Here is a 71727-nt window from a genome sequence, read left to right as displayed (position 1 = left end):
GAGGTTTTGCCGTCTGAGCTTTAACTGGAGTCGTGCTGGAGCCTATATTCTGAAGAATGGGATGGGAGAATGGGAAGATGAGACTCCAGCATGTCTCCAAAGGCTTGGAAGACAAAACCTCGGCTCCCGGTGATTGACCCAGATTGGATCACGCAATATTATCCTGGGACCCATATATTCGCTTTCATTCCCAACCTTTCTGCCTTTTAATATCCCAAGCAGGTGCCAGTGGCGAATGAGTCTCAAGGCGTAGTCCAGCAACCCTTCCAGCAGCCCGTGCTGGTACCAGCCAACCAGTCTGTGCAAGGAGGGCTCCAGGCCGGAGGGATGCCGGTCTATTACAGTGTTATCCCCCCAACCCAGCAGAATGGCACCAGGTATGAGCAGGAGCCAAATTTCTACTTAACCCCCTTATGTTTTGTGAAGATGTCCATTCAGGATCTTTATTCCCCGCCCCCCAAGAATCCCCTTGATAGATCAGCCTTTTTTATTTCTTAAAAAAACAAAAAAAAAACAAAAAACCACCTTGGTATGCATTAGATTAATGGAAGGGGCTTTACTCATTTTAGGCGATGCAAATTAGTTTGAGAATTTTATTACCAGAATTCAGGTTCGTGACTTTTATTTAAAAAAAAAGGAACTGGTTTTATTTATTTGTTTACCAGATTTATACCTTGCCTTTATTTTGTGTAATTGGGGGTTGCGTATGTAACAATCCAACCTACTACTTCTCTCACAATAACCACCCCCGTGAAATGATTTGGGTTGAGAGAGAGTAACTAGGCCACTTCCGTGCTTTAGGAAGGATTTGAACTCACAGTCTCCCACATTCTAGTCCAGCAAAGTGGGGGGGGGGGGCGGGAGGAGGAGGAGGAGGGAAGGAGAGGGAGACAGAGAAAGAAAAGCAGAGAGAGAAAAATTTTCCGGAATTACAGTAAAGTGCAAGGCCAGAGTAAATTTTTGGGCATATACTAGAAGTTTTCGTAGGCTATACTTCCGTTTAAAAAGAAATTTCCAAAGTAATGTACTGTATACAGTTCAACCCAATGATGAATTATAACGGAAAGGCCATCTGAAAAGAGGTCAGGAGAGGATTGTTTACAGTTCTCACAAAACTATCAAGCTTGGAAGCTTCTGTGAAGCAATATTATTTATTTTGGCATATTTACCGTAGTTGTACACAATTTTTCATTTTGGCAAATTCTAGTTTTAAGCAGCAGAGATTACCAACTTTCTCTTTTGGCTCCTCTTAAGTACAGAGCAAAAGCATCCTGCTCCAGCCCTCCTTGATTTTTTTTAGAAGCATCTTTAATCTTAAAAGATTGCTAGTATTTGTGTCCTGAAAATGCACAAGCTGCTCAGAATTAGCATGAATCCCAGTCAGGATTTACTTGGTTGAATCATCTGAAGATCAAATCTTAGCCTCGGCCTTTGTGCTCAGCAGATTGGTTGGCTACCTCTTTTCACTTGGCTAACTTTGAACTATATTGATAGACCCCTCTGTCATAAACCCAATACTAGCAACCAGAGAAAGAGGAAATGCTGTGTGTATATTGTTCCTATTTTCTGAAGCACTGAATAAGCATCCCCTTAATTGAAATCAACCAAATAGCGTTAGACTGGTGAAAATCACTGAGCAAAATGAGCCTTAGGAATGGTCCTCTCTCAGTGGAAATACGGTATTATCTCCATCATGATGGTCACCTGCTCTAATTGATCTCTTTTCTCTCTCCCTCTCTTTCTAAGCCCTTCTGTTGGCTTCTTGCAGCCTCCAGGTACAGAGCAGTACCAAATGCCCCAGTCCCCTTCTCCTTGCAGCCCACCCCAGATGCAACAACAGTATTCAGGTAAGACCGGATACTTTAAAAATGGAAACAGGAAACCTGGGAGACAGTGATTGATTTGCATACAATATACCTGCCTCCTGTAAAACCTATTGGAGCTAGGTTGATAGAAGTCACCTGTGGCCCAACAATGGAAGGAGCTACCTTGACCTTCCTTGGCAAAGAATTCCGGAGTTTGGAAACAATGACAGAGGAGGCCTTCTCTTGCATTTGTGTCAAATGAGATGGAAATTAATGTGTTCTTCAGATCTTAAAAGTCTTTCTCAACAACTTTACCCAAAATTATCGACCCATATTAAATCCTAAGTAATGCTCCATATTATGCCTGGAAACTGATTAGTGGCCAATGAGGCTGTGTAGAGAAATAGCTTATACCCATTTGTTGAGTGTAAATGCCCAATCATTCCGCTTACAATTAGCTCTTGTTGATTTGTGGTGTTCTGGATTAGCTGAAGTTTCTGAATCCTTTTGAAAAATACCCGTAGTACATTACAAGCTAAGAAGGAACTAAAGATGTCCCCAATCCAAACAGGCTGTAACTAAATGTATAGCCAGATCTGGAATCTTTAGGAGGAATATGCACAGTGACATTTAACCTTAGCTGTGAAACATAACCCTAGATGTCACTAGAATTTATCTGTCCAGTGGCTGATTCTGGAGAAGACCCATCCCATGCAGGTGCAATCCTTATTCAATACGTTGTTATCATCCAGTAACATCATACCTTTGCTTCCCTTAAGAGTATTTTGGAAGTTTGAGGCCAGTCCAGTATCCGCAAACCGGAGAAACATCACTATTGTCACTGCCTGATTATCCCTGCTCATATCTTTTACCCATCGATATTTTTTTTCCTGCCTAACCCTTATCCCATTTGGATTTAGGTTGCTTTGGGCTGCCAAAAATTTGCAAATGTAGATGACATGTACAATACCATCTATTAAAGATGCTATAAAGCCTATTCCTGGATTCTGTCCCCTAATTTTCTGGAATGACTTGTAGGAACCCATCTTGAATCTCGTAACCTAGAGGCTCAATTTGGCGCATGCTCCCCTTGGGAGTCAAATATAATTTTATCAAGATGTCTTGAAGTACAGCTAGGATTAGAAAGCTTTTTAACACCAATTTGGCACCCCAGATAAGCTTTCAGACAATCGTCCGGATTCCCCAATATATGGTTTATTTCCATGGAGCCCAACCCCAAGCCAAATGTTGGCTGCTCACAATGTAAAGAAATAAGATGATAATACAGTGAGATAAATGAAAATACGGTGAAGGGAATGAAGATGGAAAGTCCAGACAACCAAAACATGCAGATTATGTAAAGCACATCTAACCACATCTACCCACATCTACCCAAGCTTGGGAGAACACCAGGTCTTTAAGGCTCTCTGGAGCACCATCAGGGAGGGAGCCATACAAATTTCTAGAAGACTCTCTCATTCCAGTCACCACAGGCATGTTTCCTGGGTCCTGAAATTGTTTAACTTGAGAGAACCCATCCAGAACACTCCCATTCTGTTGGCTCATACTGGCCAGGGACAAATTATGGGAAACAGGCACTCCTTCAAATAAAACCCCAAAGATGGAAGGAAAATTAATTCCTTGCTCCGGAAGTCTCTGCTTAATAGACTCATCTTACTTTCTGAATAGTGGCTGATACAATCCTGGGTGGCCGAGCGGGCATCACAATGGGCCTCTATTAATTGTGTCCTTGGTGGGGTCTTTTTCAGAAGATGTTTTCAGTCATCGTGGTCCTCTGCCAAATCTAATGAATAAGGTCAATTGTAATTACAGGCTTTCAATAATAAAGAGTCTTGTCTCTGGCAGCAAGCAGAAACAGCACCTCGGAATCGTTCCTAGGGTTGTAAATTAATATTAAGTGTAGCATTTTGTCCTTTTGATCTTCCTTGTGTTTGACAGCAGAGGAAGATTTTAACTTAGCAATCGTTTTTCTCACTGTGGCACTGAAGCGGGTGGGTCTGAGAAGATCATCATTTCTGCTTCTGTTGAGCAGCAGTAATTTCTCTGCTGAATGGGGCCCATCTGGTTTTATCCCTGTACCTTACCCCCAGCTGTTTTCTTCTCTGCCTCCCGTGTGTGTGTGTGTGTGTGTGTGTGTGTGTTTTCAAAGTCATTGCAGTTAAATGAGGTTTCTAGGTCAAGTGCACTTTCCCCATGTCCCAGGCACACAGAGAGTGAGCATCTTCACAGTCTTGGCTGGAGCCAGTTTCACGACCCCAAAGCTGCAGATCCACCATATGCCCCAAATGGCCAGTCTGAATGTTATATTCCATCAGTAAGATAATCAATGTCAAAAGCTTACCCAAAGCCTACAAAACGAGAGCTGTTTGTGAAAGCCCAGTTGTTCTCCTCCCTGTGTGCTTTTTTCCTTGTATATGAGAATCAGCCTTGAAAGTTAGGCAGTTTCAGATCCTTTACCCTCTCTGCACATGTGAATGGATATGTGTCCTCTGTTTCTTGTTAAAGAATCTGGAAAAAGAAGCTGAAGTTTGAATCTTGGGGGAGATAAAGTTGCTCCCGTCACCCATCTTGGGCAATTATTTTTACTTTTTTTAAGTGAGTTTCCAGTTTAATTTAATGTACTGTACTTAGAATTCTTCTGGCCCTGGGAAGCAGCTTCATTGAGCAGGACTGCCTAGAGACAGAAACTCTGCATCAAAAGCACCTGGAACAGTGATGGGAAGCTTTTGGGCTCAGAATGTCCAAATATTCAGAAAATGCCTAATTGGCATGTCAAACACCCACCCACCCCTCAAACAAAAGAGAAACAAATTTTTACGCACTCATTTACTTTTTAAAAAAATGCACTCCAATTGTGTGTGATCCCCAGGATCTACTGCTTACCTTCAGGTGGTTGTTCTTTGTTTTCAAATGCTCTTCTGCAGCCTCTGAAAGCTGTCTTCTGGCAATTTTCGGAGGCTGTACGAAAGCATGGTCCTTTGGGGCAATTTCTGACAGGGTCCAGAGGCCACACAAAGCCTATTTGTCTGTGGAGATTCCCAGTCATCCAGGTCATAGTTGCCTCAAAGATGTTTTATTCAAAAGGCAGTTGGACTTGGATGAGAAGTGAAATGTTTTTTTTTTCTTCCTCAAGGAAAAAACTGTCCAATTGCCTTTTGAGGGGAAAAAAGCACCTTTGAGACAAAAGCCTACTCCAGGGGTAGGCAACCTTGGCTCTTTTATGACTCATGGAGTTCAACTCCCAGAATTCTCAGTTGAAGACCACGAGTCATAAAAGAGCCAAGGTTGCCTACCCCTGGCCTATACTCCACTCTCACGCAGCCTCTGCAGTCTCCAAAAATCACCTCAAACCAAGCCCCACTCTCACACATTTTTCTCTTGGAGCCTGAGTATAATCCTATCACACTAAGGTCTAAAGACCACGTGAGAGCACCCCCCATTCCGGCAAGGCCTCCACAGCCTCCGAAAATTGCCCAAAGAACAGGACATACTTTCGAGAATACTTGTTGAGTGTTGGTGAATGCTGACATGTCACTCAAAATGTGATGGTGTGTCCTTTAACGTGCATGTCCTAGGCTTGTCATGACTGATCTAGAAACTTTTCTATATCCAGTGCTGAGTCCCTGTCTTTCTTCCTCTTTTCTCATCTTTGAAATGAGTGTTGATTAAAGTGGTGTCCTGGCTGTCTCAGGAATTCTGGGAGTTGAAGTCCATGAGTCATAAAAGAGCCAAGGTTGCCTACCCCCGCTCTAGAGCCAAAACAGGCATAGCTCATTTCTGTCTAACCTTACCGGTGTACTCTTCCCAGCCTAGCACTGTTCAGATGTTTTATGGCTCTTCCAGTTTAATTAGTCTTCTGGAAGTTGAATCGTGGCAGTTTTCCAGTTTGAAATGTTTCTTTATCGGCCTATTAAGATTAGGTGAGAAATGAAACCACCCTGGAGGACATATATGGGGGTCTCCCTAACCAGCTTGCTCAGGCTGAAGAAGCTACTTGGATAAGCAATGAAACATTTCAAGCAAAAAGAAAAGAAAAGAAAAGAAATCCAGTTGCCATGACTCAACTTCCAGACAACTCTACTGGATGACTGAGAATCTGCAATCGACAAATTTAACTAGTATTTTGAAAATGTTGGGAGTTGCAGTCCCAGCGTATACCAGAGGGGGGCACACCAGGTTAAGGAAGATTGGTCTGTGGCAGTTGACCAGTCTGGTTTATTGCTCATTGTTCTGAATGAAATGATTTTCTAAAACATCATTTTATGAAAGCTTTTAATTCTACTTTGGACTCCAGGAGAAAGGGTACAATGAAAGTAACAGTAGCAATAATAATAAGGCTTGTAAATCAGAATATTTCTGTCCATGATTGTGTTCTTCATTTAATGTGTCTAATCATACACTATGCCTCACTTTTAGACCTTTTAGAACTTGTTGCTTTTCTTTCCCCCCCCCATGCTTTTAACATTTATTTCATAAGATTTCTGAGGTGCAATTTATTTCAATTAATTTTACTGCTTATGTAGTTCTCTGAAACATAAACGGCCACGTACATTAATAAGATGATGAAATGCTAGTACAAGTAGTCTCTGGGTTAAGCCAATTTACATGAGTTTACATGTGTACAAGGAACATAAAACACGGGCCACCATATTAGCACTTGCAAAAAAAAAGCTCGATAGTCTTTGCATACATACAGAAAGGCAACTGCCATTTTATGCATATGCAAATATGACAGGCAAACTGTACGAAAGTTGACTTGCTCAAGTGGTCCTGGTGCCATAAGCCAGGAATTGCCTCTGTTAAAAATCAGTTCCTGTGAAGCTTCTCTCGTGACCACATCCTCTCCAAGGAGAAGAGGCTGGAAAAGAGACCAAGGAAGGTTGACGCTTGACACGATGTCCATAATGATCCGATCGTTTCCCCCACCCCCCTTCTCTTCTTAGGGGTATCTCCGGCAGGGCCTGGTGTTGTGGTCATGCAACTCAATGTGCCCAATGGCCCCCAACCTCCTCAGAATTCATCCATGGTGCAATGGAACCACTGCAAGTACTACAGTTTAGACCAGCGAAGTCAGAAGCCTGGTGACATCTATAATCCAGACACCAGTGCTCAGGTAGGATGATGGGGAAGGGGCCCGGTGGAATAGAGAGAGAGAGAGAAAAAAATGGATTGTCAGTAGTTGTGCTAATGCAAGCCTGTGACTAGCCTTTTGATTTTCCCTCCCCTTGCTTCTAGGCCAGCAACACCCAGCTGAATAGCCCTATCACATCCCCCACGCAGTCCCCTACACCATCACCTGTTACCAGCCTCAACAGTGTCTGCACAGGTCTCAGTCCTCTTCCGGTGCTCACGCAGTTCCCCCGGCCTGTGGGCCCAGCACAAGGTAACAAAGGTAGTGGGAGAGAGTCTATCACAATAAATTTATCAAAATGAAGATTAGTCATTGTGTTTGCATTAGAATAAAGGGCGATTCCCTATGAGCGATTTTGGTCTTCCCTTCTTGCTTGGTGTCCTATTCACCAATTTGTCAGTAGCAGTAGCACCTTTTACAGTTTCTGATTAAGGTAATTTCACTGAAAATTACAACGCCCAACCTTTAGAAAACCATAGAGCAGTTCCCTGTGGTTTTCTACCGTGATGCTAAACAATCCCAATATTCTGATATACTTGGAGCTTCCAATGAATGCAGTTTAAATACTTCTAGCTGAATCTTTGCCTAAGAACATAGGCATTTTACCTGTCAATAGGTACGTTTTCAACCGCTTGCCCATTGATTTATAGACAGGTGAAGATTCCTCTTACTAAAGAAGAGAAGAATGATTAAGATCATACCGATATGCCCAACAGACACTGCCAGTCCCCAGTCACATGCATAGTTATAAACAGCCAGAATATCATGAGAACACTAAATTTCACTTAGAAAAGATTGTCCACATTTGATTATTATACTCTCTGTGTCCTCCCCCGTCTTTATTTATGATACAAAAAGAGAGTCGGGGGCCATCAGTTAACTTTTCTTGGTCTCTCTTTTTTCCCCCAGGTGACGGGCGCTATTCCTTGCTGGGCCAGCCGCTGCAGTACAATCTCTCCATTTGCCCCCCACCTCTCTTGCACAACCAGTCCAGCTATACCGCACACCAGGTGAGAGGAGGCAGAGCTCAAGGCTTCAAGGAAGCATTTCTCAGCTGAGTGGTCAAAATTTGAGGGGGTCTTTTTCCCTTCAAGAGATTAGCTAGAGACCTTCTTGACATGAGATGAGCCATGGTGGCACAGTGGTTAGAATGCAGTATTGCAGGCTAATTCTGCCAACTGCCAACAGTTTGATTCTCACTAGCTCATGGTTGAGTCAGCCTTCCATCCTTCCACAGTCGGTAAAATGAGGACCCAGATTGCTGTGTGTGGGGGGGGGCAATTTGCTGAATCTGTAAACTGCTTAGAATGCTGTAAAGCATTGTGAAGCGGTATATAAGCCTTAAGTGCTGCTACTGCTATCAACCAATTTTTCCCAACAGAATCCTCTTAAGGTTCTTTCCACTGTTCAAAAATAGGAAGCAGTTTCAAAAATAGGAAGCAGCAGCAAGCAAACATCCTCTGTTAACTTTGCTTCCAAGAATTGTTCTGGGTTCCACATTGCCCGGTAGACATTGCACAAAAAAGAAAAGAAAAACAAAAAAAACAACACCTAGGTAGTTGCGGCCCAATATTTTAATATGGACATGTGACTGCCTATTCCTGCTAGTCCAAAAGATAAAGAGAAATGGCTGCTGAGTATAGTATGTGTTCTGGCAAATGGGTGAAAGCATTCTCTCCCCTGGCCCTCACATGCTGTTAAAACTCCTGGTGTACTTAGAAGAGAACAAAAACATGATAGGTCTGACTCTGTCAGAACAAGGACCAGTATTCCAAGGACTCACTTTGTGTTGAAGAAATAAGTGAATAACTCAGAATGTAGATGTTAAATAAACACAGGTGAAAACATTCCATAGATCTGCTTTGTAATTGGCTGTGTTTGTTTATTGCTGATGACCGTGGTGATGGCTCAGTAACACCATGGTTGTCCTTTAAAATTCACCTTCTTCAATAGTGAGACTCAAAGTGTGCACGATGCAAAATCTCCCCGTTCAGTTCCAAGCCTGCTAAATTTCATTTAGCAAGATTGCTCCTTTTCAGACCTAGTTGGGACTGGCCCATTGGATAGAACACGTGAGATTAAACTTTCCAGGATGTAGCACCAGCTACTGGAATAAATTCCAGCATAAAAATGTGAAGGGTAGCATATTTGTGTATCTACTTTACTACTGTTTTGCTCTTCCATCACAGGCACAGACAGGCATGAAGCATGGCAACCGAAGCAAGAAGCAAGCTCTCAAGTCAGCATCCACAGATCTTGGGACAAGTGATGTAGGCAAGTGGCAGCTCCCCAGTCCCATTATAGTAGCCTTCTGGAACTAGAACATCCCAACTCCAGGAATTCCTAGCCAGCCTGGCCAGGTTTAATTTGACGTGAGAGGATCAAATTGATGTAGGCTTGTCCTCTTGCCAAGGTGCTAGTGCCATTTGGTTGTGAAGATCTGTTGTCTTACTTTCACCAGAGCTTGGACTCCAAACTCATGATTGATCATGCCTTTGAGTTCAGTAACGGTAAACTGGTTTTTTTATGGAGGTGTAGTCCTTGTCTTATAACAGTTTGTATAGTGGCTGTTCGAAGTTACAACGGCACTTGAAAAAGTTTGGGCTCAATTCTAGCTGTAAGTCAAGGAGTACCTGTACTACACTTTGCATCTGAAGATGGAGGTGTGCTGCAGGATGTCTGATCCATTCCGGTGGAACTCATAATTTTGGTTGGGCCTCTCACCTCAACCAATGTCCCAGGTGCCCTCTTCTGGGTGAGTCCTAATGGATTTGCCTGACAGCAACAGCAAATAGCAAAATCTACTACATTGGCATCCCTCAGTGCTTCCAGCATAGTGCCACTATTTCTTCAAGCTTCCAAAAAAAATACAGGCCTGATAGAGTCAGCCTCTTACACGCTTGTCTTTTCTCTCGTTGTCAGTACGGGGTTTATAGACACAGCCCGCTCATTTTTCCTCTGCAGATGCCTTTTTTAAAAAAAAGTAATAATGCGGACTTTCAGGAAGTTGGCTGTGTGAAACTAACTGTTCAGGAGTCTTGTCCATTTTTGGGAAATAGCAAGCAAATTTGATTTGTGCAAGGCAGGCTAAGTAGCAAAAAAAAAAAAGTTCCCATGTCAATCGTTGAGGATGGGTGCTGAAATTGCCCCCATCAACAAACTAGAGCTGTTCCTTTAAGCCACTCTGTTTGCACTCTCCAAAGGAAAAATTGTTTGGGGCTATATTTGTTACATACCTGTGTAATATTAGCAACAAATCCTGCCTGCCAGGATCCAGCACTCCTACTAACTGGAAACTGGAACTGGTGTGATGCTCCCATACACACAACATTCAGATATGCTGCCAGGGGACTGTGAGACTAATGTCCTGAGCACAGAACCCTTTTGAAAAATGACTCATTGTATGTCAAGCTGACTTTAGGGAAATTTCCTTTTTTGCTTATGTCACCTTTTCCCAGCAGAGTCTTTTACTTAGGGATATGGATAAATATAGATTAGGTAGAGATCAAGATGCACACGCACACAGTCATCCTCTGATACTAATTTCCAACTTGATACGATATTTTTTTAATGAACCATCTATAAGGAAAGGGGGTTTTTTGGGTGGGGGGAGGGATGTTACAAATGTTTTGCATCAATCATTCTCTTGTGAATGCATTGGCAGAATTGTATTTAAAGTGGAGTGGTTAGAAGCATCCCCCCCCAAACTGCATTCCCCAGAATTGTTTAGGAAGCTGTCACATTTATATAGCCTGTATATATTTTTAAATCTCAGTATTTTCCTATCATCTTTTTCCCCGCTAATCTATAACACAGTGATTTACCTTTGTAATACAGGTAGTCCTCAACTTACAACAGTTCGTTTAGTGACCGAAGCTACAACAGCACTGGAAAAAATGATTTATGACTATTTTCAATATTTATAACTGTTGCAGGATCCCCATGGTCACATGATCAAAATTTGGATGCTTAGCAACTGATTCATAGTTATGACGGTTACAGTGTCCCGGGGTCATGTGATCATCTTTTGTGACCTTCTGACAAGCAAAGTCAATAGGGAAGCCAGTTTCACTAAACAACCATATTACCAATTTAACAACAGTGACAAGAAAGGTCATAAAATGAGGCACAACTCACTTAACAAATGTCTCACTTAGCAGCAGAAATTTGAGGCTCAATTGCTGTCATAAGTCAAGGGCTACCTGTAATACATTCTTTGGAAGATATTTTTCTTTTCAGTTTTTTTCTTTTGTTTTTGTAAATTCTGTGTGTAGTGCCCTTCAAAAACCAGATTTTGCTAGATCGTTTACCGTACACTTGTAATTTAAATGATAGAACGTTGATTAAAGCATACAATAAAACAAAAAGCCACAATTAGATACTTACATTATTACGGCATTGAATTTACAGTTAACAGAACGATAGATGAACAGGCCCATAAGCTATAGACCTCTCTGCCTGGTGCTGAAAACGTAGCATACACCGTGATAGTGAAATGTAATTTTATCCTATTTTTATCTATCTGGAAGATATTAAATTGCTGTATTTAATTCTAATTTCATTTTTTAAAAATGTATTTTATCCCAATTTCATTTTAATTTAATAATTTAATAATTTAATTTGTATACCGCCCTTCTCCCGAGGGACTCAGGGCGGAGAACAGGGCAATACATAGTAAAAAACCGAATACAAAAATTAAAAGCGATTAAACCATTATGCCCATAATAATTAATACATCTTAAAATTAGAACTATTTATAAAAACCCAACCCCATCCCATCAGACCAGGCCAGCTTGTTCGAAAAAGAAGGTTTTAAGATCGCGCCGGAAGGAGCGAAGGTCGGGGGCCATCCGGAGCTCAACCGGTAAGCGGTTCCAAAGGTCTGGCGCACCCACAGAGAACGCTCTCCCCCTGGGGGTCACCAATCGGCATTCTTTGATCGGCGGCACCCTGAGGAGGCCCTCTCTGTGGGAGCGCACTGGACGGAGGGAAGTTGACGCCGGCCGCAGGTGTTGCCGTAGGTAATCCGGACCCATGCCATGAAGGGCTTTGTAAGTCATCACTAGGACCTTGAACCTCACCCGGAGAGCAACCGGTAGCCAATGCAGCTCGCGGAGCAAAGGTGTAACATGGGAGTATCGGGAAACCCCCAAGACAACTCGCGCAGCTGCATTTTGCACCAGTTGAAGTCTCCAGGTGGACCTCAAGGGCAGCCCCATGTAGAGAGCATTACAGTAGTCCAGACGAGAGGTCACGAGCGCATGAGTGACTGTACGCAAGGCATCCCGGTCTAGATAGGGCCGCAACTGGCGCACCAGGCGAACCTGGGCAAAGGCCCCCCTAGTCACAGCTCCAATATGCTCTTCCAAAGAGAGCTGTGAATCTAGAAGGACCACCAAGTTGCGAGCCCTATCTACGGGGGGTAATAGCTCACCCCCCCATGGCCAATGATGGAATGATCGGAATTTCCAGGGATGCCGGCACGAACAGCCACTCAGTCTTGTCAGGGTTGAGTCGAAGCCTGTTCCTCCCCATCCAGACCCGGACCGCCTCCAGGCAACGGGACATCACGTCGAGGGCATCGCTGGGGTGGTTTGGGGTAGAAATAAAAAGTTGGGTATCATCAGCATATTGGTGATACCCAACTCCAAAACCACGAATGATCTCACCCAGCGGCTTCATATAGATGTTGAACAGGAGAGGCGAGAGAACCGATCCCTGAGAGACTCCACAAATGAGAGGTCTCAAGGTCGATCTCTGCACCCCTGCCAACACCGACTTTAAATCGAATTTTATTTTGTTTTATTTATTTAAAATTATATTTTAACCAATTCCATTTTAAATTGTTTCTACTGCATTTTGGTCTAACGTGTGTTTGGAACTTTCTGCACCTTGATATGGCCCAGGGGAAAATCAATAAAGTAATTGATTGATAATTAATAGCATGCACCAGGCATCTCTCAGAAAGGACGCTGAGTCACAGAGGCTACCAGGGCTCCATTTGGCCAGTCACCCCATCACCCAGCAACAGGTCTCAAGCCAGCAAATTTCAATATTCTGTTGCAACCAAATACACCCAAGAGATCTGAGTGACTGTGTTGACCGGTCCACTCCCGCCTCTTCCTGCATTTGTAAACCCTCTCTGAAATCTCCCCCCAAAAGGGAATGCAGTGCACAGAGTACAGGAATGTATCCACGAGAATCTCAAAAAAAAAAAAAGACAACCAGATTAAATCAGGCCATTGGCACATAGATCTTCTGGGGTGGGGGGAGGGAAGAGCGCAGTTACATTGATGATGGGCTTTTTAAGGGTGCACGTGTCATCTTGTGCGGGCTCTTTGGTCCTGTCAACTCACGGAGGTTTCAGAATGTCTTTGAAGACGAGGGCAGGTGTTTTTCATGTGTTTTTCCTTTTCAGTAGGATTTTAATAGATAATTAGATAATAACCTGGTGATGATGGGTCTCCAGAAATGATACCCAAGTTATTTTGGGGTCACGGGTCGTTCTCTGGCCTCAGATTAGGCATCTCTGCCGCAGTACGTAACATACTGCATCTGATTAAGATGAGTGATGGTTTGAATAGGTCTCCTTCCATTTGCGATCTGCTTTGCAACGTTGCCGTCAAAGTGTTTGAAGGCAATAGACAAAACGGTGCTAATAAAAAGTGAACGCATCAGTGCTGATGTTGTTTTATATGGATCGTACGTGAAGTTAGCAGTATTATCTTCTCTAAGCCTGATTGCCCCTCCCGCACGATTCTAACTATACGATCAGCTGGCTGCCTAGAACACATTCACGGTATGTTTAGTGTCCTGGCAAATAGGGTACCAATCAGCACCCAGCTGGATCTGATTATAAATCAACTTTCTGCATTGGATCCCATTCCTTCAGATAGAACTGAAATGATTTTGTCTCCTTTCTGAAAACAAACAAACAAAACAAGCAAAAACAAACAAACAACCCCTCATTACATATCTATTTAAGCAATCCGGTCTGGTCTGAGGGGTTTAATTTTAATTGTGGTTTTAATTTATCTTCTACATTTGGGCAGTAGGGCTTAATTTATTTTCAATTTTCTGTATTTGTGCATTTTGACATTTATGTCACTGTTCACCGCCCTGAGTCCTTAGGGAGAAGGGCGGTATACAAATCAAATAAATAAATAAATAAATTACATTTTTGTGTTTTTCCACAGTTGGCTATCCCTCCTAATGTCTTAATACGATGAAACAGATGGAGAGGAACTGGCTGAGATGCTGGAATAGTTTCCCAAAAGAGGGAGGGTTGGTGTAGCGTTTTGCAGACGTTGCTGAGGGACCGAGTCACTGATATAACCAAAGCCTGACGAAAGCAATTTGATATGTGGAGATTTGGCATCCTACACGCTGAGGGGAAAAAAGTGTTTCATTTAAACAGGCTCTACTGTACTAAAGTAGCAAAGGAGATCCTCCGCCTTGCTTGCCTGACTTAAGGCACAGGTGTTCGTTGTCTCAAAGGAGGTAATAACTGATGAAGTTACCCTTTCACTTTCAACAAAGTGGGACTTTTAAAACTAACCTTCCCATGGTCCTTAGGTTGTCTTTCCAAGGCCAGTAGGCAAAAGCTCTAAAAGACAAAATGAATTCAGTCCTGGGACACTGTTGGCCTGGGAGAGGTAGAGATCTAGAAAGTTAGTAACTTAACGAAAGCTGAAATCGCCTCTCGTTTTGTTCGGCCTCTTGCTTTTTTGTTTGTTTGTTTGTTTTACCCCGCCCCCAGAGGAGGATACTAACCATATTTCTCTTCTTTTCCTCTTTGCTCCGGCTGCCTCTTCCAACAGTGTTGGGCCGTATCTTGGAAGTTACCGACCTGCCTGAAGGGATCACACGTACCGAGGCCGACAAGCTCTTCACCCAGTTAGCCATGTCTGGTGCCAAAATCCAGTGGCTCAAAGAAACTCAGGGGCGTCCTGGGGGCGGGGGCGACAGTAACCACGGGACTGCAGAGAACGGCAGGCATTCTGACCTCGCTGCCTTATACACCATCGTGGCCGTCTTCCCCAGCCCTTTGGCAGCCCAAAACGCATCCCTGCATCTCAACAACTCTTTTAACTGCTTCAAGTTGCGTATGGCCAAAAAGAACTACGACCTGCGTGTGCTGGAGCGTGCCAGCTCCCAATAGGAGCAGACAGAGGGGTGGGAGGGGGGGGGCAACAAGCACATTGGACTGGCCTCTCCAGCCTCTCCTCCCCCCCCCGGCCCCTTGACCAGCCTCCTTTAGTTCCACATGCACCTCCCCCTTTTTCTTTTTTCCTTTTTTTAATTTGGGTGGTAGAGGGGGTAATTTCCTGGAGATATTTATATGGACAAAATGAAGAGAAGAGACATTGATTTGTTTTGTTTTTGTTTTGTTGGGGGGGGGGGAGGTTCTGTTTTTTTTTTTATATATATTATTTTTGTGTGGAGGAACATGTCCCCTTTGCCCCCCCCCTTTCTCCGGAACATGTGTATATTGTTTTGTTCAGCGTTGTGCCGCGGTATGGAGCCGTATTTAATTGCACATACAGATGTTGGCTGGGTATATTCACTGTACATTTTATTTAATCTGGGTTTATTATTATTAATATTATTATTTGGTTTTTAAATATAAAAGAATCGTCTGTCACTTTAAAGCTGTTTCCTGCCTACCTCTCTTTTGCAAACTGAATGTTGGGAAACCCATCACAAGCAAGTAGCAGTGACCATTTTTTTTCCATCCCAGGCATATAAAATTAGGAGGCAGACCTGGAATATTGTATATGACCTTTTGGGGGGGGGGTGAGGGAGGGCAGAATGTAAGGTTAGCTATAACCTTAAGCCAGAGCCAGTTTGAACCTTGAGTTATACAGCCGGTTTTGTCTAGTGGTTAAGCCACAAGGCTAGAAAACCAGGAGACCATGAGTTCAAGTCCCACCTTAGCCATGAAAGCCAGCTGGGTGACTTTGAGCCAGTAACTCTCTCTCAGCCTAAACCACCTCACAAGGTTGCTGTTCTGGGGAAAATAGGAAGAGAAGGAAGATGCGTTTGAATACGTTCGCCACCTTGAGTTATTTGTAAAAATCATAAGGTGGGATGCAAATTAAATAAATAATAATGAAATAAATGTAATAAGTTGGCACTGAACTCTTGGATACCTGAGAAACAGGTAGTTCGAATCTATGCTCCTCCTTACTGCACTTTAATTCAGAAGAATTACAAACAGAAAATTTGCATACAAAAGGGACACAACAGTTAAGATAATAGAGTTTTTACATGTTGTTTATAATATAAAATCCTAGTTTGTATTACGTAAAAAAATAAGGTACTTGTAAAACTAGTTCCCCACCCCTCCTTAGCCCACAACAGCAGAGATGTGTGTAAAGCTCATTTTCTGTGTGTTTGTGTAGCACTAAATCAACACTCCCTTTGGCTCCTATTTTAGTTACGTTAGATTTAAATATCCACTGTATTTTGCCCCCAGAGCGTTAGATGAAAATTTTAGCTGAATACATTACAGTGCAATAAATTACAATTTTAGATTTGCATCAATCATTTACTTTCAGTTGGAATTTACTCTAATCAGAAAATTTTCCCATGCTCTTCAAATGTGAATACCCAGACATGTTGTAGATGTTTTGCTTCTGATATTTAGTTATACAATTATTGTTTGATTTCGTAATTTGGTGACTGCTAAAAGATGATCGATTTTTACGGTCCATTATTTTAACACTGTTCCATTTATAGAAGGAAGCTATAAAATCAGAATGATGATACATGCTATCATTGGAAAGGCCTGACCTATGCCAAGTTCTCCCCAATTGTATAATATTTAGGCTATTTTGCTGCTATTTGCATTTTAGCGGCAAAATGGCCTGAATATTATGCAATTGGGGAGAACGTGGCATCGGCCAGGCCTTTTCAATGATAACATGTATCCTAGCTCTGATTTTTATGTTGTCTAATTTCCAATTGCCTACTGTAAAAGGAAGCACTGGTCAAGTGGTAAAACCTTCCAGAAGCCTTTTCCAACTTAGTCGTGCTGGAACTACGAATCCCAGAATTCTCAGCCTGGCTAGCCAGAGGAAGAATTATGGGATTTGTGATTACAGTACCTTGGCGGAGGATATGTCAAGGTGACAATGGGTGCTGTATAACAAAAAGGCAAGAAGAAAAGTTATTTTTTTCTCAATAGCATTCTAAAGAGTTAATCTGTTATCCTTAATTAGTTAATAACACCTCTGAATTGGATTTTTTTTTAATGTAAAACTTCTTGGCGAGTATGAAACATTAGGAAATAAAGTTGTTTTAACAAAGAATTTTATTCTGAAAAACCGAAAAGAGTTGCTTGTGGTTTAATAATTGCATGAAATTTTTCAGTGTGAAGGAAGGAAGCTGAATAAGTGAAGAGGTGCTAAAGAAGAATTGTTTTGAAGCTGTTTGGTTCTCCACCGCCATTTCATACCTAGGATTAGAGGATACAAAATTTCAAGACTGACATCCAAGCAAGCCTCACGTTCAGAATCTTCTCAGTTTAGAAATTACAGTACATAAATCCAGTATCGTCGAAGAGCTACAGTAATAAGGATTCTCAATTGGTTTCTGTGTGTGGTAGCTTTTGTGTAGGATTGTAAAAGACCTAGATCTTGGCTAAATAATTTTCTTCTCTTTCAAAATTCATGGGAGGAATGGAATCCATCACTTAACGCAAGCAAAACTGTTGCAGTTTATTTCCAGGTAAATGATATTTCAGTATCAATCAAGTATCGGGTTAAAAGAATTCTGTAATGGTTATGTTCAGTTCAGGAGACTGTACAGATAGTCCTCTACTTAACAACAGTTCATTTAGTGACTGTTCAAAGTTACAACAGCAGTGAAAAAAGTGAAATGACCATTTTATAGATATTTTATTGGTTTTTAACTGTAAGAATCTCCAGTGCCTGAAGTACAGCATGTTGTCTTGGTTTATATTTTAACAAGAAAAAAAGGACAATAATAATTAACAGTCAATAATGATGAAATTTGATAATTCCATAATTAATATAATTAATAATACATTTCTTTGATCTTCCCTTCTCCCATTTGTGTTTTCCTTCTTCAATCTTAGCCAAAATATAATTCTTAATAATTTCAATATATAAATGATTATATATTAATAAAAGTTACATCAACCTACTATTTTAACATTTAATATGTTATAAAGCATACTATATTACTTAAATCTCATTATCCTTGTTATAAGGCCCCTTTTGTTTGAAATTCTCTGTTTTAGCCATATTCAAACATGTTTATTCACGTAATAGTCCATTTGGTAGGGCGAGTCAAATCTGTTATATCTGTCTCTGATCTTCTTTTGCCAAGTAATTTTCCAAGTTGATGTAATCCGCTTACCCAACAGTTCCTGTATGTTTACAAATGTTGTTGGGCATACAAAAGATGAAGTAAGTAAGATAAATTCTTTCTGTCCCCCAAACTTTAATAGTTCTCCTAATAATTCCATTTTTCTTGTTGTATCAGAACCTTGTAGATTTTTTCCTGTTTGTGTCAAATTGTAATTCTTTTCCTTTGTTATTTCATCAATTTGATCATACTCTTCTAGTTTGTAATCTGCTGTCTGATTTGTTTGTTCCTTTGCTGTTATTTCCTGGGTATTTTTTAATTGTAGGTTTAGATTGGAAATATGCTTATTTAAATCCTCAAAGTTGTTTCGAATTTCGTCGTGGTTTGAAACTATTGTCATTTGTATTTGTCCTAACATTACATATATTTCCTCCGGAAAAGTATTTATCTTGCCTGGAAGTATTGCTTCTGGAGGGCCTTGATTTTCCAGGCTAAGTCCTTCAGGAGAAAATATTGAATGTGGCACCCTGTCATTTTTTGATACATATGTGATATCCATGTTGTCTCCCCCCTTCAAATAATCTTTCATCAATGTTTTCATTCAAAAGTCAATTTATCAGTCAGTCAAAATTACAGATTCAGTATATTCAGTATATTAAGCCACTTTAAATCCTTCCTGCAAATTCTCCAACAAGCCAAGGTTTTTTTCTTTCTTTCCATAAACAGTTCTTAGGTTTAAGCAACAGTTCAGCTGGGTTTTTTTTTTCTTTTAAACACTTTTTAATTTTATAGCTGGCTCTTCCTCTGTTCCCAGCTGTCTTCAAGGTTATTTGCAATTCAAAGGAACAACTTTTTCTTTTTTTCTGGGCATTCTGCCAATTTCTGGGTCCTTAGTGTTGTATTCTCTGATTCTCCATTAGATGTCAGGAGTTATTTCCTTTTTCAGTTTTTCTTTCAATCAAAAAGTTATTTTTATTATATATTTTTATAATTCCATCAGAAATTTTTTAGGGTATAATCTTGACAGTTTTTTAGTTCCTAGATTTGTCAAGACTGAAATATTTTAAATCAAATTTTAGTATATCTCTTTCCACCTTTTATGTTAATTTGCTGCTCCCATCTGTAAGGGAATGGGGATATAGTCCCATCCCTTCACTTCTGGAGGTTTACTTGCTTTGGGGATCTTTTCAAGGATTTAAGTAGTAGATAGAAGAAAGAAGATCAGTACTGTCACCAATTCCAAGCACACTGTTCACCGATGTTTAGATTCGTGCTTTGGGACTTCGGCTGCAAGCAGCTTGCACTAGATGCTGATCTCACACTAGCCTTTCTCCTGTCGGGTTCGGAGGGCTTTCCCCGGATCAAACGAAGCGATTGCCTTCACTTCATGATCGACGGTGTGCCCCTCCTTCACAGTCATCTCTCCGGGGCAACTTCGTACCCATCTAGGGTCCCCCAAGCAGGAAGAAACTAGCCATGGGGAGCGGAGGACCGCTTTCACATGGCCATGTGCTGCAGATGCAAAAACCGGAAGTCTGACAATTTTTCACACTTACAACTGTTCAGCATCCCATGGTCATGTGATCAAAATTCAGATGCTTGGTAACTGGTGCATATTTATGACGGTTGCAGTGTCCCGGGGTCATGTGATCACCTTGGGTGACTTTCTGACAAGCAAATTCAATGGGGAAGCCAAGTTCACATAACAGCCATGCTACTAACTTAACAACTGCAATGATTCACTTAATGACTGTGGCAAGAAAAGTCATAAAATGAAGCAAAACTCATTTAACAAATGTTTCACTTAGCTAGATAGATTTTGGGCTCAATTGTGATCATAAGTTGAGGACTACCTGTATTGTATTCCAGAAAACTTTAGAATTATATATAGTACACATAATCAAATGACTTAACATAACTTGTTTGGTTCCATTATGGATTAATGAACAAGCCATGGTTAAACACTTATTGAAAAACGTAACAAAGGACTCTGCAGGTGGAATCTTGTGACACAGTTAGAATGGGGGAGCCCAAAATAGTTGACCATTTGTACAAACTTAGTAGACTGGGTAGAGTGGAAAAGTTTTGTGCATTTATTTTGTCCTTTACATTATTAGGAGGAAATGTTCTCTTGAGAATTGACACTTTGGAGTGTTGTCTTAACAGAAATGGCCTATGGATTGTTCATCCTTGATTTGGTGCAAGATGTCAACTCAGCCTTCGAGTTGGCCATCAGTAGTATACAACACATTCAAAAGTTGTAATTTACAGCGCACTCAGAATGTACATGTCCTCAAAAGTAATATCAAATCCCATACAAGTGGGCAAAATCAAGAAAGGTAAGAATTACAACAATTTTAGATGTATGCTAGTAAATACCAGTACAATTCAGAATCTTAGTGCATGAGGAATCACTTGGTTATTAGTGAATTCATTAAGGTGGCCCCCTCAAGTCTGCTGTGCTACTTCATCATGGAAGGTGTATTCATCAAAGGGATGAGTGAAGGAAGAATGCTGAGGGTAGATGTCAACTACATATACATCCGATAGGGTCACCCAAAGTCTGAAGATCATCTCACCTGCTCAACTAAAAGCAAGGCATTTACATTTCAGCACATTGACATTGCAGCAGCAATATCAGAACATGCTGGAAATGGAGATGAAATTATTTTAGTGACACCAAGGGCATAATTTCATAGTGCTTGGGAGTAAGCACTATGAATCTATTTTACCAAGAAAGCCACATAAAAGACAGAATTAAAATGAATAACAATGTGCCAGATGATGGGTTCCCCAGGTTGGATGACACTCAAAATGCTATTGAAGAACAGCTAAGGATGTTTCTGATACTAAGGATGTATGTGACATGGCTTAATTAATTGGCCTGGGGGCAACTAATTGCTGATGTTATGCAGGGAAAGAACATCTGAAGCGGCAAAGACAGAATCACAGAAACATGAAATGTCACAAATAAGAACGGGAAAGTTCATCACAATGAAAGATTAATAGGGTCACCACATGTTGACATCTTAGGCATTGGCAAATCAAAAAGGACTGAAATTGGACACTCAGTCTGAGGATTATGCTGTTTATTGTTGTTTTAACCAGTCACGTCCAACTCTTGTTGACTTTATAGGCAAGCGGTCTCCATGCCACTCTGTCAAGCACAACTTTCAGTTGTTGGATGTTCATGTTTGTATCAATTTTGATGCCATTTATTACTCAGACATCATAGCAGTGTGTATTCAAAGGAAAGATCTAACAAGGACAGTGTTTGGGCAAAATGCAGTCAATGACCTAATAAAAATTAAGACTTCATAGACATCTTTTTAACAGAATGTTTATTCAAGTTTATGATCTAAGATTGGAATGCCAAAACTGGAACTATTAAGGAAGAAGATGTAGTTGGATTGTATGGCTTAGGTAACCAAAATGAAGCAAAACGGCTTATCAATGTCTGTCAGTCCAGTGAATTTCTTCGTTGCCAACATAGTCTTCCAACAACCCAAATGATGCCATGTACATGGACACCATCCAAGGTACACAGAAATCAGTTTGGTTAAATCATTGGTACAAGAGGTAGAAGTTCCTTCCTTCTGTTATAGCAGCATATATTTTATTTTTATTTATTTTATTACATTTATATACCGCCCTTTCCCGAAGGACTCAGGGAGGTTTACAGGGTGATTAAAAAACCAAGATACAAAAGTTAAAAACAAATTTTAAAAAATTATATTTGTCCCTGCATAAATAAAACCCCAGTTAAAATAAGATTAATCCTCAGCCTGGGCCAGAGAGCTCAAAGAGGCCGACTCTGGAGCAAATGACAAACTCTTCATTGCAAGTTCCAAGCCAAATACAGGAGGAAGGAAAAAGCCTGCCAGTTTCCACTACGTGATCTTGAGCTTATACCTACCATTTCAAGAACATCAGGAATTCCTTTAATGTCTTAAGCCTAACTGAAAGGAACCAGAGGAACTGTGGAATGAAATAAAAAAGGGACAAATGTGAAAAAAGACTGCCGAAGACCAAGAAATGGAAGAAAGCAAACAGGATGTCAGAAAAATTGGTGGAAGTTGTCAATTGGAGAAGTCAAAGACGAGACAGAAACATCTCAGGAAGGACCATAAAGAATTTCAGAGAACTGTTAGTAGAATTAAGAAGCAGTATTATAACATCTGATAAGAATGGGAAACATGCCTTTTCCATAGCAGCTCCTGCCCTGTGGAACACTTTGTCCTCTGAAATTCGAAAGGCTTCTACCCTCATTAGCAAGTTTTGAAGATTTGGCTTTTCCCCCCAGGCACTGGGATAAGAGTGAATTAATTGCACATTAGAAGTTTGTCTTAGCACTAAGTCTTTCTTTTTTGTTTTAATGCTGTAATGTGTTTAGTTTTATAATATGATGTTATATGTTATATAATTACTGATTGGAAGTTGCCCAGAATTAGTTAGAAGATGGGCAGCTGTATACATATTTTAAATAAAATAAATAACGTTGTTGTTGTTAGTTGCGAAGTCGTGTCCGACCCATCGCGACCCTATGGACAATGTTCCTCCAGGCTTTCCTGTCCTCTGCCATCTTCTGGAGTCCATTTAAGCTCACACCTACTGCTTCAGTGACTCCATCCAGCCACCTCATTCTCTGTCGTCCCCTTCTTCTCTTGCCCTCAATCTTTCCCAGCATTAGGCTCTTCTCCAGTGAGTCCTTCCTCCTCATTAGGTGGCCAAAGTATTTGAGTTTTAGCTTCAGGATCTGGCCTTCTAAAGAGCAGTCAGGGTTGATCTCCTCTAGGACTGACCGGTTTGATCGCCTTGCAGTCCAAGGGACTCGCAGAAGTCTTCTCCAGCACCAGAGTTCAAAGGCCTCAATTCTTTTGCGCTCAGCCTTTCTTATGGTCCAACTTTCACTGCCATACATTGCAACTGGGAAGACCATAGCCTTGACTATACGCACTTTTGTTGACAGGGTGATGTCTCTGCTTTTTAGTGTGCTGTCTAGATTTATTAGAATCGTCATTAAAAAGGGCAGCCACTGAGGCACTTGACCGAGTTGTACCCTTGCGGCCCCTGACCCGGTGCAGATCCCAACGAGCTCCATGGTTCTCCGCGGAGCTCCGGGAGATGAAGCGTCGGAAACGGGGCCTAGAGAGCTGTTGGAGGTCCAGCCGATCTGAATCCGACCGGTTGTGACTAAGAACCTATATTAGGTCTTATCTCGCAGCGATGAGGGCGGCGAGGTGTAATTACTTCTCTGCCCTCATCGCGTCTGCAGATAATCGCCCGGCCGCCCTGTTTAGGGTGACTCACTCCTTAATCAGGAGGTGAGGGAGGATCCCTTGCAGGGTCGTGCCGAGGAGTTTGGTCAACATCTGTCGGATAAAATCGCTCGGATTCGGACCGGTTTGGACTCCAGCTGGGCAGAGTCCGACAATCAGGACACGGGCGGTCTTGTCAATGTTATCTGGGAGGAGTTTGACTCTGTGACCCCTGAGGAAGTGGACAGGATTATGGGGAGGTTGAGCTCCACCACATGTTTATTGGACCCGTGCCCTTCTTGGCTGGCTTATGCAGCTAGGGAGAGGACACGAGGCTGGTTCCAGGCAGTTATATCTGCTTCTTTGAGTGAGGGTAATTTCCCCACCGTCTTGAAGGAGGCGGTGGTGAGACCTCTCCTCAAGAAGCCTGCCTTGGACCCAGCTGTGTTAAACAACTTTCATCCGGTCTCCAACCTTCGCTTTCTTGCGAAGGTTGTTGAGAGTGTGGTGGCGCATCAGCTCCCTCTGGTTCTGTATGAAGCGGATTATCTGGACCCGTCCCAATCGGGCTTCAGGCCCGGGTACAGCACGGAGACGGCATTGGTCGCTCTGGTGAATGATCTCTGGAGGGCTCGGGACAGAGGACATTCCTCTGTCCTAGTCCTATTAGACCTCTCGGCGGCTTTCGATACCATCGACCATGGTATCCTGCTGCGGCGTCTCAGGGGACTGGGAGTGGGAGGCACAGTTCTTCAGTGGTTCTCCTCCTATCTCCTGGGACGCTCGCAGTCGGTGTTGGCAGGGGGGCAGAGGTCGACCCCAAGGGCTCTCGTTTGTGGAGTTCCTCAGGGATCGGTCCTCTCGCCTCTCCTGTTTAACATCTACATGAAACCGCTGGGTGAGATCATTCGTGGTTTTGGAGTTGGGTATCATCAATATGCTGATGATACCCAACTTTTCATTTCGACCCCAAACCACCCCAGTGATGCCCTCGATGTGATGTCCCGTTGCCTGGAGGCGGTTCGGGTCGGGATGGGGAGGAACAGACTTCAGCTCAACCCTGACAAGACCGAGTGGCTGTACATTCCGGCATCCCCGGACATTCAAAATGTTCCATCTCTTTCTATGGGGGGTGAGTTTTTACCCCCCGTGGATAGGGCTCGAAACTTGGGAGTCCTCCTAGATTCACGGCTTACTCTAGAAGATCACATAGTAGCCGTGACTAGGGGGGCTTTCGCTCAGGTTCGCCTGGTGCGTCAGTTGCGGCCCTATCTGGACCGGGATTCCCTGTGTATGGTCACTCATGCGCTCGTGACCTCTCGTCTGGACTACTGCAATGCTCTTTACATGGGGCTTCCCTTGAAGACCACTCGGAGGCTCCAACTGGTACAGAATGCGGCCGCGAGAGTTGTCTTGGGAGTTTCCCGGTACTCCCATGTTACACCTTTGCTCCGCGAGCTGCATTGGTTACCAGTTGTCTTCTGGGTGAGGTTCAAGGTCTTGGTGATGGTTTTTAAGTCCTTACATGGCATGGGTCCGGAATACCTCGGGGACCACCTGCTGCCGGCGTCGACTCCCCTCCACCCTGTGCGTTCCCACAGAGAGGGCCTCCTCAGGGTGCCTCCGGTCAGAGAATGCTGGCTGGTGGCCCCCAGGGGGAGGGCCTTCTCTGTGGGCGCCCCGGCTTCATGGAACCAACTGCCGGTTGAGCTCCGGACGGCACCGGATCTTCGCTCCTTTCGGCGCGGGTTAAAGACCCATTTATTCAAACAAGCTGGCCTGGCCTGATGGGGGAACATTAGGGTTTTAATGGGTTTTATATTCTGATTGTTTTAATTGGGCAATTATTTAATTCTTTTTTTAACTTTTGTATTTCTATTTATATGCCCTGTTCACCGGGAGTCCTTCGGGAGAAGGGCGGTATAAAAATTTAATAAATAATAATAATAATAACAAAGAATGTTCTTCCTGCGTCAACTCAGAAAACTCAAACTGCCCAAGGATCTGCTGATACAGTTTTGCAGAGGAATGGTTGAGTCTGTCATTAGTACTTCTGTAACTGTCTGCTTTGGTACAGCAACCGAACAGGACAGGCACAGATGTCAACGGATAGATAGTTATGCATAAAAAAAAACAATTGTAACCAGCCTGCCTTCCACTGAGGACATGTATACTGCAGAGGGATGCGCAAATACCTACAGACCCCTCACATACTGGACATAAATGTTTAAATTCTCCCCTCAGGATGTTGCTACAGGGCATTGCATGCCAAAACAATTAGACACAGTTTTTTTCCCTATGCCTTCACTCCGCTAAATACATAATTCCCACAGCACTGTCTATGCCTGAAGATATTTAACCATGGTAGCAGGACTGTATTACTATTCTTCTCATTTTTCCTATTACCTATTGGTATCTTATGACTGTCACTTTGTTGGTTGCATTTTATGATTTATGGGTCTTTTTGCTGTATGTATATGGAAAGCTTATGCACTGTAGACAAATTCCTTGTGCGTTCGTTCACACTTAGCCAATAAAGAATATTTCTATTCCATTCCATTTGTTCTGTACCAGCCTGCTACCGGCCCTGCAGAAAAGGCAGGGACAACCCCTTTTACAAGAAGGCAAGAGGCTGGAATTACGCCTGCCAAATTTATTGCTACAAAAACAAATAGAACAAGACACAAACCAAGAAACAGGAGCTTTTCAAGCGGTTGCCTTCAGCAAACCAGCCCTCCCACGCATTCCCCCTTAAATACAGTTCAGGGCGTGGCTTCTCTCTGCCTCCTTCCGAGGAGCCCCATTGCCTTCCTCTGTTTACTCCTGATTGACTGCCTCCTGCGTCGGGCGTCCTTGAACAGGGCCAGCTGTGGGTCATCTTCATCCACGCTGTCAGGCTCACACAGCTGGGTCTGCGTCGTGACCAGATGAGAGGGGCCTGGCTGGGGGCTCTCATCAAGCTGTCCAATCCCCTCAGCAAGCTCTTCAACACCCCCCTCCTCCTCCTCCTCTGAGTCGTCCGACCCAACTGCCGAACCCACAGGCTGACCCTGAATCACAACACCATTCCATTCTATTGTCAGAGAAGAATTCATATAGTGAAATTGTGCAGGAGACAAGTAGGACAGAGCAAACCTGATTCACTGGCAGCCAGACCAACTGTGGGCAGTATCCATGGCAAAAACTCTCCAATGGCCAAGATCCTTGCCTACTTTGAAGAAGGCTGATGCAGAAGAATGAGATACCCCAGGAAGCAGACAAAAAAGGAGACCAAAAGGAGAGCAATAGAGCCAACCAAAGCCTATATAAACAATCCAGCCAGAATCAGAACAAGGATCCTTCAGAAAGAGACTCACAACTAATTGCAGGGGTGGAAAAACACTCCACATTAACAGTACCAACAAGAAATAGTTGCTTGTTTGTTCACACAAGGTACATAGCCACTGATTTCACGAAAGTGACTCTGAGTGGCATGCAAATAAAGTAACAGGAAGAAGTCTTAAGCCCCACCTTCTAGCTGGGGAAACAAGGTTTTGTTCCTTGTTAGGTCCGTTTTTTAGTGACCAGAAAAAGAAAAAAAATTCACTGGCACTGCCAACTATTTCCTACCATTATGAGTTTGGAAATTCCCTGAAACTAGTGTGAATCCTGGAATTGGCAAAGGAGAGGCCAGGTGCATTCAGTTCCTTGCTTCAGGCCAGCCTTGCGAAAGCTAGGACTTTCCAGATTTATTTGATTTCAGCTGCAACGACTGCTAGTCCATCTCTGAAGTGAATAACTACTTTTTCTGCTATAGGCTTCTTATGGACACCATTCATTTTCTGAGATTTGAACACAACTTGAAATGTCAGGCATGTACAATAGGCCAAGCTTGTTGGAGAAAAATTGTATCTCAGTCCTCTGGTCTTTTTTATTTATTGATTTCGATTTATATTCTACCTTTTATTCAGCTTGAAGGAGTGTATTTAGTACTTTCTCTTTTAACAACAACCCTGTAAAGGAGCTTGACTGTACTTTTATTTATTTATTGCTTATCCACTGGATAAACAATGGAAGTACTACTTCCTTCCATTTCCCTCGCAACAAGCATCCTGGGAGGTAGGTGAAGGCTGAATAACTGGCCAAAAATCACCCAGTGAGCTTTGGTGGCCAAGGGTGGACTAGAACCCAGCTCTCCTCTTGGCCAGTCGATCACTTATCCATGAAACTGCATTGGCTAACCAAATCGTATTGCTTTTCAAGAGAAGCTGGGATTTCTGCTGTCACACCTTGGATCCAACATCTAAAGAGGCAACTTGGCTAAAAGAAAAAAAGAAAGAGGTTTTATTTCCAGTTTGGAAACGGGCAGTTCAGAAGATATGGGAAGTGGGGGGTGAGAAGTGGGGTGGATTTTATAACGTTATAATGTTGCTGCTAGGTGCTTTTATGAAAAATTCTGCAATCCAGAGAGGGGGAGATGAAAAATCAAGCCCATGTTTTATCTAACTTTCAGCAAGCAACCTACACCAATGAGAAGTCTCAACTGGAGACATCCTGATGGGTGCAAACTTTTGCAGCACTAAACAGTCAGAATTTGTTTCTCCTCTTGGGCAACGCAACCCATCTCTGGGCCGTTTGGGGGCAAATCTCAGCCCTTCCAGGTCTTCCAAGGGCTGGGCGGATCTGATCGGCTACTGCCTCCTTTGGCCCTGTTTTTGGCCTGCAACTCATATCCAAATTCAGGCTCAGATTTCTCTGTGTCAGCCCTGCCCATGGAGGGCAGCTGTTCGTTCCTTTCTTGCCCTGTCACTGCGGCTGGGAACAACCGAAGCGTTTGCATCTTGAGCCCCAAAAGGAAAATTGAATTTATCTTTGGCAGATCTGTAGACGATCTGTTGGGGAGAAGAGAGCTGAGTTTGGGACCGTTTGGGAAAGATACCACTAACAGGAGTACCCCCTTTCTTTTAGAAAGTAAGTATTTCCCCCTCCCCTCCCCTTTCTAGTTTCATTCTTTATAAGTTATTCTTTTTTTTCCAGAGATACAAAGTTAATCTTTTTTTATTCTGAGACCTGCAGAGCTAGAGAATAAAGCGCCATCCGTGAAAGTGTGGCTTCTTGTTTCTCCTTCTTTATGCTTTCTGTATTTGAGACATGTATTTGTATCTGTCCAATTTATGGAGGTCAAAAATGGCTGAATTCTAGAGGATCTGGAGAGGGGCTGGTATCACAACAGAAGCGTGGCATTTTATGACCGCCTGTAAACCAGGGAATATTGTGGGATCCTTGTATACCGTAACTTGTAATTTGAGCTTCTGGCCTAAAACTTCATTTTTGCCAGACTGTTTTTTCCAGATGTTTCAGTTCTGCAGAGATAGGTTTTGGCACCTGTTACCAGCTCAACAAGTCTCATTCTGAGAAGGAACGGGGTTGAGGTTTCAATCTGTGGCCCTTTGCAGCTTCCAGGAGGCAAGATAAAAGGGCCTGCTTCCTAGCTTGAAATGTGAGCAACGATTTACTGTGGGGGACACCACGGGTCCAGAATGGAAAGGGGAGAAGCTAAATTCTGAGGAGAATTTGGACCGTCAGTGCTGGAGGCAGGTTCATTCTCCATACAGCCCTGGATTGGAACTTATGGCAATGTCTGAGTGGATGTTCAGCAAGACATGACAAAAGCCATAAGAATTTGGGGAAGGGCTGGGCTGCCAAGGCCATTGCAGACGGCTTTCTGTCCATTTGGGAGCAATCAGAAATTCTGGAGGTACAGAGATGCATTGGAAAGCCCCAGTGTTTTCCCACTGAGAAGCTGCACTAACATGGCTGATGGCAGACATGAGCTGGGCTTGGGATTGGCCACTCCCTAACCTTGTCATAAAAGTTGAGGTGATAATGTGAGGATCAGAGGAAAGAAAAAAAAGGCATTTCCCCCCTCCTTGTTTGATAATGGGGCTCACTCCTGGTACTGATAAGCAATAGCCCTTTGGGATATGGTGGGAAACTAGGTGGCCAGATGTATTTCCAGAGGGCGGGGTGGGGGGGAAGGGAATTCTGTGGTCTTTGCCCTTAGTATTAATTCAAATATTTCAAGTCGGATGTGTGACAAGGCCTAAATTCAGCCTGTGACCCATGACTGCATGTGGCCCTGGACAGTTAGTAATGTGGCCTCAGACGATAATAAAAATTATTTAAAAAATAAAGGAAGTTTGTTATTTATATAGCTTAACTCTATTCTATATTTGGCCCAAGACAATTCTTTATTCAATGCAGCCCAGGCAAGCCAAAAGGTCAGACAATCATGGCCTACAGGAATACTAAGAGTAGATAACCTCTTGAGTGTGTACAAATTGCCCTTTCCTTTTTCCTGGGTAATCAAAATAGATTGGAATAATAAATAAATAAATAAATGTGTCTCTAATTGCCTAGAAACGAGACACAGAGATTCCTAGCTGATATACAAGAAACAGTTAGCTTCTACTCCTTCAGTGCTGTATCTAATCTGATTTTTACCTGGCACTAACTGCAGAATAACTTATTTCTGGTCTGGTATGAGATACAGCTGCTTTTCAAGAATTGATATTTCCTTTGATTTTCTTTAATCATAATGAATTGCTCCTTTCCATATTTGCCTTTAGGAAGAGCAGTAGGGCAGGGAAATAAAAGAGCTTTATCTTTGAATTTTGGCTGCCGTACGTGATCCCATAAACTCCATCCTGGAAGTCCTTTCTGGAGATTTCATTATAGATTTAAGGGTGTTTTAGCAGTCATGCTTTCTCAGGAATCTAATCAAACTACAGTTCCTAAGATTCTTAGCAAAAGGAGCCATGGCACTTATTTCCAGCATAAATCTATAACAGAAATGTGTCCTTTGTGTTATGATTCTTGCGGTTAGTTAGAAAACGCTCTTTAGAATGGATTTTTAAAATAGGCGTGTATTCACAATGTGTAACTTGAATTGTCATCTCTTTTTCATCCATGCCATAGTCTGCCATTTTACCAGCTGAACTTACAGTAGCATCTCTGAATAATTAATCAGTGATAACTAATCTGTACTAACTGGCAAAGTTCCTAGATAAGTGGTAATTAGGGGGGGTCTATGTACAACCTGAGAGATTGGCTGAAAATACATCCTTCCTGGGGGGCGGGGGAAGAGAGAGCCAATTCTCTAAATAGTATTTGGCTTTTTCCCATCCTGTAGTTAGCAGTGGAATGCAAACACTGTATGATAGCACAACACAGAACTAATATTTGCTCTAAATCCTGTGAAAGGAAATGATTGCATTTGCTTTTCTCCTGATATATAGTAAAATGAAAAAATAAAGCTCTGAGGTTGTTCCTTGGTTGGAACAAAACATCCTATTTGCAAAGAGGATCGATGGTGATGGATTTTCGAAAGACTGACAGCCTGAAAGCGGTACCAATTTCAGTCATTTTTTTTACAAGCCAGGCTTCAATCAGTTTTGACAAGGACTGTGTCTAATTTGAATATAGCATTTACTTTGATTGAATCATATATATTCAATTTTATAGTTGGTTTCCGCTTATTTCTAATGGGTTTTAAGCTAAAACCTAAGCTTGGTGCTATTTACCCACAGCTAGTGCCCAGTGCTTTTTTTCCCTCCTGTGTCTTTGTGCACAGTGAAAAGTGAGTGTGGGAAAGAAACAGATTGTATGCCAAGGAGATTTTCCTGTCACTACTACTAGACTTCATATATCCTATTGAGGTGCTTGTGTGCTTCTAGGGCGAACCTGTCCTGTAGGGCTTCTTGGATTGTTCTAAAATTTTAGGAATCCTATGACACGAACAGGGGATCCCGATGCAGAGAATTCCCTTACATGTCAGCCCTGAGGAATTTCCAAAAGGGGAGGGCTGGAAAAAGGAAGAGCAGAGTTCACTTCATTTAGGTCAGGGCTCTTCAAACTTGGCCCTTTTATGACTTGTGGACTTCAACTCCCAGAATTCCTCAGCCAGCCTGCCTGGCTGAGGAATTCTGGGAATTGAAGTCCACAAGTCATAAAAGGGCCAAGTTTGAAGACCCCTGATTTAGGGGAATGGAGAGATAACTTTGGGAAATAAAAGACAACTGAGTTGTCCCGAGGGAAAGCATGAAAGAGAAATTAAAAGTAATTTCAACCTTGGTTTAGTTTGGAATAAGAAGGGCCAGAGGGAAAATGGCAGGCTTTCCAAATGTGATTATTATGCCCTACAATGATGAAGTACAGCATTCCTGTAATCCTTGCAATGTCCCTTGTTCTGACCTGCCGCAAAAGACTAACGTCCTTTCCAGATTCGAGCTAAGCTGAGGACTTTAAGTTGCTATGTCCTTAAAATACTATGTGCCTAGGACAGTTTTTTTCCCCTCTAACCTGGCACATTCCAAATATGTTGGGACGGCACTTTCCATAATTCCCAGCCAAATAATTCATCAGATGGAGCTTCTGGATGTTGTTGGCTTCCAGCACTTTGATATAGAAAAAAAGACTGCTGGATATCTTTCCAGCAATGCTCTAAGCCAGGGGTTCCCAACTGGGGGTGTGAGACGATATTCCAGGGGGTGAGAGAACTTGGGTTTTCAAAATTATAGTGTATACAGTATGCATAATTCGTTGCCGTTATTTCGAACTTTCGTAAAGGGTGCGAGAAAACATCAGAAGCGTTCTAGGGGTGCGGAGCATAGAAAAGGTTGGGAGCCACTGTTCTAAGCTGTGGTCCTTCATTTTTTTCTAAAAGTATCAAAAAGTTGAATTCTTCATTCCTTGCTAGATACATGCAAGACATGTTTTTGTTCTTCTGGGGGAGGAAACCCTGGCCAAAATTAGTCAGACCTTTCACAATGGGCTTGCAGGATTGAAAGCCTGAATGGGCTGCTCTAATTTGCAAAACAAATTGAGAAATACCGCTTGAATAAATTGCCCCTTTCCATTTGAGTAAAACCACTTATCTCAACAAATCAGAATCAATAAGCTCTGAAAACTAGTCTTTCACTTCAAAAATATTTTACTGCCCATCTCTGCTTACTAGATTGGTTTGGATCCTGTTTTCTGCAAGTAATAGAGTTAGGCTGAAGATTTAGAATTGCAGTTGACTTTTAAAGAGGAGCATTCCAACACCGTGCACACAAAGGTTTGTCAGAGAAATATGACCTTTTGGGGCATGCCAAGGGATATCTTGGCCTTTGAGTGGCAAGCCGGGCAGAGATTAGACTCCAAAAAGTTCTAGTGTTTGGCCATACAAAGATGGAAAGTAAGTTTGATTTAATTTCCATAGTTAGCTAAATACCATTGCAATGGTTAACTCCTCGTGCTTTTAATAATGCTTCCCTTTTGTCTCGTTAGCAATTTAAATTTTGTACCAAATTTTAGAGAAGCTCTGGAGGCTAAAAGAAAGCTTTTGAAGCATTCGGTAGTTTACATTTGGTTAGTGCATTAAGGGAAAAAAAAGATTTAGCTTTCTCTCTCCTTAATTTGATAGCTGAGCCTGGAAAGAATGTTCATTCTCATATCATGACTTCCCTCTGTACCGTAGCAGGCAGGGAGGCCAGCATTTCAAATGTTGCCATCCTCCCTCTGCCTTCTATTCATGGAAAATGGTTCCCAATTGATAGCTGCTAAATTGTGTATCAACTATTGGGTTTCACGACAGGATCTTAAGTCTCTTTAAAAAAAACACAACCTCATAGCCATAAGTTAATATGGGGAACAGCTGGTCATGCATAAAAAGGCAGCCAGATGGATGCCTTTATATTCCTATCTCAAGGTAATCCTCCATGCATTAAATGAAGTAGGCTATAGTTGCAGTAAAGTTTATGTCATCATAAACTTCTTAAAGCTCAACAAGATACTGTCATATTTGCTGCCAGAGATATTCCAACCAATCTCAATCTTTTTTTTTTACATATTTCCTTTCCAAAAATGGCTTAATTTCTCCAGTGAAAGAGGAGGAACTGGAGCTTATGGAGAGAACAGATATTCTGCATGTAATGGATCTCTAGTTCACCCCATCATTTCCTATTGGGGACAAGAAAACCAGTCAGAGTGAATACTCCTGGGCCAAGTAGAGATGATCATGTCACTTCATCCTAAAGGGAATAGAACTGAAATTCTCTTACCCAGTAATGACTTATAGCATCTTAATAGGTCAGGGATCTTCAAACTTGGCCCTTCTATGACTTGTGGACTTCAACTCCCAGAATTCCTCAGCTAGGCATGCTGGCTGAGGAATTCTGGGAGTTGAAGTCTACAAGTCATAAAAGGGCCAAGTTTGAAGACCCCTGTAATAGGTCATCTATCAATGAAATGATACAAAGCCTATTGTTGCTGCTATTATTCTGGCACGTTGATGGTCGACTGACTCTAAATAATATTATGAATCACTAGTTGGGAAATGACCCTTAATCGTTTGTGAATACCGTATTGATTACTCATCATAGAGTAAGATTTTCTCTCCATTCATAAGCCTATATCGCTCATACTTTAGAACTTCTCCATAAAATTAAGAGACAAGGGATTTATTTTGGACAGAACTGTGGCAGACTGCTTTATTAAAGATAATAGATAATAGATGCAGTGAAGAAGTTATTTGGAAGGCTAAATATGTGTTGATCCAGTAACTGCATTCAGCTTCAAAAGTGGTATTGGGAATAAGGCTTTTGAAATAATGAAAAATAAAATTGATAAAACTGAGCCGGGGTGGCATTTTGCTCTGCTGTCAAAAGGAAAATGTTATGTAGATTAATAAGGCAGTAATTGTCCATAGGCAGTGGTAATTTGTTTTCCCATTCCCATTTGCATTTAAAATGATGCAACAAAATGCTCATGATTGTATAGATTTGACGTCTTATTATTTGACGTCTTATTAAATTCCCTTTTGGTCTGATGAATTCTGTATCGTCTCTATTGTATCAGTTAAAAGAGGGCAATAATTATTGGAATGAAAGCTATTCTCTATGTGTTCAAAACTATTTTTATAGGTTTTTTTTAGGTCTATGGTTAGGCGTTGATGCTGAATTGCATTCTGGGGACAAACCTGAGTTAGGTTTAAATCCAATGTGCATTTTCAAACAGGCCTGTAATTTTGACATTTAAGCATTCATTTCCTCACGGTGAGGAATTATAGACTGCTATTGCCAGTATATCAAAAATATTGGATATATACTTTGAACTAGCATCACGATCCAACCAGATAAAATACCGACTTTTCTTCTATGTTTGTATTTTATCTTTGCATGTGTTCTCTTTTTGTGTGTGTGCAGTATGACAGAAAAAGAGATTCTTGAGCCATCAGCTTCACCCACATCTATAAGGGGGAAATCTCCAGAAGGGGTAAGTCTTATGGGGTATTTTCAGAGGGTAAGGGTGCAAATCCTATCTCCTAATTCCTCCACAATCAGCCACAGGGTCTTTCTGGAGTCTTTTCCAACCTTCTGTCCTCTGGATATTTTGAATTATTGGTTGAGAAGTCTGGAAGTTGTAGTCTAAGTATATTTGGAAGGCACAAGGTTGAAAATCTGCTCTGGAGAGAAATGGCTATTCAGAAAGTCCAATGATGCCAGAACCTTTTAATGACAGCCTTTGGCCATGATGGCTGCAACCAATCCCATCCTTTGGAGTAAGGCCATAGCCTATCCCAGGGGTAGGCAACCCTGGCTCTTTTATGACTTGTGGACTTCAACTCCCAGAATTCCTGAGTCAGCACAGCTCAGGACAACTCATGAATTCTGGGAGTTGAAGTCCACAAGTTGTAAAAGAGCCAAGGTTGCCTACCCATGGCCTATCCTAAACCACATCTATGGTGTTCACCAGGAACACATTTCTTTCAATTAATCCATTGTGTTTCATCACTGGAGAAGCTACCTTAACATTATTTCTGCCAAAGGCTAAAGTTGCTGCCATTGGTCCCACTTGTCCAGCCTCAAATTTAGCAAAGTTCTTTCTTCTGTGGTCCAGCATAAGGCTTGCCCAATGGGATTTTTGAGAATGTATTTTCTTGAACAGAGGTCAATATGCTATGAAGAAGAAGTTGTTAATGATGCATTAATAATGTCATTCATAATTTTCAAGTAGAGGTAAAAGGGAAGGCACCTGACAGAGCAATCTATAATGGAATGATGTAGCAGCACAGACACTCTAAGGATTTTTCTTATCTTCTATGCAAAGCACAGTTCTTCCACACCACCTTGCTTATGAGAACACAAACTCTGATATAACCCCACCGTACCAAATAAAAACATCCATGGGGGTAAATTAATAGTTTAGTTCAATCGAAGAAGGTTTTGAAGACCCCATTATCAGGCTCCTAAAATAATTTAATAAAGCCAAAGCTTTATCCTAAGTTCCTCTCCAGCTGGAAGATCTTCAGTGGGGAAAAATCCACTCCTATCAAGATAATTGGTTTCATTTTCAAAATCTTCTTGCCATCAAAAAAATATTGTCATCTAGTAACTCATCAGATCTAACCCTATCTCTAGGACTAGAGCAAATGTTTGCCCCACTTCTATATGGTGGTCTTTCAAATTCAAGTACAGGTATTGTTTTGAAATTGAAGTTGCCAGTAGACACTTTAGGATTCCCTTTCCTTTTTTTTAAAAAAAGGGGGGGGATTGTGGATACATATGAAAACCTGCTGTTCAAGAAGCATACTTCCAAATCCTATTTAAGTGGCAAAATTACACCTAGGAATGAAATTGCAACCTGGTTGAAAACTGCACAGCATCGTGGAACTTTGCAAAAAGGAGATCAGATTTCTGTACTGGGGGATAACTGTCCCAGTGAAGCGTTCAAAAATATTTAAGCTGCATAATTGTGGCAATCTTTTAAAGGTTCATGGAATTCCTGAAAACTGCAGAGAATGGATAAGTTTTGGTATTACAAAGACGTTTAGCAAGCTTATCTAAGAGGAATTTCATGTGGAAAGATGAGCTAGCTTTTGGATAAAGGCATGATTTCTTTCTGTGAGTTCTGGACATTAGCATGGAAGTACAAACACTAGAAAAGTGAGTCGTTATATGTGGATGCACAGATTCTTGTCAGTGAGGCATGTAATATATGAAGCCACTATTAACTGATTACGGATCCACTAATAAACCTATGGTATTATCAAATAAGCCTATGACCCATGGTAATTGGTGATTAATTTATATGCTTACCTGTGCATCCTGTTCAGCTCCTGTATTTAAAATAATAAACAGAAACCCAGCAAATCAGGATGCAGGTCTAAAATTGAGTGTAACTCCACCAACTGCTTCTAATCCAGCTAAACTCATAGGTCCGAACTCTGCCTTTCTCCAAATTGAAAAGCTGCTTCTGTTTCTCGTGCTTTTGTCCCCATCTGTCATATCCTGATAGGTCTTCCAACTATCCAGTGACATTTTATTTTGCTAGGTTAAATAGTAATTTAGTGTTTCGTCCATTTACTTAATTAAGATGCCAAACTCACAGTGGCAAAATAACTTAAAGCGCTTTCACTGGTCTATAGCAGATCTTAGATACCTGTAAAAAAAAGATCCTGATTTCAGATAGCGACATCACAATGCAGTTTTTGGCAACAGGGTAATTTTTAATCTGCATTCCGCATCAATGGAATCGGAGCAACAATATTCCACTTTATAGAACTGTTCCCCAATTGATAATAATAAAACATTTATTCAACAACGGGACTATGAATTGAAAATAATTAAGAGTCAAGTCTATAAAATGTGGGCTTCTACTGGAAGTATCTTTGGCAAACTAAACTTTTTGCCTTTCTCTCTGTTTTTTTAAAGATCTTTTTTCCCTGCCTTTATTATTTTTATAAGTAACTCAAGGTGGGGAAGATACCTAATATTCTCTTTCTCCTATTTCTCCCGCATCAATAACCGTGTGAGATGGGTTGGGCTGAGAGAGAGTGACTGACCTAAAGTCGCCCAGCTAGCTTTCATGCCTCAGGCAGAACTAGAATTCCCACTCTCCTATTTTCTAGCCTGATACTTTAACCACTAGACCACATATTTGACACCTGTATCCATAATATTCATAAGTAATTCTGAGAAAGTGTTTCATGCGCATCCCCCACAATGCTTAAAATAAGTCCTTTAAGTCAGACCATTATTCTGATACCTTTATTTCAGGTAAGGGTTGGTAAAAGCTAAAAATGGTTTGTCCAATGCCCAACTAGTGAATTAATTGGATGAGTCAGATTTGTACAAGGGACTGAGATTCTCTCTTTGTCACTCTGTTCATTGAGCAATAACTGTGATGAATAGATAGTGTAACTCATTCTCATTACATGCCTTGGGTCTTTGGTTATGGTAAAAGCTGTCATTTCCCTGGTAACAGGTTGGTAAGCTCAAAATATCACAAGCTATTATGACGGTATAGGGCAGGAGTAGGCAACCTTGGCTCTTTTATGACTCATGGACCTCGTCTGGCTCAGGAATTCTGGGAGTTGAAGTCCACGGGTCATAAAAGAGCCAAGGTTGCCTACCCCTGGTATAGGGCAATTGCCACTGACCATATTGGGTGAGAGTGGAACTGAAGGCATTTGTAGAGGGTCTCCTGCTTGAACAGGGGGTTGGACTAGAACAGGGGTAGGCAACCTTGGCTCTGTTATGACTCGTGGACTTCAACTCCCAGGATTCCTGAGCCAGCATGGCTGGCTTAGGAATTCTGGGAGTTGAAGTCCACGAGTCATAAAAGAGCCAAGGTTACCTACCCCTGGACTAGAAGGCCTTCCAACTCTATTCTGATTGATTGATTGACTTACAGGCCCTCTTTTCCTGCAGACTTCAGTTAGAAGATCGAATTAGTAGGACTTTGGAAACCTGAATTTGAAGTTATATAAGCAGTCAGACCTGAAGTGGAAAGGGCTGAAGGCAAATCTGTGACCCAATTCATACATTTCACTAAACCAAAATGTATTTGGTTGGTTTCTGACTTAGTAAGATTTGCAAACCCAGCCCTTTGCTATTTATTCAGCGGCTAAACACAGCATGGCTCAATGTGCTATGCATACAGTGCCGGAAATCTCCCCTAAGAAATAGACTTTTAGCAGAGGAAAGTTGAATCTTCTTGTTTTGCCATACGTTTGTCCAGAGTTTCCTAGACAGAGGAATTGAGGGCTGAAGTGGAAGTGAGCATTGGCAAGAGGTGCAGTTCTTAACCATATGGAAACTTTGAAAGAGAGAACACAGGAATGAAGTCCGTCCATTCCAGTTAGGACAACCTGCAGAGTAGCACAGATGGGAACAGCACTCAGGCATACAGAAAGCTATTTGCCTTGTACAGAATCTATACTCTTAATATTTTGTTCTGAAAAATGCTGGATAGAGCCCAGAGTGTTGTGTGTTGGGTAATTGTATGTTCTCTGTTGCCGGAAGCCTGCTGCAAGAGCATCAATGCTGCAAGAATTTCCACATTTCATTAAATTGCCCGATCTCAGGAGACCCTGAATGTGAATAAATAAATGCATGCGGGCGAATGATTTGTTGCTTTCCCCCTGAGGTGTACATTATCAGCCCTTTGCCTTAGGAGATGGGCTGCATGTCATCCATTGCTTTCTCCTTGCTGACTCTTGGATTTTCAACTTGTTCCTTTCCCAGGAATCCTCTCTTTTCTGCTGCTTTGACTGCCCAGCTCAGTGTAAAAGCAACATCTGAGCCAGTAAACCATCCTCCTGCCTCAGATCTTATGCAGATCGTTGTGCTCAGGGTCAAGATGACCATCGCCCTTGTGGAAATAAGTTACTGTACCAATAGTTTAGAGATTGGTAGCACAGTAAGGGTACACACAGTACAAATGTGTGCTGCAATGAGGACTTACTGCAGTTTGCTTTCTCAGGTGGGGTGAGCCAGCTCCCCGACTCGCTGCCTCTGTACAGAACATAATGAACTGAAGAATTATTCAGAAGCTTACCCTCTTTCCTCAGTTAGACTGTCTGCCTTTCTTAGTATTTTCCCAGTCTATACAGGTACTCCTCGACTTACGACCATCACTGAGCCCAAAATTTCTGTTACTAAGCGAGATATTTTGTCCCCCGTTTTTACAAATTTCTTGCCACAGTTGTTAAGTAAAATCACTGCAAGTGTTGACTTTGTTTGTCAGAAGGTCGCAAAAGGGGATAACGTGACACCCCCCCCCGGGACACTGCAATGGTCATAAATATGAGTCAGTTGCTAAGCATCTGAATTTTGATCCCATGACCATGGGGATGCTGTAATGGTCTTAAGTGTAAAAAATGGTCATAAATCACTTTTTTTTCCAGTGCCGTTGTAACTTTAAACAGTCACTAAATGAATGGTTGTAAGTCAAGGATTACCTGTACCGTGTATGTGTTATGTATTCCATTAAAAATATGTAAGTCATGGACATCTCTCTAATAAAACCTGGTCTAGTGGACAAAGCAGGAGGATGGATTACTGACACTGATATTGTTCCAGATGATCTGATGGATCAACCAATTAATGCTGTGGATAGTTGACTTCCGCTATTAATATATACATCTTGGAAGTGGGATGTAAATAGCTAAAGTGAAATGGGCATTGTGTGTATCCTGTGGATTATGTTAAGCAAAACAAGCTTTTACATTCTCATCAAAGGTGACAAATGCCCTTCCCTAGCAGTTCAACTGTTGAGATAGTGTGTAGCTACATGCAGCATTAGGCTCAAAGTATATTATGAAAGCTTTGCCAATAGAATAGATTAGCAAGCACAACCTCCCAATGATTAATCAATGTGGGTCAGTTTAAGCCATAGGCCTGGGAGTAAAAGGTTAGTTTGATTGTGCTAAGGTATAATGAAAAGTGGAAACAAAATACATTTCTGTAATCAGGGAATTGTTTTCTTAAATTAATTACCAAGCTAGAATGTTATAGTCCATTAAAGTTAAGAGTCTGACCCCTGCCAAGTCTGGAAATCTCTAGTTAAAGTCTGTTTTCAACAACTCTTCCTTAATATGCAACATGAGTATAAAGTGAGCATTTTTGTGTATTGCTCTTCTGATTAGCTGTGTTTTTTTTAGTATGTTAGGTTCTAGTTGTGAGTGACTCAGAATCATTTAGGAATTGGGTGGCTTAATCAATAAATGATTCTGTAAGGTTTTCATGACTTACTGGTGTGATATAGGTCAGGGGTCTTCAAACTTGGCCCTTTTATGACTTGTGGACTTCAACTCCCAGAATTCCTCAGCCAGGCACACTGGCTGAGGCATTCTGGGAGTTGAAGTCCACAAGTCATAAAAGGGCCAAGTTTGAAGACCCCTGATATAGGTAAAGACTTGAAAGTAACTATATTGTAGGTTATCAATAGTTGATTGTTTGACTGAAAAAAATATCTAACTTACAAATCTTTATTTGGTTGCCAGTCCTGCTTGAACTGCCATCACGTGGAAAACTCCACATGGCATGCTGTTCCCCATCTAGGACTATTTTTATTTATTTACTTATCTTTTAAATTTATTTGCCACATATCTCGCCGTGGGACTACTTTAGACAGCTTACCATAGTAAAAAGGAAGAAAAATGAAAAGCTGTGTGAACAAAACAAAAATAAAATAATAGACCAACAGAGCAAACAATGACAAAGGGACACAATGAGAATAAATACATCAATACGATATTTGAAAAAGATGGATGGGTGGAGAGCAGAGGACAAGTGGGGAGAGGTGGAGTCTGCCTTCAATCTAGCAGCCAACTCCAATGCGGAACTGCCCCATTTGCTCCCCAGCCAATCGGCAGAATCCATGTCTCCAGGATCTTGCAGAAGGATAGGAAGGTGGTGACTACTACTACTACACTACACACCACTACATGCCTACAGCTTGTTAACCATTAGTTTCTACGTAAATAGAAGGCCGCTACGTGCAATTAATGAGCATTGTGGTGGCGTCTCCATGCATGTTGCAACGCTGCTTCTTCTTTATCTTTACACTGGACCTTTGCTTGCATTTTCTTTGAGGTTTTCCTCCCACGAGCAGGAATTGGGGGTTTTGTCTCCCTGTTTTCACCATAAACCCCTCTTCCACTCCCTTGCCTTTTGGGGCTAGACAAGTTGGGAGTGTGTGTGCATGCCAACTCCACTGGTTGCCAAGGTTCTTTGTTGGCGTCTATTGAATGCCGATTGTCCGCCCCACCCACCCATTCTACCCCATCCCAACCTGGACCCTCAGTTGCAGAAGCTAAAGCAGTTTTTCCAACGCAAGCCCATGGAGGAGGAGCCTACCACAGAGGAGCCGCAAGCCAACGGGGAGCTGGTCAGCCATTCGGGGGGACCCATCTACTACTATGAGGAAGTGGAGGAGGAGGAGGAAGAGCCTGAGCCTCCACCTGAGCCGGAAAAACCAGTTAACGATAAACCTCACAAATTCAAGGATCACTACTTCAAGAAGCCTAAGTTTTGTGATGTCTGTGCCCGCATGATTGTCCGTGAGTTTCTATATGCCATGCAGTTATTAAAGATGCATGAATGATGCCTGAAAAAAAAGTCGCAAAAATGGGATGGTGGGGATATACTGAAAGGCGAATAGTCCCAGCAGGCAGATAGTTTGGAGCAGTTGCTCAAGTGGAGGGAGGAGAAGATACAGATTGTGCTTTATGTCTAGTGGCAAAATGATCAGCTAACTGTTGAAACAGAGAATGGTGCATGCTCACACGCATCGTGCATGGTTGTTGTTTAATAGTTTAATGTAGGTAATTATATCTCTTGCAGCCATGCTGAAATTCAGAAAATCCCTAGCACTCTTTCATAGTAAACTATGAACGGTGGGGGAACATTCTAGAAAGAATGGCAGAATGTACTCATAGGCATCCATAGTTACAGGTGATGTCAGGTGCATCATGATGTCCTTGTGCAAATAATGCAATCAGGCACTTCTGCCGTTATTTCTGATGCAAGTACACAAGTAGGTTCATTTGCTTTATGATATATTTGCCCCACTTCATCCCTGAATTCTTATCCGCTGTTCAGTTCTGAAAGCAGCGGCCTTTTTAATCACCCACTGTCTTGACCTCCAGGTTGGTTGCCCATAGAGGTGCATCTCAAGCCAAGCCAAAGGGGGGGCGGAAGTACACCTGATGATATCACTGGTTTTTTTTAACTTTTTGTAAAAAAAAAAAGGTATCTTTCAAAACATTGTCAGGATGTATGCATTCCATTAGTCCATTTTAAAAAGTAACACAGGCTGCTTTTTTCCTCTATAACAAACCTACTTCCTTTTGCTGAGCAAGTGCTGATGATCTTAGAGCCAAACTATTTGTGATGGAGGCAATCACATGTCAGTCCTCCCCTCCACGTGTAAAAGAGAAATGAGTTTGTCAGGGTCGAAGAGAAGTTGGCTGTCAGAAATGAGTCAGAAACTGAGAATCAGGAGCCAGGAAAGAGATCCAAGCTATCAAAGTCAAGGAACAAATGGAAATATACCAGCATTCCCCAGGTTGGTATAAACCAGGGGTTCCCAACCCCTGGTCTGTGGACCAGTACCGGGCTGTGGTGTGCCAGCAGCCGCTCCAGACAAACAAGCAAAGCCTCATCCGCGGGATGCAGGCAGCACACAAAACCACCCCCCTCTGGTCCGTGGAAAAACCCCTCTCCACGGAACCGGTCCCTGGTGCCCAAAAGATTGGGGACCTCTGATATAAACAATAGTATAATCCATAAATGTATGAAACATTTGTTATCCATAGCTTGTGTGGAGATGGTGGGAATTATAGCACTATACTTGAAAGATCTTATTTGCTCAAGCCAGGCCATAGGTCAACCATGTGGGCCTTCTACAGGTAATCCTTGACTTACAATTGTTCGTTTAGTAACTGTTCAAAGTTACAATGGCACTGACAAACGTTTTTCACACTTAGGACAGTTGGAGCATCCCCATGATCACATAATTGAAATTCAGACAGCTTGGCAACTGATTCATATTTACGATGGTTGCAGTGCCCCAGTGTCACATGATCCCCTTTTGCGACCTTCTGACAAGCAAAGTCAGTGGGGGAAGCCAGAGTCACTTAATAATCCTATCACTAACTTAACAACTGCAGTGATCCTCTTAACAACTGTGGCAAGAAAGGTTGTAACATGGGGCCAAATTCACTTAACAAATGTCTCACTTAACAACAGAAATTTGGGCTCAACTGTGGTCATAAGTCGAGGCTCCTTTCTACCCAGGAGGCCAAGACATGGTGGGGAGCAGGAAGACCTCTCATGCTAAAACCCCAGAAATCCTTTGTTGCCAAAATGATTCGCCAAGCTACATTTCTGATAGAACTGAACAAACACAGATTTTACCCTTGTGGTTTCTGGCAGAACATTTTAAAATGCCAAAAGGAAGCATATTTAGGGAATGCTGATGTTTCATCCTACACTTTCCTGAAAGTAATTTCCCCTCCATCTGGGAGACAAATGGCTTCTTTGAGTGTTTTTAAATGGCTTCTGTCTGGCTCAATTAGAAGACATGCTGTGGTGTTATCTAGTGTGTGTGTGTGTGTGTGTGTGTGTGTGTGTGTGCGCGCGCGCGCGTAAACACCTTACCCCATAATACCACTGATTCCTTTTCTTTCCTTGCAGTCAACAACAAATATGGCTTGAAATGCAAGAACTGCAAAACTCACATCCATCATCACTGCCAAAGTTACGTGGAATTTCAGCGCTGCTTTGGCAAAATAGTAAGTGCCTTTTTCTGGGCCCCAATGCCCAGAACGTAATTGCCCTCTGCCAATTGCTATCCATAACATGATTTGATATGGCAGCCTGCAGATTTGGTTCTTTGCTTGCTCCATTAGACATGTAGAAGATACTGAGGTATAGAAGGTGATAACCTTTTTATTTCCCCAGAAAGGCATGCTGCTTTGAAAACAGAAGGATTTCTTCAGTATTTTTTTTAATCAAAGTGTAACAAAAGCGGTATGCTCAAGAACCTGTCTTTTTCAGGCTCACTGGGTGAGCACAGCTAGAATATAATTAGCTGAAATTGGTTTTTTTTGTGTTATTACCATTGGATCCAGGTTGGGATCAGGTATATGTAGCTGAGGTTAATCCATTTTAATTAGCAAAACTGAGAATATTGCAAGAGAGTTTTTTAAAGGAATGAGGAAACAAAGCCATTTAATTTGGTTTGGGGTCCATCAGTATTTGATGATTAAACAAAATCTATTCTATACCATGAAGTCTATAGGATGGCTACCAGTAAGAAACTTAAAAGAATTAATTTATTTAAAACACTGATATGATGACCTATCTTATAAAAAACTTTGGACAATTCCCAATCAAAAATGAAAACATAAAAAACCATATTAAGACTGTAAGAACTCAGTGCATTAAAAACAAAAACAAAAATGATGCCAAGTCAAATTTCCAATATTCAGTCACCTCGTCTTATCAGGATGCTTGTGGGAAAAATCAAGTATTCAGTGCTTTACGGAAGGGTAGGACAGGGGTCTTCAAACTTGGCCCTTTTATGACTTGTGGACTTGAACTCCCAGAATTCCTCAGCCAGGCACACTGGCTGAGGCATTCTGGGAGTTGAAGTCCACAAGTCATAAAAGGGCCAAGTTTGAAGACCCCTGGGGTAGGAGGATAGAAGCCTGCCAAATTAAAGGGGTAAGAGTGTTCCATTGGCAGGGGCTGCCATGGAGAAGGCGTACTTCCAAGCTCCCATCAGATGGCAATATTTTTTTTATTGAAAAGTTTTATAAAAGTTACAATATTATCCCATCCCCAACCCACCCCTAAACCCCCCTCCCCCTTTCCCCCTTCCCAAAGCTGATTACAGGGTTACAAATATATAATAATCCTAATCTAACTAACATTAACCAACTATATAAATGACCAAATACATAATACACTTTAACCGGCCTATAACATAATTACCAACAATCTAAAAGTATCCAACTTATACTAATACAATAATAATACCGTATTATATATATATTATTATAACTAATAATAAAAAAAGAAAAGAAACAGATGGCAATATTTAAGGGAAGGGATTAGGAGCATGCCTACTCTTTATCTGATTTGGTAAGACAAGTCGATGAGTTTAGAGAAAGGCGGTCTTTCAGTTAATCTGGCCCTGTGCCATATAGGGCTTTAAAGGTGATGACTAGCACCTTGATTGGCACCCAGAAAGTATTTGGAAGCCAGCAAAGCTCACGCAACAGAGGTGTTTCATGGACAAACCTAGGGGCACCCATCACCCTGTGCATTGCCATGTCCTGCACCAGTTGGAAGTTTCTGGGAGCTGACCAAAGCATGAGTAGCCATGAGCAAGGCCTTCTGATCCAGGAAAGGGTACAATTGGTGCACTGGACAACTCATTGCAAAAGCCCCTCTAGCCACTGCTGCCACCTGCTCTTCAAGCCGAAGCTATGAATCCAGGAGGCCCCCGGATTTCACATCAAATCAATTTAGAAAAGTGCCACCCCGTCCAGAGTTAAAGATGGTACTCTGGGGTGGGGTGGGGGGTTCTAGGGGGCCAAAATCTCATAGCCACTCTGTCCTGCCTGGGTTGAGTCGGAGCCAGTTGCTTCCCATGAAGTTTGTATTTAGGAAAACGGAATGACAGAAACCAATAGATCTCAAGCCAGATAGAATTGTTACCTAAGCATGGAACTTGTGTCTCCAAGCACTCAAGGTTGTGAAAAGGATGGCCAACATTCTGTGGACTAGACGAAATGAGAAGGAAACTCCTAAAATTTAACCCTGGAATTTAGATATGCACTTAGACATGGGGTTTGATTCCTGGGTTCTGCAGCTCTACCTGCAATAAGGCATTTTATTCAGCCATCCTCTATTTGTGAAGTCTCTAATTATTACTGGACATGACTGAGTCTCTGAAGAGTTGATATCAATGGCTGTGCCTGGTAAATATGCCAGGAAATCATTCCCAAAACTTGACCCTGGGGAGCAGATTGCTGTTTCCTCACTGCTATGGTGTGTGTGAGTGTGTGTCTGTGTTTCTGTTGTGATTCCTGGCAACTGCCTAGGGAAGTCCCTGCAGTTTTATTGGCAAAGTTTCAGAAGTGGTTAGCTCTTGCTTCTTCCCTAAGGCCGAGAGAGAAGGATTGGCCCAATATCACCCAACTGGCTTCATGCCTAAGGCAGGACTAGACCTCATGGTCCCTTACCTGATACCTTAACTGCTATATCATACTGCCTCTCTGTTGCTTGTAGGTGAGAAACAACAAACCTGGTTAAGAGCCAAGAACATAGCTTCTCTCCTCCACAGCAGTTTTGCATGTGGTGGCATTAATGGATCAATTTGTACATTGTAACCTTACTCATCAGTTCTGCTTGCCTTGAAGTCTCTAAAAGATTACATGAAAGAGCTGCCAATTTTATCTTGCATCATTTTTTTTCTTGCATTTGTATCCGGTGTTGTTGTTGGAACCTGATCTAAATCAACCCTGGGATCTACGGTGCTGCAAGAATTTTAAGTAGTGCACCTTGATTTAAGAGCTAGTTTGCTACACTTGTTCTACACGGATAAAATAATGCACAATCTGAATATTGATCTCTGGAAGTGACTATCTCAAATAGATGTATATCATTGCTTCTCCATATGCCAGAATAAAAAGTAGAAATGTGCAGTCATTACAGTGTATATAAGGATTACATTATTTTTCAATTGGAAATTATTCTTGTGGGAGAAAAAGTACACTTATTGGCCCTACAATGGACTTTATACTTTTGAAAAATGGATTCTAATTCTTGGTGTAGATTCAGTGCATTGCTTTTGATAGATTGAAGCCACAATTCCCTAACTGCTGAACTGGAGGAGAGCAGTGGGTAAGCTAACAAATTACATAGTATTTTTGTATATTATTAAAAGCTGAAGCTGCTAGTAACATATTCTCTATAAATAGTTTTATACTAAACGTTCAGCTATGAACATTTTTCACGTATTTGGAGGAGACCAAATGGTCCACCAGAAAATAGCTTTCCCACCCCCTTTTTTCCTAGTATTATAGGCAGTCATTTGGGCTTTGAGGTGCCATTTTTTTCTGTGACCTTAGCCAGTCAGGGATCACAGTGAATCAGATGACATAAATGAGAACAAACATAGCTGAGAGACTCTTAGCTTAGAACAACAGCACAGGTCATGTGGGTGAAGCCAGTCAATTAGTTTCTCTTTAGCAGGTCTGATCAATAATTCCTGAATATTGAAATTCAAAAAACAGCTGCAATCAGGGCTCTTCTCTTTCTAATTTGGGATTTCCCAATACTGTAGTCTCCATATTGCAGAAATCTTTTTCAAGTGCAACTCTTAAGTCTAAAAGAATAAAATACCCAGGGCTACTCTGCTTAAGTTGACTAGAAGTAGGCATAATTTTTGTCCTAGAAAAGGGAAAAAAATTAAACTATACTGAATACACACAATGAATTAATATTCCATGCATTTAATGACTTCCCATTTCCATCACCCTGAAAACTATAATAATAAAGTGTCAAGTTTGGGAAAGGCTTTAGAGGCTATTGCCAAAGCTTTGGGAGCGTTGGCATTTTTGATAAATCAGCAGAAGAATTCTTTTTGCATCTTATGAAAATGTTTGCTGCATGGTGTTATTTATAAAACAAGCATTAGACTAAGGCTAGAGATTCTTTTCAAGGATAATAGCTGCCTCTGTCACCAAGCTCCATCATTTGGGAGAAAAATAGGTCCCTTTTTTCCAATGTTCTTGACTGTGTATAATCTTTACTCTTCAGCCTCCAGGTTTCCGCCGTGCTTACAGCTCTCCATTGTACAGTGCCCAACAACTCTCAGGTGGTAAGTCAGCCATCCAGTAGAACTTTAACTCTTGGTCACCCATCCTCAGAAACACCTTTGTAACCTTTATAACTTTTTTGCGTTCATTTCACAGCTAGCCGAAATGATCCTGTCTTCGATACCCTACGGTCAGGTGTCATCATGGCAAACAAGGAGCGCAAGAAAGGGCAGGATAACAAAAAAAATGTAGGATGCCAGTGTGACAAAACATCACAACATAAAAGGGTGGTGCATAAGAGACTATCCGAGCTGGAATAATGGATGAAGATAGAAGTAATTCTAAAGTTAACATTGGCAACATGTAGCATTCCAGATAGTTCTAGACTACAACTTTCCATTACTCATATTGGCTGGGAGTGTTGTGAGTCTTAGCCCCAGTGAAATCTGGAGGGCTATATTTTCATCACCTTCATTTAAAGTACTTAAAATATTCAATGATTCCTCTCCTTAAGTTCATGTTACAAGGCACTAATCTGCCATCCAGAATCTCTTGACGCTGGGAACTCTGCCTTCTACCGTACCATTGAACTTGTATCATTGTATTCAGAAACAAAGGATGTGCATCCTATGGCAGACCTTTTCCATAGTACCTCTGCACTATGGAATAAATTGCTTCTATAGATAACCTTGGGTTCTACCTTTCTGTGACTTCAGATGTTCAAAACCATTCATTTCTATTAGGCCTGTGCCCCTAGGCCAGGGGTAGGTAGGCAACCTTGGCTCTTTTATGACTCATGGACTTCAACTCCCAGAATTCCTGAGGCTCTTTTATGACTTATGGACTTCAACTCCCAGAATTCCTGAGTCAGCTATACTAAGTCAGGAATTCTGGGAATTGAAGTCCATGAGTTATAATAGAGCCGAGGTTGCCTACCCCTGGCCTAGGCAATCATCTAGTCTCAGGTTTGAAGTTTAGTGTAGGTAAAGGATAGGAGTTGGTCAGTATTGTATTTTATTTGTGCACCGCCCTAAGTTTATTGATTGACGTGGCATATAAATATTGTCAAATAAATATTTCCTGATATATTTTCCTTCCTACATTTTAGCCTTTGGCTGCCATGATGGAAGAAGAAACAGAAGCCCCCAAACCAGAAAGTGACAAACCAGAGGGAAGTAAGTGTTAACAGGCTTCAGAAAATCTATTGTCTTTGGGATCCAGAGTCCAAATATTTGTAAAGCAAATGTTGTTCAAATAAACAAAGTGCAAAAGAAGCAAGAAGATTGCTGAAAAGAAAGGAAACCCTGGTGCCCGCAAATTCAAACATTTTGCCATGTGCCATCTCAGGAGAGGCAACTGATAGCTCTCCAGATGTTGCTCAACTGTAGCCAGGTGTGATTCTGCTTACGTTTTTGAGTGAAGTTCACCTAGGTCAGGGGTAGGCAACCATGGCTCTTTTATGACTCCTGGACTTCAACTCCCAGAATTCCTGAGCTAGCCTGGCTCAGCTTGGAAACCTTTCCCTTTCCCCTCAGCGTGGCTGGCTCAGGAATTCTGGGAGTTGAAGTCCAGGAGTCATAAAAGAGCCAAGGTTGCCTACCCCAACCTAGGTGCTGCCTGTTGGCCAAGCTTTATATTTTAACTAGAAAATGCAAATATAACACTGAAATGAATGCAATGAATCAAGCTCTCACACCCATACAAAAGAACAGCTAAAGTTGTGACTGCTATGAGCAGGGAAAGCCAGGCAGACTAATACAGGAAAAGCAGAGACGGAGGGTGGGTGTTAATTTATGAATAACTTCCTTTTTAGGCCTAGAGGGGAAAAAACCTAGGAAAATGGTGGGATTTTATTTTCAATGCCCTGGGAGAAGGGAACCTGTCTGAATTCTGCTTTCCTCCATATTTCATCCCATCTGAATGTAGATTTTGTTTGCTTGCTTGTTTGTTTTGATTCCAGGAAATCCAGAGAGACAGAAAGCAGAGAAGAATACCCCGGATGACAAGGTGCTTGCCTCTTACTCTTGCATGGGAGAGGGGAAGAGGGAGAGAACGTGCTTGCCTGTTTCCAGATTGCACACCATGACTACATGCTTTCTTGTCTCCAAATCCTACAACAGGGGCCTTCAAACTTGGCCCTTTTATGACTTGTGGACTTCAACTCCCAGAATTCCTCAGGCAGGCATGCTGGCTGAGGAATTCTGGGAGTTGAAGTCTACAAGTCATAAAAGGGCCAAGTTTGAAGGCCCCTGTCCTACAAGTTTGTGATGCTGTTGCAAGTCACTTTTCTTCACCTGCTGCTCTGATTATTCAAATGGTTGCATGCTGGTTTTTCCCCCCCTGCATTTTCTTTGTTCCTACACAATTCACATTAGTAGAAAGGGCTGCATGGTGGGGGAAAAATAGGAAAATGGTACATAGACCACTCAACTCATGTATATGTATTATCTCAAGGTCAGAATCTCAAGGTCGGAACTCAGTCTCTTGAGATTGAGCAAGTAAGCACAAACTCCCTGGGTGCTTGCTTGCTTTCCTAAGGCTTCAGATTCCCAGCAATCAGAGTCTACTAATCATCCGTCTACACTTAAAGAAGTTGACATACAATACATTTTGAGCATATGAACAGAATAGATTTCAGAAAGTCTACTCTCTGATTACCTCCATGTTTATGTATAATGTATAATGGAAGGGGATGGCTTTGTTACTACTTGTGCCAGATAACGAGGATTAGAAAGCCTCGCCTCGGTCCGCAGAAAGACCTATGGACTCTATTGTCTGTTGAGGTGTAAGGTTCGATAGCAACAACATTTTGAACGGGTCAGCCATAAGATCTTGCTTGGTACCCTGCTTTCCAAGAGGTGGATTAAATTCACTTTGGATACTCCTGGTCAGATAAAGATGTTTATTTATACACCTATGAACAATCTGTTTTGATTCCTTGCCCATCCTGAGACTAATTTTATAGAGGATATCTATAGAAAGAGCTTGTGTTTTGCCAGCATTAAAGAACAAGAACATGAGTACCTGAGAGCAAAATAAACTAGGTAATATCGTCAATGCTTTACCCAAATTAGATAACTAGTATTACCTAGTTTGGTAATGAAACGTCTGCAAGAAAATCACAAAGCTCAGAGAGCATCAAGGAGCCCACAGTTCAACCCTGAGCTACACATATTCTCTTCTATCGTTGACCCAAGCATGACAGGATTACCCCAGTTATTACCTATACGTAAGTTTTTTGGGAAGCCCAAGGCTACAAATTAGCCTGGAAATCCAAGATCCATTCCTGAAGGCTATAGCTGCCACTTCCAGTCACCAAGAGTCATGTTTGACTTGAATGGACTTTACTTTTTTCCCTCTTTTGAACAGAGTAAGAAGCAGCAAACTGGGTTCCCACAGTCTCACTACTTTATTGCACTTTATCGCTTCAAAGCCTTGGAGAAGGATGACTTGGATTTCCAGTGAGTAGCAAAATTGTCTTGTTATTATTGATTAGAACATCACCAACCTCAGTTGTTAAACCACTGCTTTATAGAAACAAATCCCAACACAGAAGTGTCTAGGCTGAGTTTCTGATATATTTTGTTAAAGTCATGTCAGTAGAAGGGAGCGCAGCCTCCGGGCTTCAGAGACCGAGGAGTAACCTCTGGAGTAATATATGGAATTTGTAACCTATGGGGCATGGAGCTAAAATGTAACATATGAAGACAGTCTCTGAACAAGTCATTGATAACAAGAGATTTGGAACTCAAAGCTTCGCTGAGCTGGTTTTACATTAATGTAAAGAATAATGTGAGAATGCTGAGACCCAGATTGTTGGGGGCAATTAAGCTGACTTTGTAATAATGCCGCTTGGGGTGTGTGTGAAAGCCCTAATAAGCAGGCATATACATAGAATGAAGGCTACTGCTAAGCTTGTAAGCCGCCCTGAGTCTTCGGAGAAGGGCGGGATATAAATGGAATTAAAATAAATAAAAATAAAAAAATAAAATAAAACATCAAGACATAATTTGTCTTGAAGGAAGTTTCCTTATTCAGGAATTCCAAAGCCCTCATTGCTATATCCCTCCTAATTTAGTGCCTGCATCTTATGCCAAACTGCTTTCATATGGCAGCTTCCTTATGTTGTTTTGTGGAAAAGGGCTGGGAGACAAATAAAAAGGGTTACCCTGTATGTAAATGTAGGTACAGGCAACAATAAATATAGAATCCTTCCAATGGTTGCAAGATGGAGAGAAAAGAACAGAGTGTTTGTCAGGCTGCTGGATGGAGGTTCTGGTGCTCAGCTAAGACTTTGTACCACATTACCTTGATGAATTTGTGGTAGAACCATCAAGGAAGTATCGCAGGGGTAGGGGTGAGGTTGCCATCTTGGTCAGATATTCAGAACTGCGAAAGAAAGGATTAAATACCAGAATCTCGGTGAGCCACTCATGTTGTTCAGCAGCTCTGACTCACAACAGTATTTTCATCTTTGGGCCCTTGTTCTCTTTCAGCCCTGGGGACAAAATTGCAATTGTTGATGACTCCAATGAAGAATGGTGGCGGGTAAGTTTCTCTTTCAGGACTAAGCCTATTCATTCTGAAGAAAGTTCTTGATCTTTAAATTCTCAGGTTTTTAAATATCAGTGGTTAGCCACAAGCAAAATATTTGGGATTTCCTCTGTTACAGCTTTTACTATGCTATGGCATCCCAGCTGGAGTCTTCCTTCAGTGTGACTTGAGACACATTTGCATGACTTAACTAAACTTGGCGGAAAAAGGGTTGCTCCCCTCCTCCCAAAAAATCAGTTACTGAGTGAAAACGAGAGGTGGGCAACCAATTAACAACCAGGGGGGTTGTATATTAGCACATAATTAAGAACAAGCATTTTAAAAAATAGAATCATGACACAAACATGTGAAATCCAGGACTTTCTGTGGTCGTTTCTTCCTAAGGGTTGGGAATAGGGTAAGTTGGAGTGGGGGGGGGGGAGAAAGAGTTTGTTTGGGAACTCTGCTACAAATGTTTGGGTGTGTCCTGCTTCAACATTGTACGAAACTCTACCGTTAGTTTTTGGCAGCTGCAGTCAGGGAAGGGTTAAAAATTAAATAATATCACGAAGGTGCCCAAGCAAAGGGCGGGGGGGGGGGCGAACCTCAGAAGATCCTATTTCTACCCCCTTTGTAAAGGTAAAGGTAAAGGTTCCCCCGCACATGTGTGCTAGTCGTTTCCGACTCTAGGGGCCGGTGCTCATCTCAGTTTCATAGCCGAAGAGCCAGCGCTTGTCCGAGGACATCTCCGTGGTCATGTGGCCGGCATGACTAGACGCCAAAGGCGCACGGAACGCTGTTACCTTCCCACCGTAGTGGTCCCTATTTTTCTACTTGCATTTTTACATGCTTTCGAACTGCTAGGTGGGCAGAAGCTGGGACGAGTAACAGGCGCTCACTCTGCTACGTGGCACTCGGGATTCGACCCGCCAAACTGCCGACCTTCCGATCGACAAGCTCAGCGTCCTAACCCACTGAGCCACCGCGTCCCTTTTACCCCCTTTGTACTATTATCTAAATCAGGGCTCTTCAAATTTGGCCCTATTATGACTTGTGGACTTCAAGCCTGGCTGAGGAATTCTGGGAATTGAAATCCACAATTCATAAAAGGGCCAAGTTTGAAGACCCCTGATCTAAATCATATGCCCTCCCCCACTTAAAAAAAAAACGTTTAGTCCAGTCTCTGACCCTCAATAGGCTGCCTACTGCACCACCAAATACATGAATCCATCCTCTGTCAATAAAATGTTATGAATTACAATGTTAAGAACTCTACATTTTCATGAAAGGATTCCAAGATATTATTAACATTAATTTTGTATTTTTCCTTTTGAAATATTTTCTTTTTAAAAATTAATTCATTTCCCCTCACAATATTTTTCAATGTCCCCCATTTAGAACATGTAAGTTACTTACTGTCCTGAAAATGGCTTAATGAGCAGCTTGCAGGGTTATTGATGTCAGTTTTGAGGGATGAGGATAATTAAAATATATCTTGTTGGCAAGAGCTAATGTTCCAAAATATTCGTTATTTGCCTATTCCTCCTTTTTTAAAGAGCAAAAGTGTATTTATATGCTGAAGGTGAGAATCACTGCAAATTGCCAATTTTCCTCTCTGATTTTTTGGAACAACCCCCCCCCCACTCATGTTACTCCTGTCTTATTTCATGGTGATAGAATTGGGAAATTGGGGGGGGGCAGGTTATTTCTTCATAAAGTAACTTCATGCATGAACCTCCTAGGGGAAGAAAATTGGGGAGCTTGGAGATAAAATTGGATACTTTCCACCAAACTTCATTATCCGAGTGCGTGCAGGAGAACGTGTGCATAAGGTCATGAGGTCCTTTGTGGGCAACAAAGAAATTGGTCAGATTACCTTAAAAAAGGATCAGGTACGTTTCTTTGAAGTATTTCATTCAGACATAAATAAATGCCCCCCCCACACACACACACACTATTCTGAACAGCCAAAACAATGCTAACTTTAGTAATGTTTCCACCCTGAGCTGAAAGATCCCATTCACCGGAAAATTGCCACATATTTCCCCACAAATTGGTCTTATATCCCATCCTTTCTGGCAGACAATTTGAAAGTTAAGTAAACAAATGTTACAATGCAGTAATAGCTTCTCTTTTTTCCTGCCAATTCTTTCTGAAATGGAGGAGTGGGGTTTTCATTTTTTGATGATTATCACATAAGCAAGAGCTAGGAGCAGAACAGTTTAAGGCACTCTGATCACTCTTAGATTTATACTGAGTATCTGGGGAATGTGGGGTACACGATCGTTATAAAACCCAGCATTTTTTTTAACATTTCATCTAAATAACATTCAGCCCCTTAGCAATTCTAAGTTTTCTCTAACGTCTGGTCATGTGCTACTTACTAGTGGCTTCCCCCCCCCCACCCCTCCCTTTCTCCTTCACTCCACATAAATTTTACAAGAACTCCTTCCTGGAAAAATGGCAATCTACTTGGGGATTCTGCCTCATCTAACTTCTCTTATCCATTTATAGATTGTGGTGCAGAAAGGAGAGGAGCTGAATGGGTATGTCAAAGTCTACACTGGCCGCAAAGTGGGGCTCTTTCCCGTGGACTTCTTGCAGGAGATCTGAGTTCCAACTCTGGCAATTCACAAGGGTTTCATAACCAAGGCCAGAGTGTTTAAGTGTTCATTACCAGCTGCCAACCAGCTTCTCTGCTAGGAAGTTGCGTTCTGCAGGTCTGCGGTCCAAGAACTAAGACATCACACGAGGAAGGCCTGTATTAGTGAGCCAGGATTCAAGGCCAAGAAGCATATCTTTCTGCCACCGGAGAGGATTCCGTGCTTCTCTTGAACTCTGCAGTTTGCTGCTGGCAGATTCCAGAACAGGCTCAGCCATTGTCCCTTTATGATCGTGTCATGGAGGGATGCGGCCAAAGCTGCTCTACTTCTTGTCTGCAAGGAAAGTAGTGATTGGACAGACTGATTGACCGAATTGACAATGAGTTACTGTTAGGTTGCACTAACATGTGAATGAATTTACTTCAGGATATGACTGTCCCTTTGCTGGCAGAGGGGGAGCCTGGCTCCTAGTTTACTTGGATGGCTTAGATTCAATTATGTTTTGCCAATATCTGTTACCCTTTTCTATCCCTCACTTGTCTATCTGTACTGATATAAAGCAGCGAGTTTCTGGATTAATAGAGGAGAATATTGGTAGCTCAGGCTTGAAATGAGGCCTCCTTAGTGCTCTCTGAGCTTGTTTTGTTTTTTTTTTGCAGATATTTCATTACCCAAACTAGATAACATCATCAGTTGTAGCACTGATGATGTTACCTAGTTTGGGTAATGAAACATCTGCAAGAAAACAACCAAGCTCAGAAACCTCCAAGGACTCCTGAGTTTCTGTATTTGCTGTCAGTTGCTGGGAGGCTATGAAATTGTTCTGCTCCCTTTTAAATTGAACTGATACTTATATGACTCTTGTTATCCTCTTCCATTATTTTTTTTGGTGCCTTCAAATTATTGTTGATTCCTTGCAACTGCCTGGACTAGTCCCTGCATTTTACTTGGCAAGGTTTTTCAGAAGTAACTTGTCCTTGCCTGCTACCTAGGGTGGAAAGAGAATCACTGGCCCAAGGTCACTCAGCTGGCTTTATGCCTAAAGTGGGACTAGAATTTACAGCCTCCTGGTTCCTAGCCTGATGCTTTAACCCAGGGATCCTCAAACTTGGCCCTTTTATGACTTGTGGACTTCAACTCCCAGAATTCCTCAGCCAGGCACACTGCCTAAGGAATTCTGGGAGTTGAAGTCCACAAGTCATAAAAGGGCCAAGTTGGAAGACCCCTGCTTTAACCAGTGCACCAAACTGGCTCTCGTCCTCTTCCACCACTTTCCTTCTATTGTGAAATTAGGGTTGGTCACACAGTAGCCAGATGTTTAGATTGCATTTTGCGTTTTTGTCCATCTATTGCATCTTTCCCAAGGACCTGGGACAGGCAGAGGTAATTGTTAAAAAAATATTAAGGGTATTGTTGCAATGTATGTCTGCCTTTTGCAATTGATGGTGATTTTGTCGATGTTGATGACATTCAACTGGTGCTCCAGATGTTTTGGAATTACGCCCAAGGCGCCTGTTATTATTGTTACTATCTTTGCTTTCTTTTGCCAAAGTTGTTCTACATATATTTACAGGTCTTTATATTTTGTGATTTTCCTCTAGTTCTTTCTCTTCTCTTCTGCCATTTCCAGGTACTGCAATATCCACTATCCAGACTTCTTTGTCACTATTATTTTGCATTGTCCCCTTCTATATCCTCTTCTGCCTCTAGTTATGAAAGAGATCTGATGTGCTACATATTCTTATTTTAAGCAGCATTTCTGCTGCCGTGTCTTTGTTTGTTTATATGATATGAGCATGCAAAATTCCTAAAAGCTGGTGCTCAGTAAAGTGGGGAAACTGCTTGGTTATCAAAAGGCCACTGACTGATCTGTATCTTGCTCCCAGGATTTTGATGCAAAATGGAAAGAGGTCTAAACTCAAAATTCATCTGGAACAGACAAATCTTTAGTAAAGGGGGAGACGTGAAAGCAACGTTTCATTAGGTTGTATTTTTAACGTTTGAAGCTGCCTTACTGAACACTCTGTCTCATAAGGGACTGGAGAAAAAGCTCTTTTTCTCCTTTCTCAGATCACTGGAGGCAATTATTCAGGAGACCCTATAAATCAGGGCAGCGGATTGGTTGCTTTCCAGGCATTTTGGATTACAATTGGACTATCATAAAGACAACATGGTCAATAGCCAAGGAATTATAGCTAGATACCTATCAAGTGATGCATTTTAGTGTCCGGAATAGTATGTATATTCAGTTCATGATAGCTACAGCTCTTTACTTTATCCTCTCAGTTTTACTCTGCCTGTTCATACCTTGCAGAGTAATTCGTACATGCTCTTGTGCACAATTCTCATATGCTAGGAATCCCTTGTACACCGACGCATTCAAACTTGCGTTCACAAAAAGTCAAGCTCAATAAATTTGTGCTCATGTTTCCTAAACCTTGCTATCAACCCCCTTTACATCATACTTGGTTTTTATATGCATTTGGGTATCTGCATGTATAACTGCATGCGGTTTCATATCTCCTGTAAATCAGCAGGATGTTGCTAAGGTAGCAGTGCTGCCTGTTTCTCATTTTAGTGTTCTCATCCCAGGGCCCTATATCTGCAGTTTCCCTTGTGATTTCTATGCCTCTGTATTTATTGCAGACTGCACAACTACCAATTTAATATGTGTGATTTGTTTTCTGATTTTGATTTCTCTTTCTATTTCTCTCTCTCTCTCTCTCTTCTGATTTTGCAGCCACATTACTTTTGTTTTATGCTTTCCTTGTATTTCATGGTTCATCCAATGTCTCCCAGATGGAGCTAACGCATCCACAAAATACTACTTATTAATTTGCTTTCCTGCCCAAATGGTACCAACTTTTTCCTTTTAACCCAGCCCCACCATCATTGTTACTCTACAATTAGGTGTTATAGTTTTGGGAGCTAGTCTACTCTATTCAGCTACTACACAGCTTGTAATTTGAGCCAGCCCTGATGTGTTTCCAAATAGAGAATTGTAAAAATGAGTAATAATGTTTTGGACCTGGATTTCTGGATTTGCTACTTCTGGGCCCAGGTGGTGCACACCCAAACTCCTATAATCCCATGTTTATGGAAACGTGAACTAACTGCATCTCAATAGGGAAGCTTGAAATAACTTCATTAATAAGAAAAGATTGCTTAGCGAGAACAAAAAAATTCCTAATGTGTCTCAGAAGAAAAAAAAAAGGAAGTCAGCTAAATCAGGGGTCCCCTACTATCGGGCCGTGGCCTATTTGGAACCGGGCTGTGTGAATGATGGGCTGGCGCACATGCACACAGCTTGAGTTGCAGGAGTAGTGGGCCAGGGCACATGTACACAAGCTCACAGCTCAACTTGTGCAAGTTGAGCTGCGCACACATGCATGTGCATGCTGGCCTGCACAAGTCAAGCAGCATGCGTGCATACTGGCCTGCTGTGCATGCGGACCGGTTCCCCTCTCCCCCCTCCTCCCGCCGGGCTGCCAAGCCACAATGGTTGGGGCTGCTGACCTAAATATATACCTAAAATATCACACTAGGGATTAATGGTTGATCATTTCATGTTAAAGTCTAAAGAACAAGGCAGAAGGGTTCTACAGCTGTCATTAGTATTAATACATTTCAGATAATGTAGGTATTATCTGAGGCTAATGAGCAATCTCTTTTCTTTTCCTTCCATACTACTTCACAATTCACTTTTGAGTTGGCAAGGCAGGACAGGGCATCTACCACAGCAAAGTATTACTAGCTACCTGGTCTGTTAATGAAAGTGTTTTCCATCAGTCTCCTGCTGCACTGGAAATCTGTATATTTTTCTTTTCTTTTCGGGGCAGCTGGCTGTGTATCTGTTACATTTCTACTTCATCCAAGGATTTCAGGGACAAAGGACAAAGAGAAGAAAAAGTTAGGATATAGGAATAATTTACACTTGTTAGGATATATGTACAGGAAGTGTTTGCACAAATAAGATGATTTTAAGCAAAAGAAGAAATAATGTAGAAGAATACGAAATGTTTTTGACTATATATCTCCAGCTGTCTGTCTAGAGCCATTTAGAATTGCATCAGTGAGTAATCAGGAAACTGACAGCTAAGATGGAATTAAGTTGACCGAGGAATACAAATTGAGGATACTTCTGTCTACCACTCTATAATTAATGCAAAATATCTATACCATATTGTTTCTTATCTCTTTGGATTTGAAGGATTGCAACATAGTAATAGAGTAAGGATAGATGAAAAAAATCAGTGTTTTGGATATGGATTTGAAACATCTGTTCAGAGACTTGTGCCTCCTATAGGAATTTTCAAAGAAATGTTCTCTCTCTCTCTCTCTCTCTCTCTCTCTCTCTCTCTCTCTCTCTGTGTGTGTGTGTGTGTGTGTGTGTGTGTTTGAGTCAATGCACTGTACAAGCAGAGAAATTTGGTGTCTAGAGTAGAATGCAACATGGTGAGAGTTCTGATCATTGTTTATTAAAACCTCAAATGGAAATGAGGCTGAACAAGAATGTCATATGATGGATCTGTAATATGCTTAATTCCAAAAATAAAATATGCAAAAGCAGTAAACAAATGTAGAAGTTGACATAATAAGTTCACCTACAAAACTTTTGCTTTGTTAAAAGAGTTTGATTTTTTGGTGATAAAAATATGCATAGTCCTTCATACTTTTTTTTAAATCCCATTTATATCCCGCCCTTCTCTGAAGACTCAGGGCGGCTTACAATCTAAAGCACAAATCAATGTGCTTAGCAGTAGCCTTCATTCTATGTATATGCCTGCTTATTAGGGCTTTCGCCCCCCCCCAAGCGGCATTATTACTTTTGATATACGAGGCTTCGCAAAGCAGAGAATTTTCAATAGCTTATGTATTAGCTTTGGTGGGTTGGATTTGAGCATGCTGTAATCCTTAGAGCCATCTTCACCAATCTTCTTCTGCCTGGATGTGTTTGGACTACAAGTTCCAGAATCCTCAACTAACAGGGATAACTGCTGGATGGGAATTTTGGAGGCTATAGCGTCCAGCAGCTTTCCCCAGTCTTGATATCCATCATATGTATTGACTTCATTTCCCAGAATACCTAATTTCTATGGCTACTCTGGGAATTCTGGGAGTTGAAGCCTACTTTATGGGAGAAGCCATGACTGCAGAAGGCTGGTATAGGCTCCTTCCCTCCTTTCTTGGCTGCATTTATTTTTGGCATGCCACCTGCTTCATCTTGCCTAGTAGAAACAGTCCAGCCAGAAGCTGTAACCCTGATTGGAATGTGTAACTGAAGATCTTGATCGGAAACTGGAGCCCTGCCCAGGGGCTGCCATATAAAGGAGGAAAGGAGACAGGTGCCGTCATGTGGCATGTCTGTTTTTCCCCACAGAATAAATAACCGGACAATTCATGGGCCAAAAGTTTAAAGGGGAAGCAATAAGCAAGTTTTCCAGCCCCCTTCCCTCTCAATTTAATTCTAAATCTACAGCTGCCTGGTTGCCTATATGGTGACCATAGTTAAGCCAGGAAAACAACTGAACAGTGACCAGAAGAGAAGACTTAAAGTAAGAGGTGTCATATAAACGTATACCTCAAGGGGGCACTCATAGCCTTCAGGATTCCATTAAGATTTGCAGGACCCTGCTTTTCACATCTTCCCTGCTAGCTCTCATTTCTCCAATGTTAAACCTATTGAACTGTCTGTCTGGTCTGCCCTATCTTATTCAGGGGCCAACAATCTGGGCAAGCAGGCAAGATCCTTTGGTATGTGTCCCTTTATCATGGCTGTGAAAATCTTAAGGTTAAAAACAGGAGGAAGGAAGGGGTTGCATGAAAACAGGAAGAAATGAAAGGTTCTCGGGAATTGCCCTCAAACTACAGACACAAGGGTCAGCCTTTCAGATTCTTCTCTGTGTTATGTGTATATATTTTAAAAATAAATAAATGAATGAGGATCAAAAGGGCTCATTGCTTCAGCAAAAGAATGAAGTCTGTTTCATAAACTCTTCCCAACCCCAGGGTGAAGCTTAAATTGAGCTCGGGAGCAAAACTTCTCAGGACCCTCCTTTTTTTAACAAAACAAAACAACAACGACAAAACAAGCCGCACACCCAAAGGCTATGGAATAGGAATTATTTTCTCAATTGTTATTTCATGACAATTTTCTGGCTGCAGTCTTTGAAAAATAAATCTTTCTGGGGGAAAAAGGCTACATTTTCCACCAGGTTTTGCAGCCTGATCTTCTTGTTATTGTTACTGCTTAATCCTTTCACACTTCTGATTAAAGAAGGGTGAAGGAAGCATCCCCAACTGGGCCAATTCAGTCTGGGCATGAATTAAGGGTTGAAAACAAAGATTTGACAAGCTATTAACCGAAGTTTGTAGGACTACAACTTGTCACACCAGATAAACCTTATCAGACACCTACTGTGGTTTTTTAGATTCTTGAAATTTCCTTGTAATCAGAGGCAGATGCAGGCAATGAGAAACAGGAAGCTTTCTATGCCCTGACAGAATAATAGAGGCACCTTATATTGGGTAAGTGAATTGATTAGATTGAATCAACCCCAATTTGTCCAGGTCTGGATGGGTGTTAGCAAACAGGTGTGGAGAGGAGTATAGCTGCAAAAGAAAACAGAGCAGACACCACCTCTGAACAGGCAGTTATTCAGCATTGTGGCTGAATTTCACTAAGTTTCAGGGACAGAAGTGTTTTAATCATAGCCAATTTTTTCCTCCCAAACCTACTGTGCCTAGCCCCCCTTTCACCACTGGGTAAGTGAGACTAGAGGAAATCTAATCCTATGTTTTAAGAACTAAGTATCTTGATATCATAATGGTGCTCTATATTTTACCTTCTCTACCCTCTGTGTATACCCCGGGCAACGTATTTTATAAACATATGTACCATATTGTCCCTCTATTTCCTGTTGAAATATGGAGCACATAAAAAGAAATAATAGTATAACAAAGAAATTAAAGGCCTACTATGAAAAAGAAAAATACCTAACCCTAATCCTACTTCCTGCCGACATTATCTGTTATATTTCTCCATATTTTCTATCTTGGCAACCCATTTTCTTGCTTTCATACCTTGCTCCGTTTATTGCCTTCCATACTTTAGAGTTCTCACTTCTCTCTTTTTCAGAGTGTCATCAGCTCAATCCAATCCTAACTTTCCCTTTTCTTGATCTAGTCAAGAATATATTCGATTTGCAGTTCAATTCTCATTCATTTGCCCTACGTGAATGGATGACCAAACCACCTCCAGGCTTCATTCATTCATAGCGGTCATTCACATTTACATCCAGTCATTCCTCGCTCTGTTTGATTTACCACGTGCACCTATAAGTACCACTAGGTTTAATTTCCTTTTTATTTCTCCTAACTTACTGAACTCTTATTTTCATATAACAAAATAGGCAAAGCACAGTCATTTTTGCTTCCTTTAATTCTCACAGCAATCCTCGCAACAGACCTTCCCACCATATTTACACATTTTAAAACTTATCTATCCATTTTCCCATCTTTGGTAAACATTCTTTCAAAGTATTAAGTTCTAGTTTTCTCTCCGTTTTCCCTATCAGACATAACTACCTCGATCATTTCTCTATTAATTTCAGATCCATGTTCTCTTTGCATCATATGAGCAACCTGACATTACTGCAATTCATTGGCGTTCTCAACCAAAACCCCAGCATCCTCTACATAGAAAAATATATGTACACTCACTACCTAAATCAACACATCTCTAACAACACAAGCACCCCTTATATACAGTAGTTATCCATACCCAAGAGATATCACAAATCTTTGTGCTACCTTCTGTTCAGCATTAAACCAATTGATAAGCCTTCATTCTCACAAATGCCTTATTTCCTTCATACACTGCTCCTGGGATATTGAGCAAGAGCCTTCAGCTCCATATTCTAAAATTAAAGTATTTACAAATTGTAATAACCAATTCTACAAGGTTAAGGATTCAGGTTCTCTTCACAGCCCCTTCAAGCAAAAAAGCCTGCCTGAAATCCTGGATAGAAGAATGTTCAGGACTTTGAATCCAATTGAAAAAGGTACTTCAGAGGTCAAAGGGACACACACATAGTATCTATCTGCAACATTGCACCTGTTCTTAAAACAGACCATTCTTTTTCTGGGACCATCAGGTAGCTGTAAAGGACTCTAGCAAAAGACATAGCTGCTTTAAAGGGTTTCTGTGTTTGTGCTCTGAAGTCCCTTTTTGGAATCAAATCTGAAGCACTTGCAGCTTTATTAGATAACTATTATCACTCCAGGTAGAGAAACAGCAACAAAACTAAATGGACCAGGATGTAACATGGTTTAAAAACCAGCTTCTCTTGTTCTCTTGAACATCTATGGAACTTTTTTATTTTAAGTTTCTTATTAGTTATTATTGGGGAGGGAGGGGGAAAATATGACCGATGCTTGAAATCTTCATTGTCAAAAAATATTGGACACCATAGTTTGGTTTTATAATGTCTCAATTTCCCGGAAGGGTGCAAAGTTTCAAGGTAATCCAGAGTTCTTTAGATTTGACTTCCATTGCAGACATTGGAGCTTATACTACGTACCCAAATTGGAGACAAATGAAAAGAAGCAGTATACTTCCCTTCCTCTAGGCAGACAACAGATCTATAACTTCCACAGATTTCCAGAGAGAACTGTTCAGTCCTCATCTAATGCTCTCTCACACTAGGGGGTCTCACCTCCTGAGCTCCAGTAGCTTTCTCTGTTAAAAAACCTGCAGAGGAAACTCCTATTCTTTCACAGTCGTTAGAAGTAAAAGGAATAAAAGTATTATTCAGAAATTTCTAATGAGTCTAAAAGGTTGAAGCAGAAGCCAACTGAAGGTCAGAATTAATATTTTATCTAAGTATTGACAAGTACAAATGTGAAAAGCAGAAGTTACAAATTGTAAGAGGAAATATCGAAACAACTATAGGAGACGGACTGTGGTAATAGAAAATTAGATGGTGAAAGATAGGTTATGGACAAAGGGGCTTCCTGGAACATGGGAAGGACAGTGGTTTTAGGTGGTCCCGATAGTTTATCGGATGATTAGGGAAGGGGTGTTGAGTGCGATAGGGGAGGGGGGAATCTGCGTAGGGGATAGGATATAAAAATGTGTCAAACAGCTCTGTAAGGTGTGGCTGAACTCCTGTGTGTTTCAGTCCACCAAGCCTTTGCAAATGCTTATTTTGAAATAAAACTTTGTTGCTGGAATTCCAAGTGAGTTTGTTTTGTTTTGGATCTTGAGCCACGTTCCAAACAGAAGAAATATCTATTGTACCAGTTATTAAAAAGCTAGAGCAAAACATGTGTTCTGATGAACATTTGGGGCGGGGATTTCTTCAGTATTTGGAAAGCAAGGACTGAAGAAAACAACAAGATAGCTAAAGACTGAGAGTGGCTTCAAACGTTTCCTGACAAATGGCTTGTAACAGGAAGCCAAACAGCACCTTTCCAGTTTTTGATGGGACCACTAAAAGCCACTCCTCATATCAGTCCCCTAGCCTGCCTTTTATTATTTATTTTTATTATACAGTGTTAGCAAGGAAAGAAAGCCAGCAGTCATGTAAGGTCTGTGTTTCAAAATATTTTCCAGTTCCCAAAGCCTGTCTTCATGAACTTGTTATCTTGTTATCTCTGGATCTGACCGTATCTACCACCATGCTACATCCTGAGATACCTCTGATGCAAGATTTCCTGACGGTACAGCCCAGATGAAGCCCCACACAGCACATCCAGTGCAAAGGGAGCTTAAAACATTAGGGCTGGCCTATAGGGAGCATTAGGCATATTCAAGGAATTAAATAGATATTTTTTCATCTCACAATACTTCAAGGCACGGGTGTCAAACTTGCCACGTCACGTGATGTGGCGCGAAGCATCATGGCTCTTTTTGCATTGCCGGCAATGGGGTGGGCGAGGCTTCAGTATGATGAAACCGGCCTGCGGGCTGGCAGGTTGACACCCCTGCGTTTAAGGCGTCCATTTCATCATTAAATTATATTTGTCAACAGATTGATATTTCCTGATTGTAAGAATAAAGGGGAAAATTGATACCTTCAACTTGTGCCTATATAAAGTTCAGACATATTCTGACCTCACATCACGGAAATGCTGAAAAAACTTTTTGAGTATTCGAATTCTTTTTGTGATCAGAACAGAAATAGCCTATTCCACTTTTCAGCCATTAGATGGCGAGCAAGACCTTCCCAATATTTTTCAGACTCCAGACATGTTAGCATAGGTCACTCCTTGTGGGGCTGAGGTCCAATCTGTAGGAACAGGGAAGGAAGGGACCTGCTTAATTCTTGACTCCAAGTGGAATTATTTAATTGCAATGTCTTTGTTTAAAATTACCAAAATTATGAAGTGAGGATTCATTGAGCAGAAGGAGAAGGAGGGACAGGATGCAGTCCCAGCTTTTCTATTTTCTTGTCCAGGTTCTAGGTTTTTTTCTTTCACTTGCTGTGGGGCACAACTAGAATTTCTCACTGCAATAGAGAGATGGGCAGACCCTTTTAAAATTCTGACCATATTTCATCCTGGCTCTAGGATAAGCACTGTGACATGGCAAACCCACTTACTTGATTGTTTTCATCACAGTCACACAGGAATGTTTCCCTAAATGGTGTGAAGCCAAAGACATTTGTATCACATTGAGAGTGGCCTGGTGACATGCTCTTGGTCACTAATGTGGAATGCCCTAAGCCAGAGAAGGGTTCAATTGAGATCCAGCTATCCCTAGTCTTGGTTGAGATTAAAAAAAATCACTACAAGATAATAACCCCCTTTCCTCTGTAGGGATTAATTGATTCAACTCAGTCCTCAGACTGAGCACTGCCTCTTTAAGAAAGCCTATCTCTGTCTCTGGAGTAGGCTTGCAGAGAGAGAAGGAAGGAGAGGGAGAGAGAGGCGAGAATATATAGGGGTTGGGAAAGGTTTGCCTCTTGTCAAGTCCATCTACGGTGGCACAAATCCTGCCACTATTTATCCATCCCCTCAGGAAAAATAGGCAAGAACTGGGCACTAAAGTAACAGCTTCCCAGCTTATATATATATATATATATATATATATATATATATATATATATATATATATATATATATATATATATATATATATATATATATATATATATATATATATATATATATATATATATATATATATATATATATATGTGTGTGTGTGTGTGTGTGTGTGTGTGTGTGTGTGTGTGTGTGTGTGTGTGTGTGTGTGTAAATTTTAGATTGCTAACAAGGAATTAAAGGGAGTTTGAAATGCATATCAGTCTCCCTTTAATTCTTTGTTAGCAATCTAAAATTTACACAAATATGAACTGTTATATATATATATATATATATATATATATATATATATATATATATATATATATATATATATATATATATATATAGAGAGAGAGAGAGAGAGAGAGAGAGAGAGAGAGAGAGAGAGAGAGAGAGAGAGAGAGAGAGAGAGAGAGAGAGAGATTTGGATAACCACTAGGTGGCAGCAGAAAACAAAAGCCAAACTCTTTGCTGCCATCTCTCATGTTCAATTAGAATTTTGCAGCTCATGCTGCCCACAGAGGTAATTATTCTGTTTGGGGAAGAGGATACCTATGTCACCTGTGTTGTGAGAATGCAGCCTTTGAGGGCACTTCTGACTATGTGGAGGAGGATTGAAAACCTTGAGAAGTTGGGTGTAGCAGCACAGAATTTGCCGCAAAACAGTCTCAGATTCAGCACTGATTTCATTTCTTATTCCACTGCTGTCAGCTCTTATCATCAGGAAATTTCTGGTAATATCTGATTTCAGAATCCTTCCCTGAAGTTGCAACCCTGTTGTTGTTACATAAAGAAACTTGTCAAGGAACAGTCTGAGAAGAAGAAATTGCTAAATTCCTGAGATGGGTTATCTGGGGGAGGTGGGGGGCCTGTTCAGGGACTGTTCTAATACCAAAGTAGGCCATCCCTAACCTTCATAGATGCAACAATGGGAGTCCTCTTCACATCCCAATCAAAACTGGCAAGTTGAGAATGAGACCTTCAAAAGCTGTCCTTGTGTGATGGGATAAAATTTCCTATCCCTAGGAAAGAGATGAAATGGACTTGAGCTTCTGGAAAAGCAAGAGCTTCCTCTAGACTAGGCTACCCTTTTCCAACTAATAACTTCCAAACGTATTCACTTATACACTCCTGCCCCAAAGCCTCTAGTCCCCATGAATCTCTCCCTTGCTGGCAGGGGAATAATTTTAATTCAATATGTCTAGTGGACACCCTATGAGGAAATGTTGCTGCAGGCATTTAGATATTCTCTTTGCCCCCATTGCTGATCAAAAGTGGTGGCTTTGCTGTCCCTCTGTCACATACCACTCTCAGGTTCAAATTAACAGAGTCGGACAGAGTGTGGCCTCACAAGTGGGCCTTCTCTGCCCTGGCACCTGCCTAATTGAACAGCCTCTCTCTGGAGACATGGAAGGCCCCAACCTAGTTAGTCTTCAGGAAAGCAGTGAAGGCCTAGTTCTCCCTCATAGGCAGCTTGCATGCCATGGTAGGTGGGTGGATGTGAGGGTTTTTTTTAATCAGGGCCTCAACATAGTTTCTTTTAAATGGTGTTGTTTTGTATTCTATTATTTGTTTGCTACCCAGAGTAGTAGGTGGGTGGCACTATGCCAATTTGTTTAATACCTGCAGATGTATTTATGTATAAATAAATACAATGGACAGCTGAGACCCCCATGTCTTTATCTTCTGTTCTAGAAAGCTACTGAGAGAGGGAGCAGCTTATCTAAAATTAGGGCTGGTCAAGGGAAAGAGTTTTTGGTAAGCAATCACTGACTGTTTTGCTCATTGCTTGCTGCTAGGCTGCAGTCAGCACCTCTCTAAACTTAGCTGCTGAGATAGCAGTGTCAGGCTTGGTTAGTCACTGGATGGGAGACCACTAAGAAATCCCAAGGGCAGGGTGGGAAGTGAAAAAAGAAATTCCTCCAAGGAGAAGGCAGGGACAAACCATTGAATGACCTTGTCCACAAAGTCAGCAGGACTCAAAGGAGACAGATGTTATGTTCACAGGAGGAGTGCTTTCCAGATGTTCTGGTGTCTTCCAGATTTTGGCAGTTTTGCCATTGGGAAAATATCAGAAGGCTGAGCCCTACCCCTACAGCATTTTCTCTCTGCCCTGCTCTCCTCATTGCAGGAAAAAAGCTATCATCTTAGGCTCAATTCCCAGTGCTCTCCCCCCCAAATAGATATGGTATGTACAAGTGGGCACATTTACCCCTTTCTTCTTGACAGGGGAAACAGAGAGACCATTAAAAGTGCCCATTGCCGCCTCTGAATCCTCTTCCTCTGCTTTGCCTGAGTGGTCCAAGCCCTCCTTGTTGCTTGCTTGTCAGCTTGTACAGAGCATAATATATTTTCTCACTCCTACCCGAAGTGGTTTGGTTGTACCCTCTATCCCAGCGCTTCTCTCTCCATGCTCAGCCAGTCTGTCACATCTTTAATCTTTCTGCAATCAGGAGCCTAATTAAATTAGCCAGCTTTGTTATACCTTCTTGTAATCTTATTGCCGGCAAATTGCAGCCTTCACAGAATTCGCCAGCAAATCCCCAGGGGCCTGTTTGTTGCAGCCCACTACTGATTGCATTGAGGAGACAGACAGCTGACTGGCTTGCTGGAGTAGCGTGCCAGTCCTGCAGGGAGGTGAAAAGACCCACATTTTCTGCAGCCGCTGGCTCTGGTGTATCCTGAGAGATGTGGATAAGTTTTCCTTATTCTTTTAAGCCAGGATTAGGTGTGTGACTGTTATGTTTATCAGGACAGACAAGGAAGACAGGAGAGTGCCAGGGATATACGGTGCATGCACAGCTTGCTGATGGCATCATAACAAGAAAGATTGCCATGCAATATTATCAGCTCCACATACAACTTTTCATTTATCCCTATAATAGCAAATAACCATGCAGGAGAAATCCTGCTTGTTCAAATAGTCGAGTGGGACTCACGGGCCACACACCCTCCCACAAAGCCAGGATTCAGCTGTCCAAATATCTGAACAGACTTTATCCTGATCTTCTGAGCTGTGCCTCCTAACCCACATTGTCACACCTGGGGCCAGTTCTCAGCTCGTGCTGAAATGTGATGGTGGCAGTTCGTTCTCCACGCTTGTGGGTTGGTTTCCAAATGTTTCATTACCAGGCTAGGTAACATCTCCAGCCGAGTTTAGGGGATGTCAGGGTCAGTGTTCTTCTGCTTATAAGGGCTTTGTGTGGTCAGTAGCTCTTGTGTTGGGGAGGTCACGTCAGGCAAGGGTCTTGTGATGGGTCTTTCAATGAGCCAGACATGGATTGCATCAAGTGAGGGTCTTGTGATGGTCATTGGGAGGTGAAGCACTAGTTGGGTCAGTTGAGGGTTGGTGCCCTCGCTGACATGACCTCCCCATCACAAGACCTTCACCTGACGTGACCTCCCATCACAAGACCACAGGCAAAGGGCTTAGAATTCTGGGAGCACCACATGTCATCCTTGACTTACAACCATTCATTTAATGACTGTTCAAAGTTATACTAGCACTGAAAAGGGTGACTTACAACCGATCCTCACGCTTACAACGGTTGGCGCATCCACATGGTCATGTGATACTCAGAATTGGGGTGCTTGGCAATTGGCAGGTGTTTATAATGCTTACAGTGTCCCAGGATCATGTGATAGCCATTTGCGACCTTCCCAGTCAGCTTCCAACAAAGCAAAGTGAGCGGGGAGAACCAGACTCACTTAACTACATGATTTACTTAACAACTTCAGGGACTCACTTAACAACTGTGGCAAAAAAAGATCCTCAAATTGGGCATGATTCACTTAACTGCTTTGCTTAGCAATGGAGATTTTGATCCCAATGGCTCATATGTCAAGGACTTCCTGTACTGTATTCTTGGCTTCCCCTTCACAAAACCCAGGATGGAATAGTGGTATGGAAACAGACCCTTCATCAATCCATGTTTCTGCATCCAGTAAAGGTAGTCTTCCCCATCTTTCTCCCCCTACCCCGCCCTCAGATCATGAAGACACAGCTGGAACCAAGCAGACTTTCACCAGCAGGAGGCAGCATGGTGACATCCCTCTCAGGGCCTGTTTGTGGCCTAGGCTTTTCCTCAGCGCAGGCGAAGTTTTCCCACCCGAGTTGCATTGGCCTTTAGTGAAAGATTCCTTCCCCCCCCCCGCCCGCCGCTGCTTCCAAGGCAGTTAAGGGCCTGCCAACTATTCCCTGGAGCTCGTTAGAGCCTGCGGCTTTTGAACTCCCTTCTTTCCCCCTTCCCTTAGTTTCCCTTTCTCCTCCTTTTTTCCACCATCAATGTTCTTTAATGAAAAGAAAAGAGGCTGGACAGAAGATATCCTGAAGTGCTGCAAAAAACCCCAAACCATCTCTAAGTTCAAGTAATTACAGTGATTTTTCTAGCCTCCGAATCCCCCAGTGCGGAGAGAAAGGCAGCCTAGCAAGCAAAGGTGTGGAGATTGGGTGACCCAGCGGCTGCTTTTATATTTTAAAGCAAAGTGTTCTAATCAATTAGTTTCTGATCCGATGTGCATTGCATCTCTGTGGTCCCATTGCCACCAATGGTAGGACCTTCTACAAAAAAGCAGATGTGGCTCCTTCAACACAAAGCTTAAAAGCTATCTTTGCATCAGGATAGTTTGCTTTGATTCGAGATGTTTCCAACCAAAGAGAAAGTGTGAGGGTTAAAATGACAAGAGAAAGAACTCAAACTCTTGATTTAAAGCAGATTTTTCTCGTGGTTAAATTGTTCTGTAACCAGTAAAATATACTGGTCTGCAACTCAAAAGGGACTTTGGACAATATAAGAACATAATTTAAATCCTGACAGATACATCCCAACATAGCTGTAGTTTGGAGTTTCTTTGTGATGTGTTGCATGTAAATTAGTATATTTTGATGTTGCAGAGTGGTGAGTTTTGAAATGCAGAACAATATCATGATGGTCCCCATATGCTAAGCCTCCAAGGAGAACACAAAAATGCCAGCAGCCTCACCACTAAGACCAAAACTAATCAGAAGGACGTATTATAATACCCAGTTAGCATCACTTGCCAGTCACAGAAAAGGAACTGGCAAAGAATAGTGGAGAGAAAATGGATTTTGCTCGGTTCAAAGCCAAAAGTTAAAAGTAAAAAAATCAGAATGTGAATGCACGAAAGCAAATGAGTAATCAAGGATCAATGACAGCAATCAATCACAAATCAAACTGAAACACTGTTTTATCCGTGGTTCTGACCATCTCCCCCTTCATGGATTACTGCCTTGTCGTGGCGAAGGGGCTTGCGTAATTCAATGAAGCTATGAGCTATGCCGTGCAGGGCC

At 41.7% G+C, this 71727-nt stretch overlaps 2 protein-coding genes across 20 annotated transcripts in view; both read left to right on the top strand.

Moving 5' to 3' along the window:
- The window catches only part of R3HDM2 (R3H domain containing 2), a 183738-nt gene extending 168130 nt beyond the window's left edge, over positions 1–15608 (top strand). For 10 of the 16 annotated variants that reach the window (XM_081318276.1, XM_081318286.1, XM_081318284.1 and 7 more), the window contains 7 exons: positions 220–377; positions 1747–1847; positions 6770–6939; positions 7062–7218; positions 7867–7967; positions 9147–9231; positions 14778–15608. In XM_081318276.1, coding sequence (XP_081174402.1) covers positions 220–377; positions 1747–1847; positions 6770–6939; positions 7062–7218; positions 7867–7967; positions 9147–9231; positions 14778–15118 — 1113 coding nt within the window. In that variant the 3' untranslated portion in view covers positions 15119–15608. The remainder of the gene's footprint in view (positions 1–219; positions 378–1746; positions 1848–6769; positions 6940–7061; positions 7219–7866; positions 7968–9146; positions 9232–14777) is intronic. The other 6 variants (XM_081318282.1, XM_081318283.1, XM_081318291.1 and 3 more) reach the window with 3 other exon arrangements.
- Positions 15609–28353: 12745 nt separating this feature from the next.
- On the top strand, positions 28354–59992 carry STAC3 (SH3 and cysteine rich domain 3). Of its 4 annotated transcripts, none has more exons than XM_081319910.1 (12): positions 28354–28499; positions 34775–34844; positions 41694–41916; positions 44054–44151; positions 48191–48251; positions 48346–48437; positions 49298–49364; positions 50150–50196; positions 51559–51650; positions 52686–52737; positions 54465–54614; positions 55237–59992. In XM_081319910.1, exons 2-12 carry the CDS (start codon positions 34776–34778, stop codon positions 55333–55335), a joined length of 1050 nt encoding a protein of 349 aa, XP_081176036.1. In that variant the 5' UTR covers positions 28354–28499; position 34775; the 3' UTR covers positions 55336–59992. The 4 variants fall into 4 exon arrangements, with proteins under 4 accessions (XP_081176036.1, XP_081176038.1, XP_081176035.1 ...); XM_081319912.1 differs by having other exon boundaries at positions 41661–41916; XM_081319909.1 differs by lacking the exons at positions 28354–28499; positions 34775–34844 and having other exon boundaries at positions 41382–41916.
- The last annotated feature ends 11735 nt before the right edge of the window (positions 59993–71727 follow it).

Source organism: Vipera berus, assembly GCF_964194415.1.
Source record: "Vipera berus genome assembly, chromosome: 2".
In the NCBI taxonomy this organism is placed as follows: domain Eukaryota; kingdom Metazoa; phylum Chordata; class Lepidosauria; order Squamata; family Viperidae; genus Vipera; species Vipera berus.
This window is presented reverse-complemented; position numbering and strand designations above follow the sequence as displayed.

Excerpts from the sequence above, each read along its gene's own strand:
- STAC3 (XM_081319909.1), top strand. The coding sequence starts at position 41,559 with ATGCCAACTCCACTGGTTGCCAAGGTTCTTTGTTGGCGTCTATTGAAT. Across the intron at positions 50,197-51,558 it reads AGAATACCCCGGATGACAAG|AGTAAGAAGCAGCAAACTGG; the intron begins GTGCTTGCCTCT and ends TCTTTTGAACAG. Across the intron at positions 51,651-52,685 it reads AAGGATGACTTGGATTTCCA|CCCTGGGGACAAAATTGCAA; the intron begins GTGAGTAGCAAA and ends GTTCTCTTTCAG.